This window comes from Mus musculus, chromosome 13, assembly GCF_000001635.26.
Source record: "Mus musculus strain C57BL/6J chromosome 13, GRCm38.p6 C57BL/6J".
In the NCBI taxonomy this organism is placed as follows: domain Eukaryota; kingdom Metazoa; phylum Chordata; class Mammalia; order Rodentia; family Muridae; genus Mus; species Mus musculus.
This window is the reverse complement of record NC_000079.6, coordinates 48,652,461-48,707,496: the sequence shown is the minus strand read 5'-3', so window position 1 is coordinate 48,707,496 and position 55,036 is coordinate 48,652,461. Positions and strand designations below refer to the sequence as shown.

The 55,036-nt window shown below is 51.3% G+C and overlaps 1 protein-coding gene and 1 long non-coding RNA gene across 5 annotated transcripts; one reads left to right on the top strand and one right to left on the bottom strand.

The window, feature by feature from the left end:
- Window positions 1-40,989: 40,989 nt before the first annotated feature.
- On the bottom strand, window positions 40,990-44,461 carry Barx1 (BarH-like homeobox 1). Its single transcript, NM_007526.4, has 4 exons — window positions 44,158-44,461; window positions 42,180-42,471; window positions 42,012-42,096; window positions 40,990-41,669 (listed from the first exon to the last, which is right to left on the bottom strand). Exons 1-4 carry the CDS (start codon window positions 44,378-44,380, stop codon window positions 41,505-41,507), a joined length of 765 nt encoding a protein of 254 aa, NP_031552.2. The 5' UTR covers window positions 44,381-44,461; the 3' UTR covers window positions 40,990-41,504.
- Window positions 44,462-44,704: 243 nt separating this feature from the next.
- Gm36606 lies at window positions 44,705-54,775 on the top strand. 4 transcript variants are annotated; one of them, XR_382335.3, is made up of 5 exons: window positions 44,705-44,958; window positions 49,642-49,736; window positions 52,324-52,487; window positions 53,338-53,538; window positions 54,527-54,775. It is a non-coding gene; the product is annotated as a predicted gene, 36606 (long non-coding RNA). The 4 variants fall into 4 exon arrangements; XR_382336.3 differs by lacking the exon at window positions 49,642-49,736 and having other exon boundaries at window positions 52,324-52,465; XR_382333.3 differs by lacking the exon at window positions 49,642-49,736.
- The last annotated feature ends 261 nt before the right edge of the window (window positions 54,776-55,036 follow it).

Below are 55,036 nucleotides of genomic sequence, written 5' to 3'. Positions count from 1 at the left end.
TTTCCCCTCTACTCTTGGATACACAGTGAAAGGCAGGCTGTCTAAACCCTGGTAGACAGCCCTCGGCTCTGCTAATGATCTGGACTTCTAGCCAGTAGATACTGAGACATACATAGACACCTATCCTTTGCTAAAGCATTAGAGCTGCCTGGATCAAGTCAGAGGCCTAAGGAGTTCTTGTTTAATATAGCACAGGCCTGGCAAGTGGGATCAGACCTTTATTTTGTAAATAAAATTTTATTGACACTTAGCCATTCCCCCTTCTGTAGTACCTATAGATATTTTCACACTACTAAAGAAATTAAGCAGCATGTGACTCAGTGGGAGAATGCTTGCCTACCAATGGCTTCCATCTCCAACACTGAAAAAACATGCGTGCACGCACACACAAAATTCAGAAAGTACAACAAAGTGACCTGCAAGATCCAACGCGCATCATCTGATCCTTTCCCTAAAAATACTTGCTGACCCCCAAATCAACTGCAGAAGGGAGAATCTGAAGGCACAGGCCTGCTTCAGGAGGCTGCTACAGTAAGCAAGGAGACTACACAGGCTCAGATCATTTCAGAGGCACCAGGATGGGGGGGGGGGCGGTGAAATTTGGTTAAGACCCTCCAGGCCCTGACTCTCCAACAGTGTGGTTCTGGGTGGGCCAGACCCCCACTAGCCTCAGCACTACACGTGCAAAATGGTCATAATTGCTGCCCCGGGGGACGGGAGGGGGCGGGGGCGGGGCGGGGGGCGGGGGAGGCTTCAAGCGTCCAGGGTAGACTCCGCCCTAGTCCAGCATGGCTGGGAGCTCTGAACAATCTTGCTGGAGAGGATGGGTCCCTCCCCACCTTCCTCCCCGTTCTGCTGCTAGGACAAATTCCTGCAGCCTTGCATCTGAGGACAGATCTGCTTCCCTATCTGTGTTCTGCTAATAAAGAAAAAACACACTTGGCGAGGTTAGACAAACAACCGGGCCATGATTGACAGCCCAGCCCGCTCTGCGCGCTCCCGCCAACACAGAGCTCCTGAGAAAATACTGCGCAGCCTAGGCTCTCCCCAGCACGGAGGCCTGTTTGCTTTCTATTAGCCTCACATTGTGCCCTTTAGTCACACCGCGCCACATCCCCCCAGGACCAGGGCTTGGAATCTGCTCTAGATGGGCTGCTGGCTAGGCTTTCTCAGTTGCTTCTGTGGGGGCATCTTGGCTGGTCTCTGAGTACCTGAGGTCCCACATGTTCAGTGATGCTCAGAGTGATTCTGCCCAGGATCTCTCACTGGAACTCTTGCTTCTTGATCGAATCCTCATACCTGAGCCATTCTAACAGCAGACCTGAGCTGAGCTGGCCTCTACTTTGACTAACAGCTCCCTGTTGCTGCCAGGGGGTCGGTACCAGAGATCTATGTGGGTCTAAGAGACCATGAAACAGCAGGGTATTCTGCACAGAAGGTAACAGTATCTACTTCACTTGAAAATCCCATCTGCCTGGGTTGGAGGTTCTATCTGCTACACAGGCAGACACTTCTCCTGAGGCCACGGGAAAGACCCAGGGCCAGAACACTACACAGGGACAAGCCGGCTCTCTCATCCCTTCCACACCTCTCAATACAGAGCATCCCTCCCTTGATCGGGTCTGTTTCCAGCGAGAGGGACTGTCTCCCCAGGGTTGGACCAGGTCCTTTTACCTCACACTGACACCCATTAGGGGACAGTGCTTAGGGCTATGATGACCATTCCCTGGATGCTTTTTGCAGGCCACTGCTTACAGTCAACGTTGAAGGAGGATTGGGAAGAGCTGAAGGAGCACATAAAACCTATCTCCCGAAGTGCAGAGCTGCCCAGGGTAGTCTGTTTTATCCAGGCTAGGTGACCAGCCTCTCTGTGAACCATTTCTAAGTGCCATGGAGAAACTGAGGCTTAGTGTAAGGAGGCCAGATGTCCCCAAACCCCTTGAGATGGGTTGAGATTCCCACCCAGGCCAGCTGAGCCAGCCTTGCCCTGTCCTGTCCTCCCACACCATTAGAATAACCAGTAATTTAATAATCCGCTATCTACTGAGTCCTGAACCCACTGCAGAAAAACCATCAGCTGATGTTTTAGAGTAAGTCTCAGCTGGCTCAGGCCTCAGTTTTCCTTTCTGTGTGTGTGTGGGGGGGGGGGGTTTGTCACCAGTCTGGTGAGGCCCTGAGGAGGTGCCAATGGCTGCTACTAATGACAGTGGGTAGGTAATCTGTGCCCATCTTATCAGAGAGACGCTAGGCCCAGGGTCCTGTGCAGCCTGTCTCTTCCAAAGGGGTCCTTCGTCCTTCCACCTCCCTTCACGTGAAGGGAAATTACCCATTAATGAGAGAGAATTACAATGTAGTGTCTGGCCCTCAGCCCAAGGTCCTTGGGCGAGTTGGGAGGGAGCCGTGGTTCTGGATGGGGAATTGGAAACAAATGCAGGAGGTGTGTGTGTATATATATATATATATATATATATATATATATGCACAGTATTATTATTATTATTGTGGACTCTCCACCCTCCCCTCTCCATTCCCTACCACTGTCCCAAATTTGGACTTTTACGGAAACAGATTTCATGCCTGGGCTTCCCGTGAACTCTCTTAATTTAATTGTGGGGCCATTATCGGCACTGGGTGTAATGGGCTGTTTCCGCAGCCTTGGGGAGGCCGAGGAGGGGGGTGGGTGCATCTCCCTTCTGCAGGTGGGAGACACTGGAGAGGGGAGTTAGAACAGGCTGGACTCTTGAGCACTGCCTGCTGGGTTAGGGATATGAGAACCCAGTGCCCAGGGAGATAACAGGGTGACAATGCTTAACACAGTGCCTTGGTATTCAGGCTCCAGGCCCAGTGAAGATAGAGGGCAAAGGAACGATAGGTGGGCAACTTGGAGCTGGTACTTACATTCCAAGAGGCCGTAGTGGGGGAACTTAGCACTTGAGGCTGTGAATGGGATACACGATTTGCCCAGAAGCCATGGATCTAGCCAGTGGAGCCCCTTCCCAAGCTCCTTCCTTCAGGGAACCTTTTCCATCTCTGACTCCCTGCCAGAGCTCACCCACCACCTCCTCCAGGAAGCCTGCCTGGGGCTCACTCAGAGGTCCCACTTCTACTTCAAAGCATCTGTGACACAGCAGCCTTGGTCCTACCTCAGGGAACTCTGGCCAAGCACTGGCACAAGGCAGAATCCTGGAGGAGAAAAGACTAGAGGAAGGACTCCTTCTATTCCTGGGTCAGAGCAGAGTCTGGAGTCCACCAGCACCTCCTTACCTTAAAGTCCAGGATCACACCCTTCTTAGAAGGCTGGCATCCTCATGGTGAGAGCAAGCATAGCAGCGTGTAATGGGTTCTGCTTCTGTAAAACAAAGCCCGACCTCCCTGCATGACTGAGGAGGGGAAGGGAGGCTAGGGTGGAGTCTTACAGAGTCAATTCCTCTGCCCCCCATGCCCAGACCCTGGTCTTTAATCCCAGTGCTTGAGAGGCAGAGGCAGGTAAATCTCTGGTTGTGGTGGTTTGGATAAGAATGCCCCCATAGACTCATAGATTTGAATGTCTGGTCATTATAGAGTGGCACTACTTGAGAGAGATTAGGAGGGGTAGTTGTGGCCTTCTCAGAAAGTGGGTCACTGGGAGACCCAAGCCAGTCCCAGTGTCTTCCTGCTACCTGGTCATCCAGAATTAGAACCAAAGGCTCCTTCTCCAGCACCATGTCTGCCTGCATGCCACCATGCTTCCTGCCGTGGTGACAATGGACTGAACTACTGAACGGTAAGCCAGCCCCAGGTAGGTGTTTTCCTTTATAAGAGTTGCTGTGCTCATGCCAGGCAGTGGTGGCACACTCCTCTAATCCTAGCACTTGAGAGGCAGAGGCAGGTGGGTCTCAGAGTTCAAGGCCAGCCTGGTCTACAGAGTGAGTTTCAGAACAGCCAGGGCTACACAGAGAAACTCTGTCTAGAAAGAAAGAAAGAGAGAGAGAGAGAGAGAGGGAGGGAAGGAGGGAGGGAGGGAGGGGGAGAGAGAGAGAGAGAGAGAGAGAGAGAGAGAGAGAGAGAGAGAGAGAAAGAAAGGAAAGTGGCCCTCACTTTAAAAAAAAAGTGTAGGAGTGAGAGGGAGGGGAGAGATTGGGGAAGAAGTAGAGGAGAGAGAGAGAGAGAGAGAGAGAGAGAGAGAGAAGAATATCTTCTGGCCCCTCCATAAAGATCCTACCTCCAAAAGAGGTCACAGTCTCGGGTACTGGTGCTTAGAACTTCAATCTAAGAACCTGGGGTGGGGGGTGGTTACAGTTCAGGTCATCTCAGTGAGGGACCAAGTTGGGCGATCTGGAAAGACAAGCCTCAGGTAGAAAGCAGAGACAGAAGGCAGAAGTGTGAAAATTATTTCAAGAAGCATGTGGCCATAGCTGCCCCCTCAGAGTTGGACTTCCTGTGTGGTCAGGGCCTAGGACAAGCCAGAATCTTCCCCTCTTTAGTGGCTGGACTCTGAGAGGGCCACGTCCCCGTTCCCCTATCCTTACCAAAAAAAAAAAAAAAAAAAAAAAAAAAAAAAAAAAAAAAGGGTAGACCCACCAAGGTCACTGGGGTCACTCAGAGGGCCCCTCCTGGGGAACAGAACCAGGAAGCCAAAGCAAGCAGCATACTCATTAAAGGAGCCTTGACCAGAAGTTGGGAGAGGGCCACCCAAGACTTCCTACCCGGGGATGCCCTGGAAGCAAGAAGTGGGGAACTGGACAGAGGTAGGTGCCTGGTCTCTTTTTCAGAGCCCTTTGCTGGGCTATCATAGATGACCTTCCAAAGGACAAGGACATTCCTCTGGGTCTTTTTTTCTGCGTTTCTATTGTCTAGAATCCTGAGAGTGAAGAGTTTGTGTTTGAAGGCCCCAAGTTTCTAGGCTACAGACCCGAGTTGACACGGGGGCAGAACTGGGTTGGGAGGAGGCCGACAGTACAGAGCACCAGTGGCCAGTCTTCCCCAGGCCCCTGGAGAGGGTGGGCATCGCAGACCAGCCTCCCCTATCAGATCCTAGGGCCGTTCCAGCCCCACTCCCAAGGGAAGGCAGCCAAGGCAGGCAGAACTTCAAATACTTTAGGGTTATTTTATTTTATTTTATTTTATTTTACATAAGTGGAAGCAAAAATTGGTTTCTCGTGTGGTCTGGAGCCTTCCAGGCAGTCAGAGCACTTCCAGCTCCCTCTTCCTGAGGTGGGGGTGGGGCAAGATGGAGAATGAGCCTGGAGATCTTTCCCTCTCGAAAGGACATAAGAGCAATGTGCCCTTTGCCTCCATGAAGTCCTTCTGGGCCACTGGCTAGCTGTGCAGCCTGGGTATGCCACCCGCCCTCTTTAGTTCATGTTCCCTGAAGTATAAAGTGGTCTAAAGGGAGCTGGAGGGATGGTTTCTAGAGGATCCGGGTTCGAGTCCCGGCATGCACGGTGTGGCTCAGCGAATCCAGAGCTTTCTTTTGGCCTCTGTGGACACTGGGCATCCACAAGGTGCACAGACATAAACATGGGCAGGACACTCATATACGTGAAAAGTGAAAAAGAAATATATATCCTTTGTCTGCATGAAGCTTTCAGGGGATTGTGAGTATGTCTGCAGGCCAAAAAACAACTTGGGTCAACTGAGAGTCCTCCCACTCACTGGGACTGGGCTCCCTCTTTTCAGATCCCTTCCTTTGAGAAAGCTCCTGGGCAGGGGGCAGACCTAGGTCTGACACTGCTTCCCACAGGTTTCTATCATGGCCTCCCCTCCTTCCATCCCTAGCCCTGTCACTGCCCTCAGTTTGCCACAGATTCTCTCCCTCCGCAGAATGTACTCTCTACGTAAGCTGCCCATTTTCCCTGACTTCTCCCTCTGACCCCCAATTCTTCCCTTCTCCTTCATTCTCTGCTCTAGCTGCCTGAGGGAAGTACCCAGACTCCAGGCCCAAACATAGCCTGGAATATTCAAGTCTACTATGGCTTTTCATTGCTCTCAGGACCGAGCCACCCAGGGCCCCTGAGGTCCTGCCTCTGCTACCCCTGTAGACTCGTCTCCCTCTGTTGTCCTGACTCCAGAGTACCTCTAAGTATCTGGAAAAACGGATGATCTTCTCTCTCCACCTTTCTGCCTACCTTAACTCTGAGCATCCCTATCCAACATCCTGACCTTCAACCTGTAGCTTCTAACCTCCAAAACTCTATGCCTTTCGTTCCCTCAGTTATGGCAGTTGATACCCATGTCAGCCAGCTCCTGCCATTGACTGTAATATGCTAGCCCACCACTTAGTGGCTGAAATCCCCAACTCACTTGCAAAGTATCCATCTACCAAGTTCACACTCAAGAACTGTGTAATACATTGCCAAAACAAACAAACAAACAAACAACCTCAATCCTTTAAGTAAGCATATAATTTTGTATTGTGCCATATCTACTGCTGTTCTGAGATGCATGGAATCCCAACTTCACAGTCTGAGTTGGGTAATGGTTAAAATATCTTGGGACTGGGGCAGGGTGGCAAAACACCCTTGCTGTTACTGAGTGCTGTTCGTTTCCAACGCACACATGTGGTGATGTTCTCAGAGACAGTGTCTCTCTCCAGGGCTGGCAGCTTCTCCGTCCGTCACAAGTTCGAGTCCAATACCTAAGGAACTCCCTGACTTATGGGGGCTGGGGGGCTGGCACTGAAGGTCATCAGCTGATGACACACTACAAGGGTCTCTCCACAACTTGGAAGCCACGCCCACCTTACACTATGCTGACTTATGGGGGCTGGGGGGCTGGCACTGAAGGTCATCAGCTGATGACACACTACAAGGGTCTCTCCACAACTTGGAAGCCACGCCCACCTTACAGTATGCTGGCTTCCGGAGGCTCCTCTCCAGGGTCTGGGCGCCCTCACAGCCCTTCCCTTAGAGGGCTTTAATGCTAGTGTTCCAGTCTCTATAGGGTATCAAGAGGACAAGGGGCCTGAATCCTAGAAAATCAACAGATCCCAACATGCAAAGTAGAAAGGAAAGCACGTTCCATCTACCTCCTGGTACCTCCTGGAAGAGGCTCTTCAGGTCACTGTCCCTGGAGACATCAGCCACTAGTCCTAGTGATGGCTACAGTTTCCGTATCTGCACAGCAGACAGCCATCCCACCTGTCTACGGGACTTCCAAAAGACACAAGGGGCATCAGGATTGGATAGAAGGCATCCACTTCCCCAGGGTCCTTGGGATTAGATCCCTGCCTAGCAGCTTCCAGCAGCAGGTTTTAGCAGTGGAAACAAGATGAAGGTACAGGAGTCTCAGAGTACTCAAGGGCCAGGGGTATCCTAGGACTGAACCAGGCTGGGCCACTCCATGATGATGGATACCCAGCTACCACTGCATCTCAGGCCCCACCCTTCCCTCTCACGCTCAGAGCAGCTTCATCAAGAATCCACCCAAGTACTGGCAGGCCTGTCACTCAGGCCTAATCTCTGCCCATTATCCACCTGCCACCCGTGCTTCCTGCTCCCACTCCCTCCCCCATGACATTGTCAGGGGCAGAGAATGCAGCGGGCAGGGCAGATAAGATGCCCTGCACTGAGACCTGTGCACCCACTTCTCCCTAACCCTACCTCTTCTGGAAAAGTTCAGAATCTTGCTTAAGGGACACTCTGCCTGGCTGATGATAGAGATGGTTCCAATAAAATATTCAGATGCCCACAAATAAGCCATGTGACGTCTGTGTTGAGTGAATTGGGTACAGAGCCTGGTGGCCAGGGAGCACCTTAGACTTGCAGGACTCCTTGGGCTCTGGAGTTGGAGCCAGGAAGTACAGGGCTCAGTCTCTTGCTGTGATCAGAAGCCAGGTCTCACCTTAGAATGCCAAGCTCAGCTCCCACCATTGTTCTATTTATACCCTCCAAACATCACGTGTCCTCTACGGCTCTTGCCTCAGCACGTGCGTCTGTCTCAGATGACATCATTCTGCCAATCAGCCTCAGTCCATGGAAGCAGCAAAAAAAAAAAAAAAAAAAAAAAAAAAACCTGCAGCACATCACCAGAAGTTTTTTTTTTTTTGGGGCATTTCTCTCTATGGAGTCCCAACAAATGCATCTCAACTACACAAAGTAAGGCGGACCAATACATGTGTGCTGTTAGCAAAGAATCCTTCATCACGTGTCCTTACACGTGCTTGCTTTTGCAGAACAATCCTCTCTCCTGTATCTGCCTGTCACACCTGTGTCCACTTTAACAAAACGTTCCTTCTCCTGTTTGCCCCAGCAAAACACCATCCAACCGACTTTGCAAAGAACCCTTAAGTTTCCACTCCAGTCTTGGGCATGGCCATATCCGCCCAATGGTACTCTGAAAGGTGACCTTTGCCATCAGAGGATGAAGGAGCCCTGGGGCTACACCAGAGAACCTCCACTTCTAGCCCCTCTCCCAGAGACTCCTGAGGTGACGGGTCTCTGTGGCAGAAGTGTCTGTTCTCTCCCCATCTTGAACTTTAGCCATCCCTTAAGTCACGAAGAGTGAAGTTTCTCTCCTGTGGAGGCTTTAGTTCACAGCGTTCTCCAGCCAGGACGGTGCTTCTGGTACTCACATCTTGTGGTAGATGGGAGGGGAAGGGTCCTCCCCTGCTTTGAATGCTCCCTCAATTCTCTGCCCTGCTCTTGTAACTTCTCCCCATTTGCTGTCACTGGTGGATCCCACTGCCCTGTCCCCTGTACTGAGCAGCCCGGAGGACAGATCCTGTGAAGTGTCTGAGATGCTCACCCACCCCTGTGTCTCTTCCATTGAGTTTGAGCAGAGCTGGTGGAGCCCTCCAGGGACCAAACAACATTCCTTGTCTCACCTTTGCTCCAAAAAACATGACTTCAAGCATGTGACTGACTTTGTCACTGAATATCAGATACGGATCCAGTCTGGGCTTTTGTGCATCTCCCCAAGGGGAAGCCATGGCTCAGAGAAAGGGAAGTGGTTATCCCCAGTTGAGCTGTTGTCCCCAGAAAGAATGTTAATTGCAGCTGTGTTTTTGTAGCAAAGCCCTGGGCCCACCTAAATGTGCCTGCATCCATCAATAGAGAGGTAACTAAACAGATGAGGGAGCTCACAGTGGCTTGGGGGTAGAGGACGGATGCCTGTTTGGGCAGGTAAGAGCCTGGGAATCACAATGTGACAAAGACAGCTACAATTCAGAGAGACCCAGGACAGGAGCCCAGTTAAGCCTTCAACACCCCAGTAAATCCTGCACCAAGAAAACATCCAAGGAAAACGCACTTGAAGTAACTGGGCAAGTGTGGATGCCTCTGGGCGATAGATGCACATTTTGCTGTGCTGTGCTAAGGGAGTGTGGCTGCTGAAGATAAGCAGTCTGATTTGGGATTGATATATTCCAAGACACTGGCTAGAGGTGGATATATCCCAAGGCATTGGTTGACTTAGAGTTGTTTTTAGCATGTCTGCTAGACATGGGGACTCTCAGAATCCCAATCACGTGATCAGAAAACAGCATCCTCCGTTTCCATCCAAAATGATCTCTTCCTTTAGAGACAACTGGTTGGTTCTGACGAGGGGTTGGGTTTTCCTTTCCCTGACCAGAGATGGCTGAGCAGCCCTCAGCTCTGTCCTCTCCAGACATCCAGCCAGGGGTCTGAGCCAGCTGAAGCTGGTTCCTTCCCAAGTATCTACCTCCCCGGCCAGCCCATGTCAATGTGCAGCACACAGGAGCAGACCCAACAGTCACGACCCAGCTCCAAGGTCAGGCTGCTCAAAACCTGCTTCTCACTCCCCAGCTGTCCAGCCTCTAGCTAGTCACTCACAGACTACATGTCTGTATGTGGCTACCCACGATGCCCTAGCCATGCTACTGAGGAGGAAGGGTGAAATGGTGTGCGTTCAGTACCCATTCAGCACCCAACATGCAATAAGCCCTCAGTCGACTTTCCCAGTGTTGTGTGATGGCTCCCAGCAGCTGCGCATCATCTCTGCCATGAAAACCCAGTGCTGACCACTCTCTTTATTTCCACAGTTCAGTCTCTCCTCTGTCCCTCATCCGGTTCACCTTTCCCAGATACCAATGGAATTCCTTCTGGCTGATGTCACAGTTCACAGCACAGTACAGAGATGCTCTGGAGTGGGGAGGTTGGGAGGAAGAGCTCAGTCAATAACATTAGCTGCTGTGGACAGGGTGGCCTTATCCCAGAGAAGCCACTCTTCACCAGGCAGGAATCCGGGGTAGAGAAGACTCTGCTGGGGACTTGCTAGCCCTGGGCTAGATGTCTTCCCTGCCTGTGGCTAAATGGCACCAAATCCACAGCAACAAGAACACCAGAAGTGACATTCCATATGCCACATCAGTGGATCAGGCATGTTAGCTAGCTAGGTCAAGGCCAAGCAACAGGGGCCTATAGCAATCCAGTTTTCTGTAGCCACAAAGCAGGGCACAGCGTCTACAGTGAGGCTGGCTTCAGCTACAGAGAGCTAACTGGAGTCTAGGCTCCACAGGAGGAGCTGGCCAAAGTCACGGAGCTGGCATGGCGGAGCCAGGATGAAAGGTGGGAGCTACTGAGCTAGCTGGTCCTGTTTCCTATGTCACCTGGTACTCTGGTCACTTCTGGGATCAAGAGTCCAGTGCTCCCCGATTTAACTGAAAGAGTCAAGTGAAGCCACAGGACGGCCCCGGCGCCAAAGATGCCGCCTGCCGGAGGCCCTGGGCAGCCACAGGATCTGCAGTCGTGCAAATGATTAATGTCAGCTTCGCGGAGGGCTAGGGTCCACAGGAAATTGGAGTGGATGAATTTAAGAGAGAAACCCCTTGTTTAAACAGAACTACTTTAGAAAATAAATACTGCTGAGCTTGATGGTAAATACAGATATTTGTGAGGGATGGAGGTGGAAATACGAATTTAATAAAGTTGGCGGCACGTGGCCCTGTTCCAGGGAGGGTTCTAAGTGGCTGTCCCAACAGAGCGGCACTGGGCATCCCAGTGGCTGGCACCAGCTCGCCCACTTACTGTTCCGTACTTGGTAACTTGTGTCTACGGAGCCTCAAAGGGAGTCAACAAACTCCTGCCAGCAAATGGGGAGGTGGTGGCACCCCCACTCTCTCTGAAAGTTCTCTGTACCTCACAGCCACCAAACTGCCAACTGACAAGATCATATTAGGGACAGAGACTTTGTTCATGCTGTCCCTCCTGCCAGGATGTCCCTATGATCTGCTTTGTCCTCCAGCCCTCTACAACCAAGTGTCCCTCTCCTCCAGGAATGTCCCCAGGCCTAGCTGTGTTCCTGATGCCCTTGGTCATATACCAGCTGCTCTGGGCTATAAGCCCACCACCTCTCACACCTCTCCTGGGACCAGAAGACTTCAACCCTATTAGTTTGAAACTATAGTAGAGCTTTAGGGGCTATACTAAACGTCCCTGGGTCACTCAGCAAACAAGCGTCAGAAAGAGAACAGCCCAGGGTTGGAGATATGACCATTTCAAAGGGGCAGGGTCAAACTGTGGCCACGGTCCAGCTATGTAGCAATGTGGAGTGATACAGCGATGCTCCGTGGAAGATGGCTTCTGTGTGAGCTGTTCTCTCCCTGGGTGCTTTCTACTTTCTTTTCCGTCGCACTGTAAGGATGTGAGAGGGGCTGGTACATCTGGTGTGACCAAACATACCCCAACCACGAGGGATGGATGGACTTGGCCAAGCTGCCTGTACCTCCTTGTCTTCAAAGTGGGATCCATTTATGGCTTCCCAGAACGGTCAAGATGGCTGATACCACTTCACAGAGCCAAAGCCCCAGCATCTCCAACACAGGGATTAGGGGTCCCAGAGAGGAAGTCACACCACGGGCCATGGCCTCGAATCTGGGGAAGCCCGGAACAAATAGTCCAGATCATGGCTCACTCTGCTCTCAAGAGCAATGCATACTTCCTTCTCCCTGAACCTCTAGAGAAGGCGCTGGCACTGCTTTGACTTTCAGACAGAAAACCAGAGCATAGAAAGGGAAGGAAGTAGCTTAGGGGACTAACAGCATGTATCAGCCTGAGGCTATCTACAGGCAGTCCCCAAAGGCTGAACTCCCATATTCCTCATTCATACGCCCACCTCTTATAGCTGAGCACAGGGAGGGCTCTGACGGCAGTGTCTAGCCAAGTGAGCAGGACCCAGCATATCTTTCTCTCATAAGAAGACTGATAACAGCTCCAGGCCCTTGAAGGCTGACACAGCAGATGGGCAGGTGTCAGAGGGCACATCCCTCCAGAGCTGAGCAAAAGACACCTGGTGTGGGTAAGCGCCCACTCTGGGAGACAGACAGGTCTTAGGCGCAGGTCCCTAGCTATGTCAACACATGTTGGATGGGAGGTGATTTACATGGGTCTCCTAATCCCCTACCAGGCACCCTGTCTCATGCAGCCTGGTACCCCAGCCCCTCACTCCCCGCACCCCCACAGGTGAATGGACACTCGCGGCAGCGGCTGCAGGGCTGCTGTTAGTTTTTCATAAGCCCGCCTTGAAATTTGTCAAACTGCATATTGTTCCAGCCCACACCCGTCAGAAGAGCCAGCCGCCAGATGGGCCACCTCCTCCTCCAACTCACTCCAGGCAGAGAACTTACACACAGGCTTTGTGTCAAACCCTGAAGAGGGGGGAAATAAAAAGAGAAGACGGGGCAGAAATTCTTTAAGAAGGAAAAAAAAAAGTGAATTGGAGTCTGAATAGGGCAGGTCTACGGCTGTGCACAAATCCGAGCCTGCTGGTGCCCGGGGTTCACACGAAAACGCCAGCCAGCGGTAAATAAAACTTCCCGCCTGTCAAACTGTTCATTACCGAGGTGCACATAATTTATGTACTTAAGAGCTGCCTCAGCCAAGCTATCACACGGCGAGCATGCTTCATAGGTGTTAGTGTTTATACGGACAGTAAATAAATGTCAAACACACACAAAATCCACTCTCTGGCGGGTGGTGACGTGGTTCCATCCATCACCGGGGCTAGAGGCTCCAGACCCGACTGCCAAGGCTTCTAGGCTTCTCCACCTGGCAGCTGGGCTGGTGGGGGCGGAAAAGGTTTTATGTTGGAAGGGGGAAGCCTTGGAAGGGAGGAAGGTTCTCACCTGTGCAAAGGTACGGAGGCATCCTGAACTGGGACAACAACCCTGTGCCCAGCCCCCTAACACAGCCAGTCTGTTGAGCCTGGTTGAGTAGACTCCACGCCTCCCCTGGCCTTGGAGATTGGAAGGGCCTTATGCATCCAAGCCCAGCCAAGCCAGCTGAGCCTGCGTCTGGAGCCACCTCAGAGGCCGGAGCTAATAATAGCAGCGCCTGCCAGTGAGCCCAGCCAGACTAGAGAGTTTCCATCCGTTAGCTCACTGTTCCTCACGCAGGCCACCAGGTAGGTCCTGTTTTTTAAGGCTTCAAACTAGTTTAATGGGATTTTCAAATTCAGAAAGAATGTTTGCATGCGTTACCATGTGAGATGCACAAGGGGTAGGCATGGACCTCCACTCTGCTGGCCCATCCCAGAGAGGGCTTGGTCTCCTGTAGGAGCCACACATGCCCTGACTTAGCCACTCAAAACTGGAGGAGTTCTAGCATCCTTGGGAAATATCACAAGCATCCTGCTGAGCAGGTCCCCTTAATCTCCTCCGCGCCAGCAGCAGCCATCCAGGTACTCATGCAGTAAGCTGGAGGGCTACTGTAGGATATGTCCCACTCACACACCCCATATACAGCTCAGTGTAAGATTATATTTGGCAATAGGGCTGGTGAGCAGGATATTCGTTAAGATGAGATGATGGTGAAATTGGCAGGGACCTAATCCAATATGGCTGTGTCCTTACAAAAAGAAGAAATGCAGACACAGATTCGTGCACAGAGGAAAGAGCGCAGCAGAGAGAGGTTGCTGGTGGCTCTTGCAGTGAGGGGGAAGCTGCCAGAAGCTGGAGAGGCCCAAGCAGTTTCATAGGAACAAGCCTGCCAACACTTTGATCTTGGACTTGCCACCTCCGAGAAGAAAGAGACCCAGAACATCTGCAGTCCCAGCCGTCCAGGCCACCGGGCTTTCAAAGTCCCAGGAAGGTTACAGGGACACTGTGGGCTTGCAGCAGCAGGCCTCCAAGCATGCACAAGGGAGTAGGCTAAGGGACAGTTTAGGGATTGGATGGTCCTGCGGATGGATGTAGTTGTCACCTCCCTGGGGGTAAGTATCGTGAATCTTGCGACCTCTCTGGGCTCTCTATTCATCCACAGAATGGGACAATAGAAAAACTACTGCAGCTATGATGAACACAGCCCCAGGCTCCCAGGGGCCTCTGGGGATGTTAAAGAAGGCCTCTCTCCAGACAGAGTTTAAGGGCAGAGCCATATTGAAATCCGTCAACTCTGTCATGGTGAGCCTTATCTTGGAAGTACCTAATCGCTCAAAGCTAGATAACACAAAGGCTTCTGGGATAGAGTCAGGGCAAGGTAGAAGTTACACAACCATCATGGGCTCAGCCTAACCTCTTTTCTCTACAAAGTCCCCGCAGTGTGTGAATGAGCTCAGGGACCCCAGTGAGTCTGAAGCCCAGATGAGGTTGAACTGAAGTCCCTGGCTCTAGTGCCCCCTTCAGCCCGTGCTGCCCTCTTTGTCTACTCAGCTCACATCCCTCCCCATACTGGGCCCAGCCCATTCCAGGTTCTCTTTCCCACCAGTCCCCTCTCTAGCTCCCACTCTGCAAGTGTGACTTTGTGATTCCCTATGACCTCAGAGAGGTTTGGTTATCTCCTCTGTAGAATGTGGCGACGGCATGGGCTTACGGATTAGCCTTTCACATGTCCTTATAGGTCCTCTACTTCTGGCCCATAAACCAGAGGTACAGAGGTACACACAGGGGGTCCTTCCCAGCCACACCCCTAAAACAGAACCCTGGAGACCAGCACTTTACAGTTGGACCAGTGTTTCACAGTTGGCAGGAATTCCTGCCCACCATCTCATTGGTCCTCATGCTGTGCTTCTGGAAGTTCCCATCTGGGGAGACTGGCCACACAATCTCTACCAATCACTTACCCCACTTCTTTATCCATGGGTTGATCCAGCCAGCCTCATCCTGACATGGGCTCTGAAGCCTGGGTCACTTGGAACCATGGTGGGCTGCTGGACATGGTGACTTTAGCCTTCCCCATCTGAGCTCATGTCTGAGTCCCAGTGGGATCAGGGGGAAGAGGTCTTGCTCCCCCTCTGACTGTGGAGCTGACTCAAGTCTTCCCTGGTACCCACAGCAGCTGTGCTGTGCCAAGGAAGAGACCTTGGAATGAAGCTAGAAGAGAGGGATGCTCTTGAGCTGAGCCCTCTTGAAGCCATCTGGAGGTATACTGGTAGTTGGCACAACTTGAGATATACTACTAGGATCCAGTAAATGAAGACAAGGGAGTCTGCTCAGCACCCATATGGTGCACACCATCGACCTAGAAAGCAAATTCTCACCATGACAGGTTGAGACCTGTGTCCATGCTGAGGCCTAGGAGCCAGAGGTGCTGAGGGATTGCTGAGCAAAGTCGTGGGCAAGGCTCCTCAGGCAACCTCCCCCATTACTTCCTTCTTACCTTAACCCTGCTGTCAGAAGACAGCCAGGAAAACACAGCCAGGTCCATGCTGAGCTGAGCACTCCTTTCCTAGCAAATATGTCTGTCTGGCCTACACCAAAGCTCCACCCCATTGCTCTCACCAGGATGCTGGCTTGATGATGGTGATGATGGTGGTGGTGGTGGTGATGTAACAATACTTTGATGTACATTCTTTGCTTCTTATTTCATTTTTTAAAAAAATGTTTATTATTGTAGATCTTTTTATTAAAACATTTTATTAAAAAACTTTCAAATAGCTGCGTGGTGATGGCACACGCCTTTAATCCCAGCACCACTCAGGAGGCAGAGGCAGGCAGATCTCTGAATTCCAGGTTAGCCAGGGATACATAGGGAATCCCTGTCTTGAAAAACCAAAACAACAACAACAAACTTTTAAAATGTTTTTATTATGTATTTGTTTGTTTAGTGAGTGCGTGTGTGTGTGTGTGTGTGTGTGTGTGTGTGTGTGTGTGTGTGTGCATGCGCGCATGTGGGTGCCCTTGGAGGCCAGAGAGGGCATTGGATCCCCTGGAGCTGGAGTGATAAGTGGTTGTGAGCCACCTAGCGTGGCTTCTGGAACCTGAACTCAGGTCTTCTGGAACACCAACAGATGCTCTTAAATTTCTGAGCTATCCCTGCCTTCTTCTCTTCTTTTATTTAGTAGCATCTTTTATTCCCTCTTTGATAATTTCATGTATATAAAGAATACACCTCCATCATGGTCCCCTAACTCCTCTCTCTCGGCTTTCCCCAGGGACACCAAACTCTTCCCTTCTGCCCTTTTAGGGACCCCTAGGGAATGCATCCCCTTCCCTCCTCCATGCTCTGACATTTTTTTGTTAGTAACACCCTGGGTCTAATTAGTGATGCCTGGTGGGATGCTGACTGATCTTGTTAGCTTGATCTTATGCAGGTTCATGGGTACAGTGGCCACATCGCACCCTGAAGGCGGTGTTACACAGAACTCCTTCCCACCCTCAGGCGCTTACACTCTGCCAGCTTCTCTTCCATGGTGTTTGCTGGGCCTTGGGCGAGCAGGTGGTGTAGATGTAGCATTTAAGGTTGATCACTCAACTGTCACCTACTCTCAACACTTGGACAAGCCATGAGTCTTTGTGCTGCACACAACAGAGAGAACCAAGCTTCTCTGGACCAAGTTGGAAACAGCACCAGTCTATAGGTATAAGCATAAATAATCTAAACAATAGGAGTAGGTTCTCCTAGAGCCTAAGGCCTCTCGAGCCATGGACTTTTAATCACATTTACAGTAGCAGGTTTGAACTCCCTCTGTAGAACGGAGTTCAAATCAATCCCCCAAAAGTTGGTAACGCCTATAACCTGCATGCCACTATTGCACTAGTGGTTACGTCTTGCCTGGAAGGTGGAACACTGTCTCTTGACACAACTGAGACAGGGTGGCCAGAGGTAGAGAGAAGAAAGCATGCTCTGGGGGCCATGAGTGAGGCAGTGATGGGAGGATAATGAAGGCCTTAGAATGGCACTCTCAGGAGACTGAGACCAAGAGGCTAAGTACCAGCAGATCACTGACATTTGTAATTGAAGGGAGTAGATTTAGTAGATGACAGGTTGCTTGGGCCTGTCACAGGATAGGGCATAAAGAGAGAGGATAGTTCAAGGGAAAAGGGCCCCAGGGCTGTCCTGGCTCCTTCAGCTCAGTCCTCAATCTTTCTTCCTTCCTTTCCTTTTCCAGATCTCTTGCTCCATGCCCCTCCACCTCAGGGTATCTCCCTGTCCTTTCTACCACCTCGTACCAACCCTAAAGGCGCACACAAAGCCTTTGCCTGTAGGACAGCTTTCTATGGCATCCATGGTCAAGGAAAATCCTCAGAAGCCATGGCGGGTACTCAGAGCCTAAGTACAACTCCCCCTACATCTCAGCTCCTGTGCATCTCTGAGCCTCCGTTTCCCCTTTTGTCTGCAACAACGGAAAGAGCCGCCTCCTTCGAGGACTTTGTAGTGACAGCAGAGACCTGGGTCCCAGGATTCCAACAGATTCCTTCAAGCCAGAGAAGATAGAACAAAGGTCTGTACTGAGCTGGTCTTCATCCTTCCAGACTGGAGCTCAGAGGTAGAGTGCATCTGTGTTTGCAAGCTCAGTTGCCAGATCAGATTCGGACAGGACAGGTTTCGCCTCAGGTTTCGTGCAAATTCGTAAGCAACAGCCTCAGGCCTGTGCACTCAAACCTGAATCATTGACATTTCTTCACCATATCCCTACATTCAGACTAAGGCTCAGTAGACTACTGCCTCTAGACCAAATCCAGTCTGTGGTCTGGTTTTACTCAGCCTGCAGCTAAGCGTGGCTTTATTGTTTGCAAATGGCTAGGGAAGAAGAGAAAGAGGAGGAAGACTTAAGGCCTGAGGAGGAAGAATACAAGGGGGAGGAGAAAGCAGTCGGGGCACAGTGACCCATGTGGCAGGCTGGACCTAGAACATGACCCTTTAGAGTGAAGTTTGCAAACCCTTCCTTTGAACGTTCACAAACAATGTGATGACCCTGATGTGTGGTGGCCACAGCCTTCTATGACCTCCGTAGCCCACTGCAAACCACAAACACAGAGCTGCAAAGAGTGTCTTAGTGGCTGCTGAGTCTATCCACAGCCATGGAGCAGGGTCCCAGCAGCCTGGCTCCTATCCAGCCTAATATTTGCTACATTGTATCTTTAATCGCTTTCCCTTTCCTGATGACGATGCTCATTGGATTTGTGCATCTTTGCTACGGAGAAGCCCTCTGGGAGAAAACAGCTGATTCGCAGGGGCCTCCATCAGCAAGGAGGGTCCCTGGGGAAAGGGGTCCAAGGTGTTTACCACCTGCCTCACTGGAGGAAGGTCTATTGATGAGCACAGTATCAGCTTCTTCTGAAAGCTATGTCTTCCTCTGAAAGAGGCTCTAGAGAGCAAATCAGCTTGTCCCCTGTGTTTAAGACGCAGAAACGGTACTTCCCTGGAGCCAGAAGGTATTGGTAGTAAGAGTGAGCAGGAGATCTGTCAGGGGACAGAGAGGGGTCTTGGTGCAGACCTTGGCTCCCAGGCTACCACATCTTACGAAGATGTTATCCGGGGATATGTCCTCCAGGGCTTGGGTGTGGTTGCTTGTACCTATCACAGACGTGGCAGGGTTTCATCTAGAACCTGAGTTCAAGTCCCAGCTCCTCTTCTGGAGCAGCTGACTTTGCTTACCTATTAGTGTCCCCTTCCCTGGACGTTGCCCTGCAGATGCGCCTGAGTATGTGTAGCCTCTGACTGTTGCAGCCATGAGCACAGAATGCTAGTCACATTCTACCCCAGACACCCCTAAATGTGTCTAGTGGCCCAGGAGAGCCTGGAGTGGTGAGGTCACACACACACACACACACACACACACACACACACACACACACACACACACACACACTCACCTAGGCTTAGAGCTCGCCAGCAGATCACTAGTTCCCTTTCCTGAATCCTCCTAAGGCCCCTCTCCCAGCTCTTCAGTTTCTAGAGCCAAGAAGTTCCAGCCCAGGTTTAAACCAGTTCTGGTTGGTTTCTGTCACTAGCAACCAAGGAAGCCTGAGGTCAGCTCTGCCACATCGGAACTCAGGACAGTTTTGCCCCGATTGGCAGTCCAAGATTAGAGGCCAGGTCTGGGGAACTAGGCAGTCAAGGACAACCTAGGAAGATACCTGGCCAGCAGGGGCTGAACTAGACTAGCTGGAGAAGCGCTGGAGGAACAAGAAGAGTGGGGGAGAAGAAAGATTGATGTAGACACAACTGGGGGATGCCCTTCTGCATTCAGCTGGAGGCACAGGCCCAGCCCAGGCTATGCAGGGGACCTGGAGAGGGAGTAGAGAGAGGAGCTCCAAGAGGTGATTCCTGAGCTGGGGGGGGGCATCTAATGGGACCCTTGTCACTTGTCACAGACACCCCATAGACTTTTCTTAGCCAGGTCCCGGGCTCACCTGGTTTGGCAATGGCAGCGACTCACCAGCAAGCCCTGCTCTGCACCTATCCACCATTTCTAGGGACCTGTAGCCTGTTCCTTGAGGGAGGAGAATTTTCTTCTTTCCTTCCTTCCTTCCTTCCTTCCTTTCTTTCTTTCTTTCTTTCTTTCTTTCTTTCTTTCTTTCTTCCTTTCTTCCTTTCTTCCTTTCTTCCTTTCTTCCTTTCTTCCTTTCTTCCTTTCTTCCTTCCTTTCTTTCTTTCTTTCTTTCTTTCTTTCTTTCTTTCTTTCTTTCTTTCTTTCTTTCTTTCGTTTTAAGCAGAAGGGCCAGCGGTTTGGCAGTAGGTAAAGGCACGTGTCCCCAATCGTGATGACTTAAGGTTGATTTTGAGTCCACACAGAGGAAAGAAAGAGCCAGCTCTTGTGAGTTGTCCTCTGCTCTCCACACACAGTGTGGCATGTGTGTGTTATGCACACACAACTTGCAATTTAAAAAACAAAAAACAAAAAACACCCGAAGAAGGAACAAACACCGGAAACAGGGCCTAGGAAGCAGCTTGCACGCCGCCCAGCTCGGCCCTCTTCACTGATTTTCTCATCCAGCTCCATCTTGGTCAGATATTCAATACTTCCTTTAGGAGAACACATACATTTGTTTGACTTGCAATATTGAATTTGGAGGCCGTTCAGCAATTTCAAATTTCAGGAGTGGGGCAGTGGGGAGACACTGTAAATTAAAAAATTCTTTCCTCTTCGGTTTCTACCCAAGATTGTATATTTTTTTTGATGGCAAAATTAGGGATTAACTATAAACATGTGTTTGTTCGATACTGACGAGGCTGTGAGAACAATGGCCGAAGCCACGGAGGTGGGGGAGGGGCCTGCAGGCTGCAAATCTTCCGTGGGGGTGGGGGTGGGGGGGAACCACTCTGTCTCCTACAGGGTGGAAAAAGGGAAGAGCTGGACTCAGAAGGGATGGGGTTTGGGAGATCTGGAAGAGAGCGAGGAGGAGGAAGAGGACCCCTCCCAACAGCCCAGACCTCAGAGCCAGCAAGTCCTCACTCCACCCAAGCACCATTCTGCCCTGACCCTGGCCATCTGGCCCTGATCTTTCTCCTCAGTGTCTCTCCTCTAATGCTGTATTCCTTCTATAGCGCCCCATGGGGCCATGCTAAGCATCTCTCATGCGCTAGCACTGTATTGGGCTCAGGAGACTGGCACAGCAGGAAAGGAGGTGGCGGCTCCCTTGACTGTCCTTCTCCATGCAAAGGAACAGCCAGTAGGCCACTTGGGTCAGGTTCATGACAGTAATTACAGATGAGCGTCACCCCAGAGGCAGACAGAGTGCTTGCACTTGTGACTGTCCCAAGTGAATAGACAAATAGGAGTTCAGAGAAAGGTCTAGAGAAAAGTTTGAAGGAAAAAAGGAATTCACTAAGAAAGAGAGGCTCAGAGAGTCTTCCAGGCAGCGGGAGAGGCCTGTGCAAAGGTCCTGAGGTAGAAGAACACAAAGATTTGGAAAATCTTTAAAATAAAGCTAGTGAGTAAACAGATATGAAGAGTGTGGTCCAGCTAGGGAAGACAATCAGATCCTCTGGGAAATTCTACCTGCAGCCATCCATGGGTAAAAGAAGAGCATTGGAGCCCATGGAGGTGGCAAAGATGAGTGATAGATGAGTGATAGTGGCAGAGATAGCAGATGTTGCTTCGCTGATTGGATTAGAGTGGAACCTGGTGGCAACCTGGTGACAGAGAGCTGAGGATGGACCTGAAATGGAATACAGGTGAGCTTGAGGTGTCAGGAAGGAAACTGAGTCTCAGTGTGCAAAACCAGACACAGCCTGTGCCAGGAGTCCAGGAGAGCAGACTGCAGTGGGAGGAGCAGAGCAAAGCAGCCCTGGGAGCACTGAGTGAAGGGCCAGCACCAGAAGAGTATCATGGGGGGGGGGGACGACATGGAGGGGAGGAGGAGCATGGAGGGGAGGAGGAGCACAGAGGGGAGAAGGAGGGTGGAGGGGAGGAGGAGGGTAGAGGAGAGGAGGAGCACCGAGGGGAGGAGGAGACAGAGGGGAGGAGGAGCACGGAGGGGAAGAGGAGCATGGAGGAGGAGCACAGAGCAGAGGAGGAGCACAGAGGGGAGGAGGAGACCAAGGGCCTGGTCTGTAAGTGCTTGCCACATAAGCCTGTGGACCTGATCTCAGAACCCTAGCATTCATGTTACAAACATTGGGGTACGGTGGCATGCACCCGTAATCCTAGCTCTGCTGGGAAGAAACAGATGGTCTGGTTATTCAGTGAGGACAGCGGAGACCTGGACTCAAAAGATGTGGTAGAAAGTGGTAGTGGAAGACACCTGGTACACACACACACACACACACACACACACACACACACTCTCTCTACAGAGGGAGGGAAAAACATGAAGAAGAGTCCCAAAAGGAGAAAGGGGGATGAGCAGGTGGAGGAGACCCCCCTGGCCATCTGAGTGAGATATCCAGTGTGTTTGCTGACCTCCTTGAGGTTAGGCATGGTGGTAGCAGACACCTATAATCTTCAGGAAAATGAGGCAGGAGGATTATGACAAGTTGGTTTGCCAGGTTGGGCTATGAAAAGAGTTCTAGGTCAGCCTGAGTCAGAGTGAGACTGTGTTAAAAAAAAAATTAAGAGACAAACATAATCAAATAGTCCTTGAGGTAACTGCGCAATTTCCTTACTGGCCTCACCTCACCTCAGGGTGAGCATGGCCTCCCCAAGGCCCCCAAGAAGTGGCTACAGGGCAGTGACAGACCCCGGGAGATTCAAACTGGGATATCAGGAGTCTCCTGGACTTCCTGACAACATGGTAACCAGACACGGAGACCCAGCACTCCTACCAGACACTCTCCGGCTGAGTTGCTTATTCTGCCTGTAGAACACTTGTTTATTGCTAATATCTCACGGGCTATGGCTGCTTCCATGGCCAATCCCAGGATCCTTGTGGAAGGTATGGCACATGGGGACAGCCCGGGAGATGCCTACACCACAGCACACCACAGGGAGGACAGATCAGGCACCACAAGGGAGCTGCAAGGTGGCTGCAGAATATGTTTTGAAGGTGCCAGCGACTTGCTCATGTGTCAAGAACAGAACATGTCAATAGAGAGGGTGAGGGAGAGGAAAGTCTGAACAGAGGTTGTGATAAAACCCAGAGAACTTTACTGAGCACTTACTACATCCTATGCTCCATTCAAGAGCCCATCATACAGATAGCACAGGGGACGCCAGGGCTGAGGGTCTAGGCATGGACTCTTCCGAGGTGCCTAACCTCAAAGTCATTGTCCCTCAGCACAACACCTGACCCTTTTCAAGCACAGGTATGAAGAACTGCTTTGTACCCTGTCCCACCAGACACTCGCTCACATGCTGAGTGAGGTCCTGCCATGGTTTTCTCTCCTCATTGTGGAAAAAACAAACAAACAAACAAACAAACAAACAAACAAACAAAACGACGAGAAAAACTTTAGCAAGGAAGGACTTGTTTTGGCCCACAGTACCGTGGGACAGCTCACCATAGCAACAGGAGCTGAGCCACTGGCTACACCGCATCCACAGATTATGAAACAGGGAGGACTAAGTGGCTTGTTCAGCTCACTTTCTTCTTTTTATAGAGCCTGGGATCCAGATGGGGGGATTTCCTTACCTCCATTAACCTAATCTAGATAACCTCTCATAAGTATGTCAAGGGACTAACCTAATCTGGATGATCCATCACAGGCAGCCCAGAGGCTTGTCTCCTTGGTGATTCTAGAGTTAAAAGTCATTATTAGGGGGCTGGAGAGATGGCTCAGTAGTTAAGAGCACTGACTGCTCCTCCAAAGGTCCTAAGTTCAAATCCCAGCAACCACATGGAGACTTACAACCATCTGTAATGACATCTGACACCCTCTACTGGTGTGTCTGAAGACAGCTACAGTGTACTTACATATAAATTTTATATATATATATATATATATATATATATATATATGCCAGTATTAACCATCATGAGCCCTGATGCCCAGGATCTTAAAATTCATCCTTATGTGGAAATAGAGGTATTGCAGATAGGGCCAAGATGAGGGCACCCTGGTGTAGTCCAGGTCCAAATATACATGATTGAATCCCTAGAGAAAGGAGAAATTTACACATGGAGACCCGTGTAACTTTAATTTTTTCAAAACCTATTTTAAATGATGGTTCTTACGTGCTTTAGCCTCCTCTGTAGCCCACCACCCATCAGGGGTAGGGGAAAGAAAGGACATGGGGGAAGAGGGCCTGCTTAGAAAGGATCTTTGGGGGCTCGAGAGATGGCTCAGCAGTTAAGAGCACTGACTGCTCTTCCAGAGGACCTGAATTCAATTCCTAGTGGCCACACGGTGGCTCTCAGCCATCTGTAGTGGGATCTGATGCCCTCTTCTGGTGTGTCTAAAGAGATCTACAGTGTAAATAAATACATCTTAAAAAAAAAAAAGAAAGAAAGAAAGAAAGGAAGGAAGAAAGAAAGGTTCTTTGGAGCAACTCCCATCTGTGCTGTCAGGAAACCAGCAGTTCAGTTCAAAGGTCAGCAGCAGCAGCTCCATCCACTTGCAAACACTTCACAGATACACCAGCAGTCCAGTTTAGTAGCGCTGGGATAGCAAACACGAATCAGCAGCCATGGCACTACCTAGCAGAGACAGCCAGGCCTCAGCCTTGACTGGAGTCAGCAGGAGGAACCAGGAGGAATGCCAGGAGAAGTTCTCCACTGTGCCTCTCCCAGGGAATCAGTGAAGCCGTGAGACCCATAAGCGTTGTACAGTTAGCTCTATAAGCAAGCCAAGCTCAGACTCCTGCATTGTCCATTGAGTCCTATTTATACCCTCCAAACATCATGTGTTCTCCACAGCTCTTGCCTCAGCATGGCTCTTGCCTCACCACATGTGCTGTCTCAGTGTGTGCATCAGACTCTACTGACATCACTCATTCAGCCAATCAGCCTGAGTCCTTAGAATCGGCAAGGAATTGCAGCACACTATCAGAAGTTTTTTGGTGCATTTCTCTCCATGGAGTCCCAACAAATGCATCTCAACTATACAAAGTACGGTGGACCAATACGTGCCTGTCCTTATTGAAGAATCCTATCACATGCCTGCTTTAGCATGTGTCTGCTTTCATGAATCACGAACCTGCCTTAGCCTTTCACACCTGTGTCCACTTCAGCTAAATGTTCCTTCACATCTTCGCCCTAGCAAAACACCATCCAACCGACTTTCCAAAGAACCCTTACGTTTCCACTTCAGACCTGCATAAGGGGAATGTTGTCTAAAGACAGGGACAGGAGGGAAGGCTCTGTGATAGAGGCCTCTTATAAGATTCTAGATCCCAACCCTAGTACTGAAGACAAAGAGAGGGAAGGGAAGATGGGAGAAAGGCTGTAACTCATTTGGTGGAGTGCTTGTCTGGCATATTCGAAGCCCTGGGTTTAATCCCCAGCACTGGGTAAACCAGGTGTGGTGGTGTACATATGTAATTCCACACTCAGAATGTGGGAATAAGAGAGTAACAAATTCAAAGTTATTCTGGGCTATATAGCAAGTTTGAGGTCAGCCCGGACTCTATGGGAACTTGTCATTTTTAAAAAAAAAATAGAGACAAAGAGAAAAAAATGGACGCAGACACCAGGACACAAGGACAATTCGTCTACAAGCCAAAGAACACCAAAGCTTGCCAACAAATCTCCAGACGCTTGGGAGCAGGCAGGGGACAAACTCTTCTCTCAGCCTGGGAAGGAAGCAGCCCTGCCCACACCTGGCTCTCAGATTTCTGACCTGCAGAACTGTAAGATAATCAATTCCTGCAGTCCGGGCGCTGGGTCTGTACAGCTCCATCTCTGCGGCTCCAGGAAGCCGAGTCCCTGGAGAAGAAAGAGTTCAGGAGGCGGACAAGAAGGCAGAAGCCAAGACAGAGATGGCTTCCGGCATTAAAGGGCATCTTTCTGCAAGACAGGCTCTGTAGACACGGCATAGAGAGATAAGCGCAGCTTTCCTGACTGAGAAGAAAATCAGAGTTCCTCAGCCCCCAAAAGAGATTAGAGAAGGTAGGGGTGGGCAGAGTAACGATGTATCAATTAATTGTTGATGTGTTGGGGGCCCTTCCCCCTGCAAAACTTAGTGGTTTACATCACAGCCGCTGCCCCTGGCTCACAGTCTATGAGAGAACAGCCTATTCCTATGCCTGGTCCGTGAGTTGGCTGTGGCTGGTTCATCCTCTGTGTCTCTGCTCCACAAGGCCTCTCCTACTCCAAAAGATTAGAGCAAGCCTGTTGAGCTTGAGCTCAGGACTAGAAGAACCTCGATCAGGTACATTCTGTGATTGGCAGAGACAGACGGTAAATACACAGTGCATAATGAGACTTTTCACAAAGAGCCATAGGATAAGGCTTGATGTCATCACTGCAAAGGGTAAGGGAAAAGTGGCCAGGACTCCAAACAGTGCCTGCCCCTGACCAGCTCAGAGACCCCCTGGGTATCCTGGCATGAGACCAGACACTGGTTCCTTTAATTCAGGTTCTCTGGCTTCTAGAAAAGAAGCCCTGGTATGCCCCATGGTAACTTGCCACAGGAGCCCCTTAGCTTGCTTTACCACCAGCATCCATGTCTACCTCCTTAGTGATGAGTCCTTGTCAGTGAAATGGAATTTCAGGTCAGAAAACCAGGGAACCATCCGTGATTGAACGTTTCTGGGAAGCTGACTTAGAGCTCTCAGTTACTATTTCTCCTCTTGGAATTCTTGATCGTATCTTGTCCCATATATACCTGACATGGTCTTGAGACATACATGTCATGGTTCCAGGAACCCTAATGGAACCTTGAAGCCTGAGCCACCAGCTCTCGTGTTTGGTAGAAGGTGCTCAGGACCGAACTACCTTATCAACTGCTGTAGCCATGTCTGTCGTGACTGGAATTGGTGCCTGCGTGCGAGTTTCCTGAGGGTATCTTGTCCCTGTGAGTGCCCCCTAAGCCAGACCAAGGCCAAGGAGATGGCTCAGTCAGCAGCGTTTGCCATACATGCAGACCTGAGTTCAGACCCCAGCACCATGTAAGACGCTCCGTGTGACAGACAGCACACAGCTGTGTCATAGCACTGTGAAGAAGGCAGGAGGCTTCCTGGAGTTTGCTGGCCTGGAGAGAAGAGGAGATAAACACAGCCAGCCTCAGAATTGGCCACAAATCCTACCTTGGGGAAGGGCTTTTTACTTGGTTTCTACTTGGCCTCAGTGCTCAGGATCCAGGAGCAGAGTGTCAGGGTTCCAAACACAGTCATCTCTCAGCCCTTCCCCTCCAGCCTCCAAAGCGGGCTTAACTGGTGACATATCGGTCCTTCCCAGAATTAGTCACAGAAAGGATTGGGGCAGGGGCTGGGGGTAGGGAGGAGTCTGTACTCAGCCTCACTCATAAAGAGCCTCGACACTGAATCTGATCTTGTCCTTTCCTGCTACTGTTTCCTGGAGATGCTACACAAGGAGCCATCGGGTAGGGCATGGCTGGCCCTACCCGAGACAGAGAACGACATAATGGAATGCGCTTATGTACCCCGTACTCCTATTGGCACTTCTGCCCCCAGGTCTAGCTTCCAAGGACATCCTTCCTGACTCAGAGCCTCAGGTGTATTAACGGATGGAACAGAGGGTCAAGACAGCCTTGTCAGGGCTGGAGAGATGGCTTAGAGGTTAAGAGCATTGGCTGCTCTTTCTGAGGTCATGAGTTCAATTCCCAGCAACCACATGGTGGCTCAAACCATCTGTAATGGGGTTCGATGCCCTCTTCTAGTGTGTGTCAGAAGAGTACAGTATTCATCATATATACAAATTAAATAAAATCTTAAAAAAAAAAAAAAGACAGCTCTGTCACCACTGGGAAAACAGACAGATGTGGTAGGGACATCCAAGCACCTCCTGGGAACAGCAGGCTGTGTGGCTCTCAGCCCACAAATAGGTCTTGAGAAGCCATAGTACAGTGGGAAAGAAATACCACATCACAAGCAGCATGGTGGCGGCGAAATCCCACCCACCTACATGAAAAGTTCCCTTCAGTCATTCATTTCCTTAGAAAACATGGTCAGGGGGCCTGTGTGTGCCAGACCCAGTTTCAGAATAACACACATTTTGTACAAGGGTGGGTGAAGGCCCAGCCATTCAACACATCAGAACGGTGGTAGGGGAGAGAAGAAAATGATAGATAGAACATGGCTCTCTTACTTACTTACCCCAGGTCACTGGCATTTGTAGAACCCACATATAAAGGACAGACAACAGCACACTGTGTGCTTCAGTCCCAAGTCCTCAGGGCCGCCTGTGGAGGGGATAGGCTGCCTCTCTTAGAAGAAACCTAGATTCCTAGCTTGCTACTCACAAGTTAGTGAGTGAAATGTGAGATCCAAACCTTCCTTCCCCCTGTAGGGGGCAGCCTTGAGCAGTCCAGAGCCTGCAGAGATGTGCATAGCTGAACTGTGTACCTCTCAACCCAAAGGTAGCACAGCCAGGTAGCTGAAGGGTGAGACTCTTCCTGTGGTCTCCTCTCATCAGGATTGCCAGAACACTTAGGTGGTGGCTACAGTGGCTGGGTCTCCTAGATAGCAGGACAGCCAGCCCTCTCACCAGGGTGCCCAAATGGTTAGGGAAACAGATACACAGTCCATGATGGCCATAACATCAATGTGGAGGCCTGACGGAGAGCAAAGAGGAGACGCCTTCTACACAGAACCTTAAAGAAGCAGGAGTCCCCTTGACCAGTAGGCAGGGAGCAGAGTGTCAACGGTAAGGTGAGCCAGGGGCAGGCACTGGGCAAGAGGGCTGCTTTGAAGCTATAGCCTGTGTAGTGTCTGCTAAGCAGACAAGACGCCAAAGCCAATCTCACCTGTAGGAGAAAGCCACACCCTGTAGAAGCTAAAACCTGGTTCTTCCTCCCAGTCCTATGCTCTCAGAAATAAGACTCAGACTGAAAATATAGTTACCAATCCCTTGGCCATATAGCTAAGCTCTTCTCTGACCAGATACAACTTCAACTATCCCATTTATTGTAACCTACATTCTGCCATATGGCTGGTTACCTGTGCTTAGGTATAGTGTGTCTGTCTGCCTCATTACATCTTTCCTGGTGGCTCTCTCCTAGAATCCTTCCTGCTTCCTGGATGTCCCACTTCTACTTACTGCCTAAGCCGTAGGCCATAGGTGCTTTAATTGACAGGTGATAGACACATCACTTGTGCCTTGTCTCAGCACGTGCATCCAATCAGCCCAAGTCCTTGGAAGTGACAAGAAACTGCAGCACACCACCACAAGTTTTTTGGTGAAGTTCTTTCTATGGAGTCCCAACAAATGCCATGTAAAGCAGACCAATACCTGTGTCCACTTTAACAAAACTTTCCTTCATGTGTTTGCCCCAGCAAAACAGCATCCAACCGACTTTCCAAAGAACCCTCAAGTTTCCACTTCATTGAGCTGATCCAAGCTCATTCCCAGCTCCAGACACACATGTAGGGAAGGCACATGCCAGCCCTGCCGCCCCCAGCATCTGTATTGGAACTTATTGTGGTAGTGGCAGAGGGTTTTCACAGTGTATAGAAAGGATTCCTAAATCCAATAAGGAAGGAGGGGTCATCCCAACAGGAAGATGGTGGAGCAGTCTTGAACCTTTTCATAAAGTAGCTTGCCTCTCCACATGATAACAAACGAATGGAGTGAGCACACAAAGACAGGGCCAGAAAGCCCAGTGATAGAGGTGGGCACAGCTTACGCCTGTGGTCCCAGCACATACAAGGTAGAGGCAAGAGGATTGGGGAGTTCAGCCATCATCCTTGGCTACAGACTAAGTTTTGCATACCTAGAATGATCATGGAGGGAGGTTAAGACAATGTGGCTGCTTTGGAGAGCTGTCTGGAAGGGTCTAGAAAAGCTGAACTAGGCATATTCTTTGACCCAACAACCCCACTCCAAGGGACAGCATAGGTTCACCAAGCAATGTGACTCTGTTTGTCAACACACATTCTATGTTTTCTATAGTCTTTCTGCAGACACAACCCAATCCTTAGAGCCAAGGACATAAATATAGTGAAAGAGACAAAGGTGTCTGGAGAGTCACTGAAAGCAGATCCTTGTGGGTAGGATGTCAGCTATGAGGCACACCAGGGACAGTGACAGGGCTGGGTTGGGTGTAGCACCTGAGACCCCAGGAAGTGCATGGATCCGGAAGACAACTTCTGAGAGTCTAAGCAGCAGTGAGAGGCTAGAAGGGGTTGCCTGGGCAGGGCTGGAGAAACATTCCAGGTAGAAGGAACGACTTCTGCCTAGTCCTTGAGCAGGTGGAAGATGGAGAGCCAAGTGGCCAGTGTGGCTGAGGGGCTGCAATAGAAGAGGAGGAAGAAGAGGCCAAGGAGACATCTCCAGAAAGGATGCCTGAGTTTTTGATCCCCAGGACTCATGAAAACAGTGCGGGCTCTAGGCATAGCGACACTCATAATCCCAGACCTGGAGGGGTGGGGACAGGTGGATCCCTGAGTCTTCCTGTCCAGGCAGAGCTCCTGGTGTTGTTTTATTGTTTTTTTCTTTATTTAAAAACAGAGAGAGAGGGGGGAGGGAGGGAGGGAGGGAGGGAGGGAGGGAGGGAGGGAGGGAGGGAGGGAGGGAGGGAGAAGGAGGGAGGGAGGGAGGGAGAGGGAGGGAGGGAGGGAGGGAGGGAGGGAGGGAGGGAGGAAGGAAGGAAGGAAGGAAGGAAGGAAGGAAGGAAGGAAGGAAGGAAACTGGGGGATGGATCCGTAATCCATTTCATTTCAGAGGACACAGATTTGGTTATCAGACCCCCAGTAGGTGGCTTACAACGGCCTCAACCTCCAGGTTCATGGATTCTAATGCTACCTTGTAACCTCTAACTGACACATGCAGTGCACATAAACCCACACAGGCACACACACACACACACACACACACGCGCGCGCGCGCACACACACATGCACACTCAAATATTTGAACATGCTCATGCACACACACAAGCACACAAAAAGCAAGGGATCTAGATAAGAGGCAGGAGCAAGAGGGATAGCAGGGTCCCCTCTCCACCTCCCTGTGGAGGTGGGTGTGTCCTTAGCACACTCCTGGTACTTTGCAGCTTTGAAAGTCTACCACACAATGGCCACTTGAAACCGGATGTGACCACCAAGATCTGACAGCACTCTTTCCTAATTAACCTTTTTCTGGGACCTTAGAAATGACTGTCACCAATCTGGAGCACATAACAAGGTGAAGGGAGCTCAAAACCCCAAGTGCCCAAGCTACAAGGTTTGCAGTGCCTCAAAGGAGTGGGTCAGGGCCACCCAGCCAAGGCGCACCGTATAGTTCACATGTGAGCTGTGCCCCATGCTGCCAACCACTCTCTGACACCATAAACACCCCAACCTTGGCAGAGTCCCTTCTGGTCATGTTCCCCACAGCCTAAATAATATACCTTTAATAGAAACACACAGCCCCATTTATACAGAGTGTAAAATAGATTAAAATAATTTTAAATGTATGAGTCACTCACTGAGACTTAAAAAAAAAATCACAAGCAGCACTTTGTGGTAAGGACAGCTATGAACAGGGACTTGTCCTTCAGGGGACCCTAACAGGGTTAGGGCCTGACAGTGTGAAATGCCTACAACACATACCAGTGGACTGGCCTTTCCAGGAGAGTGACACTGAGTTCAGCCTTGTGCCCACAGAATTAGTGAGAGGGAGCGTACCCTACTTTGCCCACCATCATGGATACCTCAAGAGCAGGAGATGACCCTGTGCGTTGGATATAGGAGGCTGCAGAAAGAATGTGGCAGATGTCACCTGGGACGCAGCTTTGTCATTTATCAAGTGACACTAAAGGCTGGCGGTGCCCCTGTGGTAAAGCAGTCCTGCACCACTCCTGAATTGCATGGCTCTTGTGACAGGGACCTCACTGTCTGATAGACAGCCCTGGTGACTGATGGTGACAGACAGTCCCTCCCCATCCATGCCAGCTGCCCCCAGAACAGTCCCAGGTACTGTTTCCCAGAGTATCATGTGAACCAGAGCCCCAAGCTTATCCCTGTGTATCTTCTCAAGTGCCCCCTGGGTCCTCCTAGCTGGAAACTGCTTGCTGAGCACATGAGCATATCTTCCCAGTGTGGGAGGCAGCTGTGGGCCCCCTGCTCCCCCAGGGACCTTCCCACCCACACTCATCTCAGGGTAGCTCTCAGCATACTCCCCAACAACTCTCCAGCCCCAGCCTCACCATCTCCCTCCTTGAGTGTGGCATCCCTTCCTACAATTCCTGTCTGGGTCTCAATGCACTGTCACATGCAGAAAGGGGACCCCCGGACCTCCATGAGACCCTCTCTAAGAAGAAAGCCACAGCCTGGGCATGCCTCATGGCTTCTAGCTGGACCTCTCAGGGATCTTATGTTGGCTGCTCCTTCCAGCTCACCTCTCCTTTTCATCTCCTCACTATTTGTTCCCTGTCTGCCCTCATCTGCAGGTTTCCATCAGTGTCCACAGCTGGCGTTTGACTCAGTCGGTAGACCAAGTGTAGTGGTGAATGCTTATAATAATCTCAGTCCTTAGAAGGCAAATCACAAGCTTAAAGTCATCCCCAGACACATAAAGAGTTTGAGGCCATGAGCTCAGTTGTTAAGAGCCCCGGATGCTCTTCCGGAGGACCCAGGTTCGATTTCCAGCACCTACACGGAAGCTCACAACTGTCTGTCATTCCAGTTCCAGGGGATCTGACACCCTCACACAGACCTACAGGCAGGCAAGCCCCAATACACATGAAATAAAAATAAATAGTTTGAGGCCAGCCTGGGATGCATGAGACTCTGTGGCAAGGAGAAAGAGGGGGGGGAATGGGGAATGGGGTGGGGCAGGAAGAGGGGAAGAAGGAACTGAGAGGGATACACACTTATGAATGAAACAGATGCATGAGAGAATGCTCTGAGGAGCCAGAGCTCCGGAGCTTATGTAGTATAGGCACACTAACTGTTCTAAAATGTGTGTTAAATATGCATAATATAAAATTATCATGAGAGGCTGGAGAAATGGCTTAGCAGTTAAGAGCATCGATTACTCTTCCAGATGACCAATGTTCAACTTCCAGCACCTATGACCCTGTGTAACTTCAGTTCCAGAGGATCCGACGCCCTCTGCTGGCATCTAAAGGCACTGCGTGCACATGGTACACATACACATGAGGACAAATCACCCATCTACATAAAGTAAAAATCAAATAAATAAACCTCTTTTTTTTTTTTAAGTGACTCTCTGTGGTTTCAATGGCATTCACACTGCTGCTCAGTCATCACCACCTGCTGAGGTCACCAGCATCAAGAACAAAACCCCACACCCACTGAACACAGCACCAGAAGGAAATAGACTCATCACGCCCAGTATCAGCATCAAATTATATAAGTTCCATCTGCAGGAACAAGGAGCAAGACAAGCTCAGATACCGCTGTGAGCTGCTTCTTGATGCCTGGGACACCTGCTGGGGCCAGAGGTGGAGTCTTGTCTACATGGGCTCTCTCTTACACCCACACCAAGGGAGCCTGAAAGGTTCTGTAGTATGCAGGGTTTTTAACACAGGTCAAAGTGACCCACTGGCCAAAGGTCATCAGTTTCCTACAAACTGTTCCAGCTAACTTCATTGTCTGCCCAAAGTCTCAGGATGCTGTAGCCCAGTCCCTGAGGTATGTTTAAGGACCACAAAAAAGAAAGGGAGAAACCAATCATCCCAATTACACCTCCTGTCCACTTTAGGCACCTCCTGCTCAGCAGTGTTATGGGAGGTATCCTATGGCTGGCTGTCCTATGGCTGGCTGTCCTATGGCTGGCTGTCCTATGGCTGGCTGTTCTATGGTTGGCTTATTTTGCTAAGTAGGTTGTCCTCTAAGCCTACATCTTTTTTTTTTAAGCATATGACATGGTTTCCTTATTTCCAAGGCTGAATATGTAGCCACCACATTTTGTTATCTGTTTATCCAGTGATGGGCACTTGCTAGATACAAACATGGCTGCCCTCAAACATGGCTGCCTTAGCTGACATACCCTAAGGTCAGCTGAAAAGAAAGCCTTATTTGAGAAATTGCCCAGATAAGATTGGCCTATGGGCATGTCTGTAGGGGGATTATCTTTTTGTTTTGTTTTGCTTTGTTTTTGAAACAAGGTTTCTTTGTATAGCCTTGGCTGTCCCAGAACTCACTCTGTAGACCAGGCTAGCCTTGAACTCAGATATCTACCTGCCTCTGCCTCTGCCTCAGGAGTGCTGGGATTAAAGGCATGCACCACCACCCACAGGCCTTAGTTGATGTAGGAGGGGCCTGCCTACTATGGTCACCACTTCTCAGCAGCTCCAATCATCCCACTTCAGGAGAAAATAAATCTGATTGCTGTATACCCAGGCACCTCAGTGAGACCATGAGGTGTTGTTATTCTTCCCATTTTAAAGAAGGGAAAACTGAGTCACAGAGTGTGTGCTCACAGTCCAGGTTAGCTCTTAATGCAGGTCTGCGAGTGCAGTGGGTGTCCCTGTGGGGCAATGCTGGGTAGACAGGAACAGGAATATGCTAAAGACTAAGGCTGTGTCCAGAACTGAGAGACAGGGACTCTTAACCACAAATACAGGGCATCTGAGGCTAATGAGTCCCAGAGAGTAGCATTGGGCCAGAATCACAGGGGCTTGGGGGCCTAGGTTTAGAGGGGTGCTGCAAAAGCAGGTGTTGAGTCGCCTGAGGAAGGAGGGGACTGGGTGATCATTCAAGTAAGGGCGCTTTCTTTGCTACTGTCTACCCCAAAGGACTCAAGATCTGTGCTTAAACCATAGGGTGATTTAGGAGCCCTGGGACTTCAGTCTTCCTTTGCAGTTTCCTGGGAAGGCTTCCTTTCTATCCTCCTTCCACCACTTCCCTCTCCCCTTTGTCTTCTCCCGGATCGGCTGGTATCACTGCCTTCTCCTCTTGTGTGCCCAATTGTCTCGGCTTTTCAACAAGTGTGGGTCAATTTTTGGCATCTCTTTGGCTTTGCCCTACCTCAGTCTCTCTCCTCTTCTCTTCCTTTGGTCTTCTCCCCTTCCCTTTCCTCCCCTCTTTTTTTCTCCTCCTCCCCATCTCTGTGCTCACCCCCACATCACTGGGCAGGGAGGGTAGGGGCCAGCTCCCGCCTCTACCTGCCCCTTCCCTCCAGCAGCGCCCCTGCAGCCTGCCTAATGCGTTTCGCATGGTGCGGCAGTCAAACGCCCTTCTAATGTCCTTAAAGCACGCAGAAAATTGCAACCTTATGAAAAAGAAAGAACACGCATGTGAATGCGTGCGAGCACTCACGCGCGCGCGCGCGCGCGCGCACACACACACACACACACACACACACACCACAAAATTGCCTGGCAGAGGCTGAGCTGCCGCTGGGGCTGGAGTTGAGTGTATGCTCCCAGACTTATTAAACTTAGTGTGCAAAGAACCGTAGGAAGAGGAGGGACTGCCTCCCAAGGCTGCCTCCTTCAGGCCAGGTCTGGGGGGGAAAACCTCCTGGCTTTTCCCTCCCTTCCTCACTTCTACTTGTGATTTCTTTCACAGCTCAAGAAACGTGCAGGACCTTTGCTCTTGTTCTGATCCCTAGGCGTAGCACAGACACTTCTCATTGTCACTGAGGTGTCAGTAGACGCTCTCCAAACTTCAGAATCTCCCTGACACCCTGACTAAAGACTAGCCCCATTCTTTGTCTATGGCCTGTTGATCTTCCCTCCCTCCCTCTCTCCCTCCCTCCCTCCCTCCCTCCCTCTCCCTCCCTCCCTCCCTCCTTTTTCTTTTTCTTTTTCTTTTCTCTCTCTTCTTTCTTTCTCTTTCCTTTCTCCTCCTTTCTTCTTTTCTGTTCTTTCTTCCTTCCCTGCTTTCCTCCTTTCTTTCTTTCTTTCTTTCTTTCTTTCTTTCTTTCTTTCTTTCTTTCTTTCTTTCTTCCTTCCTTCCTTCCTTCCTTCCTTCCTTCCTTCCTTCCTTTCTCTCTCTTTTTCTCTTTGCTTGTTTGGTTTGTTTGCTTGCTCCATGGAGCTTATTATGTAGACCAGTCTGGCCTGGGACTCACTGAGGTCTGCCATCCCCTGCCTCCAAAGATTACTGGTAATAAAGGTATGAGTCACTGGTACCCAGCACACCTGCTTAATTTTCAACCGACTTATGTCACTCTGTGCCATTGTCTCTGGTTTTAATTGTGACTTCATTGCCTTCTACCTAGCCTGTTCCCACCTGCAGTGTGAACTGAAGGTTGTGGACCCTGTGCCTGGCACAGGGTTTGCTCGCAGCTGCTGCTTAGCATGTAGTGAACAAGTACTAAGATTCATTCTGGGTGGCTCAAGGCATTGGGGACTCTAAGGCATCTGAGACCCCCACCCCCCCACCCCAAACACACACTAGACCTTCAGGCTGCCAAGCAAGGTGTTGTAGCAACACCCCCCCCCCCAGTCAAGTCAGATCCAAATTCCACTCTTGTTATCTCTGTGTCCCTGAGCCAGTCACCTAACATCTCTGAACTTTATGTTCATCTGCCAAATGGAAGCATCTCTCTTACTTGGCTACTGGATGCAGAAGACACACCAGGCTCACAGAAGCAGGTATGTCCCCAGTATTAGAAGCTGCACCCTTCAATAAATGCTTGTTTGGTTTGGTTTGGTTTGGTTTGGTTTGGTTTGGTTTGGGAGGGGTTGTTTGTTTTGTTTTTGTTTTTGAGTCTGGACTTTCTCTGTATAACTGCCCTGGCTATCCTGGAACTCAATTTATAGACTAGGCTGGCTTTGAACTCATAAGGATCAAACTGCCTCTGCCTCCAGAGTGCTGGGATTAGAGCTGTGAACCACCACAGCTCAACTTTTGTTAAAAGAAAGACAAGAATGTAAGAGAGGAGATAACTCAGTCAGGAAACTGCCTACTTACCTCACAAACGGGAAGATCCAATTATAACCCCAAGCACTGCTGTAAGCCCAGTGCTGGGGAGAGAGACAGGAAGAGGCTGAGGCTCACAGGCGGGGTGGTCTAGCCTGATCCAGTGAGCCCCAGATTGCACTGACAGACCCTGTCTCAGACACAAGGGGAGCAGCTTCTGAAGAGAGACACCTGAGCTTGACCTCTGGCCTTCACACATGGGCACACATCTTTTGAAAGGAAGGAGGGAAGGAAGGAAGGAAAGAAAGGAGAGCTGGGCATGTAGGACCCTAATAAATAGTAGAGGGTTTGAGATGCCATGATGTCAGTCACACAATTACTCCCTGAAGCACTAAGGGGGGCGGGGGGAGGGGGGATCTCCAGGATGACAGTGAAGCCATAGCCATTGCTTTGCCACTACTTGGGAATTTTAATTTCTGCTTACCCAGAGATCTCCTACAGCATTATTAGGACATAGATTTATTATTATTATTATTATTATTATTATTATTATTATTATTATTACAACCCATTCTTGGGTTTACATTTGAAAAATAACAGACAGGTCCGGGAATGTTGCTCAGTGGGAGAGCAATTGTTTGGCATGCAGGAGGTACAGACTTGATCCCCAATACCACAAAAAGAAGAAGATTAAAAAACTTAAAAGAGGGAGGGAGGGAGGGAGAAACTAGTCAGCTAAAACGGTTGTTCCCATGGGTCCCCTCTGGTGCCCTTGGCCTTTTTCCCTGCTAGCTTAGTATCTACTTCTTGACTGAGGCAATGTTGGCTCCTACCCTGGTCCTGGGTGGTGTCTGCCGGCCAAAAGACACCACAGCCAACTCCTCCCCTCCCCTCTGCCAGCTCTCACCCCACCCCACCCACCATCCACCCCCCCCCCGCCACACACACACACACACACACACACACACACACACACACACACACACCTGTTTAAAGGACCCAGAGGTTGTTGTGGGAGAATGAGAAGCGTTTGAAGTCTTACAGATGGGTCCCCTTTCGAAGTAGGAAGAAGGCCTTGCCCCTGAAAGCCTCTTACAAGTGCCAGCGCTGACCCCCTTACCCCCTGGGAGGCTCCAAGGTCCAGCACACTCAGCATGCAGCGGGTGGTGCCCTACAGTGAGTGAGGTATCCCAGCTCACTTGCCTCTTGGAGGCCAAGCAGATCTAAGATTCCAAGCTTCCCAGGAACTCCTGGCCTGGACAGGATTCAGGAGCAGGCTCCCCCCCCCCCCTTTGGGTTTCTTCTCCTTTGCTGTAGCTTCTATGTCAGGGCTTCCCGAGAAGTAAAAACAAATTAAGGGGCACGAAGTGAAACCAGGCCGCGGGATCCTGGTTTTTAGAGAAAGCGTCTAATTTCTTCAGGGGACCTCAGAGTTGCCTAAACGAGGCAAAACTGGAGCCAGCCTTTTGGCCACCCGCAGCTGGGCGGGTGCTGGTCCTCTACTTCACCCGAAAGGGCTCCGAGATGCGCCCTCCCGTTTCAGGTGATCTTAAACTCTGCCATAGTTAACCAGACCCCGGTGTGAGGTTCTTTCTTCCACTTTGTAAGTTCACACAGACCATTCTTCAAGAGGTCAAGAACAAGGAAGGGGATACAGCGACTTTTATTATCTGTTTTCAAAAAGTGGGGTACCAGCGTGGAATGGGCTCGCGACCAGAGACCCTGCTGGTGATGCTCTGCTCTGTGCATACCTCCAGCGAAAGCTCCGAGAGCAGCGTAGAATTCCAGGTCTTCCGGCAATCAGCCCTTGCCGGCTCCCAGAGGCCCAATGAAGCCGGGCTCCCGCCTCTCCAAACGACCAGACTCAGAGCTCAGGACCCGTGGAAGCGAGTCCCCACTCGCCACAGAGCGCTGCCACCACCCTGTCCCCGAGTTCTGCTCATTGCCAAGCCGCCACCGACCCCGTGCGTGCACGCAGCGCAGACCTAGAGTGTCCGCGAGCGCTGTCGATTTGCCCGGTTCCCACCGCTCTTCCAGCAGTCTGCCCTTCCCTTCCCGGAGTCCCGCAGGTCCTCCCTACCCCCGGGACCACCGCTAACCAGGGACACCAGAGCCTGCTCCCTCCCTCAGAGGGCTTCGTGAAACACCACCCGGGCCCGCAGCCGCCTGCGATATTTCTGAGGTTTGTTTCCCAGGACCTTGGGGGCCGAAAATTGACTTTTGTGGCAAGGTTCCAGGAGGAATGAGAAGGGGACCTTCTCTTCCCCCAAAACGCCCGCCTGGAGTGAGGGGCGTGGTCAATGAAGGCAAGGAGGGGCCCTCAGCTGTGCCCCCCCCCAGCCGGTGGCACACAAACCATCGCCGTAGGGCTCCCCTTTACCGCGAACCCTGGCTTCCTACCCCCCCACCCCCGGACTTCTCCCCTCCTCTAGCCACCTGCCTGGAAGTCTCCATCGAGTCTCCGGTATTCTCCCAAGCAAGAAAAGTCTTATCTGCCCGCGAAAGAAAGAGCGTTACTTTCTCTCTTCCCTGACTCTGTGGCTCTGTTTTGTGTTTGAGCTATCTGATTCTAACGTATGCTGGGAGCACTGCCGCGCAGACAGCGACGAAACCTTGGCACCTCCTTCTTCATTGGGATAAAGAAGCAGCCGCTTTTTGAGACCCAGCTTGCCTCTAACGACCCACCGATACCTGGAGAACCGGGGTCAGGTTCCTCATCTGTGTGTGGAGGGCGCTGCACTCTGAAATTTGCTTTGACTCTTGAGTTTCAACTCTGCCTGTGGCCCTCAGCTCCTCAGCAGCCAGTGAGGAGCGTCCCTGAGGAAGCCTTAGATGCACTTAACAAACAATTTGCATAAGATTGGTTTCTTCAAATTTAGTAAAATAAGGGGACTCTACAGGAACCTAACTGATTGAGTTAGAACCCCCCCCCCCCATACCCATCTGCGGGCAACCTAATGGGTTCTACCCTTCTATAGTTTGGCACCGCTGATGGAGAAAAAGCTGGACCTTCAGTCACCCAGGCCTTCTGGTCACCTTCCTTTTGAGCTGTAAGGATCAGCCCAAATAACTGCTAGGGCCTGCTACAAGAATATTTCTTAATAACACTGCTGGGGTGAGCTAATCTGGGACCGGAAGGAATTAGAGGGGCACAGTATCACACACACACACACACACACACACACACACATACACACACACACACACACACACATACACACACACACACACACACACACTCCTCTAGGTGGTCAGGGTTGCAGCCTTCCTCGGGCTGTTTGTGAGGCTGAATTAAGAGCCCAAAGCAGAGCTGGTCTCTCACAAACCTAGCAGGACTGGGATGCCAAAAGAAACTTCTTACAAAGCCCTCACAAAACATGAGTTTTAGTTTCTCCAGACCACGACGCTGGAAATTGCAAGGAGCAGTGTAAACTGGGTTCTAGGAAGGGAGCATCTAAGCAGACATAGAAAGTCTGGAGCTGGAGAGGCAGAAGAGCACTTGAGAGCTCCAATGCTGATCTTGCAGAATCCCCAAATGCTGCATCCCAGCATCCATGTCCCTTGTACCCCTTGTATCCCTCGGCTCACAACTGCCCCTACTCCAGCTCCCAGGGACTCTGGATTTCTCTAGCCCTGCCCCGCAGCTGCACTCAGGTGCACATACCCACTCCACCACACACACACACACACACACACACACACACACACACACACACACACTCACTCACAGGAAAATACAATATTTTAAAAATAAAGAGGATAACCACCAACACAGGTGACTACCACATTCTTAAACTTAAAAGCCTTACTGTGTGTGTGTGTGTGTGTGTGTGTGTGTGTGTGTGTGTGTGTGTGTGTTTTAATCCCATCATTTGGGAGGCAGAGGCAGGCCACACTCTGAGTTCAAGACTAACCTAGTCTACATAGCAAGTTCCAGGGCAGTGAGGATAAGGACGTGAGACCTTGTTTTAAAGTAAGGACTACCAAAATCCAAACCCAAAACCAAATCACAAAGCCTACAGCATTTTGGGGACACGAAAGGACATGACTTCGAATGATAATGTGTCCAAAAAAACAAAAACAAAAACAAAAACAAAAACAAAAAAAACCCCAAAAAAGCAAAAACAAAAAACGGCATGGTCAAGTTGTACTCCCTTTCTGAGCTTTAGCTAGTAAACAGGTGGTCACCATGACCCCCAAACACCAAACACAGAGACGGAATGTCATATGATCACCCCCCCCAAAAAAAAAAACCCCAACTGAGACCTTTTTGGTTGGGAGCATCAAAAGAACTGATCAGGGACTTCCTAAGGAAGTTCCAGGAGACCTAATCAACTCAGAGCTCTGGGACACTTCTGAAATGGTGGCTGACTGATATCTCTGATGGTGCCCCCCCCTCCAGGAACCCCACACCTGGGAAGGGAGAGTCTATACTGGCCCCTCACACTCAGGGTTAATACCTAAGTAACTGCAGTGCTTGGGCCAGTAGGTAACCAGTAGGCACCGCTTGCAATTTCCTACCTCATGGCCCCTCTATCCCTCACGAATTCGGAAGCCCGCTATCAAGTCCCCCACTGTGTCATAAAATATTTTATTGGAAAAAAGAGTCACCGTCTTTGTAAGAGAGGGGTAGAAGCCTCAGCGACATGGGGAGGCCAGGTATCAGCTGATCTGCTAGAGACGACTCTGCTCTGCAGGGCAGGGCCATAGGGACCTGCACCCGGTGGCGGGGTCCCCAAGGCGCGGAAGTAAGTGTGTGCCTGCCGGTGTCCGGGCCCAGAAGGCCGGCTGGAGGCCGGGGATAAAAGTGTGGGCAAGGAGCGGGGCGTGAATGAGCGTGGAGCGCCGCACACTGCGGAGGTCCGAGAAAGACCAGAAGCTTCGGCCACGCTGGACACAAGTCTCCCAGACTGGGGACAGAAGCTCGCTGACACCTGGGATTGGCTTCCGGGCCTGTGTCCTTCCTTGTCTGGCCCTTAATTGTCCGCATTCAAAGTAGTAATGAAATGATTAGAAAGCAAACGGCATGGACGCGGAAGGGCCAGCTCCTGGGTCCCCGCCGACCGCGCCAGCCGCATCCTCGGCGACGCTCAGTCCTCGCAATTTCGGTCGCTGGGCTCGCCCGGCGTCTCCGCTGGCTTCTCTGTCTCCTTGGCACGCTCTTGCTCCGTGAGCTGCTCGCTCGTGGGGATGGAGTTCTTCTTGGGCCGTCCCTTGGGCTTGGTGGGGGACTCCAGGCCGCCACCTTGCAGCACCTGTTCCGTGAATGAACAGTACTAGGTGAGGAAAGAATCCGATCAAGGACCACCGGATGCCCAGGGCCCAACCACGGCATCACAGTGACTCTAGGCCCTAAAGAAACGGTGGAGGTTTAAAGAACTGCTGAGGAGAACGAGCGGAAGATGGAGGAGTTAGAAGCTGCCAGGAGGTGCCGGGGATGGGGGTTCTGTCCTAATGAACCCAAGCAGACACAGCAGTTCACGGGATGGGATGGGCAGAAGTCTTAGTGTGAGGAGGGCGGGAAGGTATTTCTTGGAGGACACCAAGGACAAAGCCCAGGAAACCCCAGCCCGCAGGAAGCCACCAGCCACACTTACTATTTTCTTCCATTTCATCCTCCGATTTTGATACCACGTCTTCACCTGTAACTGGCTCAGGCCCAGGGACTCAGCTAGATCTATTCTGGAAAGAGTAACGCACACCCTCAGCGGGTCAGGCCACCACCTGCCTACCCTTCCCTCGAGCCCAGTCTTGCCCGGCACTACCTGTCAGGGGTAGAGAGGTACTTCTGCTTCTCGAAGCGTTTCTCCAGCCCCATCAGCTGCAGCTCAGTGAATACGGTGCGACTCCGGCGTCCTTTCTTGGCTTTCGCGCCAGGTTCACCAGAGCCAGCTGCTTCCAGCTTCCCGCGGAGTTGCAGCTCCAGCGGCAGGTGCGATGCGCCTGCGGGGCCGGGCATCCCAGGCCCGGCGGCCAACAACGCCGAGCCCAGCCCGGAGCAGCCGAGCGGCGCCAGTGGGAACTTGAACACTGCGGCCTGCTCAGCCTTCAGCACCGCTACAGAGCAAAGAGAGAAGGGGAGAGAGAGAAGAGAGAAAGATCTGGGTGAACTGGATTCCAGCCTCCCACGCCACAGCGCTTTGCTGCGTTTGGGAGCCCGAACCAGCCACTCCCTGGGGATTTAAACCCAGCATCCTGGGCGACCCTCCTTCAGGTAGCTATCCCGAGGAGTCTAGAAAAGAGTATCCCTCGCATCCTTTGCTCTTTTTTGGAGTCCCCATGAGCCAGTAGGCTCCGAGATTTCAGGATGCTTTAGAGCAAGTTCGCTGCTCCGAGGACATAGAGTATGCCTTTCGTGAAAAAGAGAAACTAAGAAGAAACGGGTGAATTTGGAAGCGGGGGCGGGGGTGGGGGAGCTTTTGCATTGGGAAAAGAACGTTGTGGAATGTGAGCATTTGTTTTTCTGGGCGCTGTACCTACATCACTGGCTGAGGCTTGGACATTGGCGAGGAAAGGGTCACCAAAGCATCCTTTGAACCTGAAAATTGTCTTTCTTGTTTCCTCTGTTCAGACCCCCTCCCCCCAAGAAGCATGAAGACCTCTCCATGTTCTTTAGCCCTAAATCGGCTGTTTGCCCGCTTCAAACGAATTGCCAACAACAGAGTCCTTTTATAGTGAACGGCAGCAGAGAGGCTGTGAACCAGATGAACATCAAAGAGGCAAACTGGACTGGCTGCTACCAAGACTGGACAGAATCTGGGGCCGGTTCCGGAGGCCGCTAGCTGAGCTGGAGTCTATATTGGACGCTTCCTTTCCTGGTAGGCTTCTCCTAAAAGAGATACTGGAAAGGATGGATCTGCCTGGCTGAGAACCATCAGGGTAAGGGGAGCATAGAAAACATAGCAGGAAGTGGGAAGAGAATCTTGCGGAGGGGGAGAGGTAGAGGGGAGACAGATCCACTTTACCAAAAGGCTAGGAAGGAGGTCAACCAAAGAGAGTCACTAAGCCCTAAGCCGAGATGCAGTACAGGGCAGACTGCCTCACAATCTCCCAAGAGACAAGACGGAGACAGAAAAGATCTGAGCAAGTGCTTCAAGACGCACGAAAGCCCAGCAGATCTCGGGATGGAAGGACCAACTGGGCAGCGGATCACAACCAGGCCTCTTTCCCTCAAACAAGGCCTACGGAGACCCTGGCCGCAGCACAGGCCTCGGTCGGTTGCTGACTGGAAAGCACGGGGTTCTGAAAGGCTCCTGGATGGCTTGGGCATCCAACACTATGCGACACGACCCTCTTCTCCAGAGCTTTCCCAGTCTGGGCAGCTACTGTTATGCCCAGCCAACCCTACCGCGAAACTCAGGCTTCCCCTGGTTTGAAGTCATTTTGATCCAGAGTGCTCGGTAGATTGATTTTGTAGCAACCATAGGGATGCGGTCTCTGGCTCCTGGCCTCGCCTATCACCCGATTCGAAAAAACTCGAAGCCGCCCTGAAGCAGAAGACAAACTCTCTTCTGGTCTGACGCGAGGACACAAGGCCTGGTTTCTGCCTAGCTCATTGCTCGCACCCTCCACTTTCCCGTTGGAGTGCGCGAAGAGAGGTAGGTGCCTCGGGCCTGCGCTGAGCTGCATCCCAGGTCGCTCCAGAAACAGGGGAGAAAGAGGATGAATTACGGACAACCCCAGGTCTCCGACTCCCACCCGCCCGCCAAGCCCAGTCCTCTGCGCGGCGGCCGCTGCACGTACCCAGGTGGCTGTGGAAGGGCCGGGCGGCCAGCAGCGCCTGTACGCCGAACTTGAGCAGCTCGCCCGCGGCGGCAGCGGCGGCCGCGGGCGCTGCGCCCTTGGGCCCCGGAGGCTCAGTGAGGATCTCTTCGATCATGAAGCTGCGGTAGCGATGCGGTCGGTGATCCGCACAGCCCTCGGGCGGACCGAAGCGCGCGGCTCCCGGCTCCCCTGGCCGCTGCATCGCGGCTCCCGGGGATGCGCCCGCGGCTAGGAAGCGACGGCGGCTAAGCTCCGGCGCGGGGCCCGCGCGGGGCTCTAGGCCGGCCCGCAGCTCGCGGCGGCGCGCGGGCGCCGGCTCATGCCCCCTCCCCCGCCGGCTGGCCGGGCGGAGGCGCAGGGCGCGGGCGGGGCGCGCGGGGCTCGGCCAGTCGGACCCGGGACTGCGTCCCCGCCCCGCGCCGCCGCGCCTCTAGCCTGGCCAGCCCCGCGTCACTGCCTTGCCCCGCCCGCCCTGCCCCGCCCCGCCCCGCGCTGCCGCCCCCCACCCACTAGGCCCAGCCGGAGGGAGGGACCCAGGAGGGAGGAAAGGAGGTTGAGAGGAGGGAAGGAGGGAAAGAGCCCGGGATAGGGGCTCGCAGGCCGGGACCAAGGGAAAAAGAGGAGAGCTCGCCCAAGAGGACAGCCCTGAGGATAGGACACTGCGGAGATGGGCAAACCGAGGATCTTGAATGAGAGGCGTGAAAAAGTCTGAAGACAGACAGCAAGGACCACGCAGGATCCTAGGCAGTGATGTGAAGGTGTCCAAGACGCCTCTTAGACGTGAGTGCGCCGAGACGTAGAGAGGAGAGAGCCCCAGAGGTGCAGGAGGGCACGGGGAGGGCACAGCAGCAAGGCCAGCGGACTGGGTGGGATGGGGAGGGGCTGGAGTGGTGGTGAGGAGGAGGGGCAAAAGCCAAGCTGGGAAAGGGGTAGCCTTAAACAGCTTTCCCAGGTCTGCGAGATGCTGTAGGGATCCAGTGCAATACACCGGGGTGTAACTCGCAGGGTGGTGACCATGCCTGTGCACCACTTCCCCCCCTTCCCTGTCCACCCCAACCTCAGTTTACCATTTTGATCTCAAATCTCTGAAGCTACCCTGGGAGAAAAAAAAAAAGATTCTCCAACTAGGATTTACCTAAATTTCTAATTTAAGCTTACCTGGACACATTTTCTCTGGCAACCACCAGACTTAGTGGGCTGAGTTATGTTTACTTAGAGCAAGGGATAGAATAAGGGCAGATGAATAAAAAGGGGAAAGACTGTCACTGGATGAACTTTGAGGCAGGGGATCATGGAATACTCTGAGAGTCTGGGGACCTAGCTCCATCTCTGAGCCTCCAGTCTCTCACAGGACTAAAGATGGGGCTGTTAGATCATTCTCTTTTTCTCTCCCCAAATTAACCTCTGTTGAGTGTGCCTCTTTGAGTCTTGGCACTGACAGTTTCTGAGCTGTCTCAAGTCTGGAAGACTTGACTCTTGGCTCCAGGGAGTTTGTGGGGATGGAAGGTGAGACTTTTCTATACCCAGGGTGACCCATGCCAGCTGTTCAGGGGTAGCAAGAAGGGTAGGGTGTCCTCAGGAGGCTAGGAGAGGACTTGCTGTATTTCCTATCTGCCTCTCTCAGGAGTCTTGGGTTCTGTCTCCACCCTGTCCAGCCTTCCTAGACTGGACTCCATGTTTTAAGCCACTCCTACTTCCCACGAATGCTCTCCACAGAGCCTAAGCCCTCACTGCTGGGAAACTGAGTTCATCACACTATATCCCAACTCTCCAAGTTGAAATAATTTCTTCTGCCTGCTGACGGGGTTGGGGTGGAGGGCTCAGAAGCCTACTGGACTGTAGCATCCGGGACACTAAGAAATGACCAATAGCCTTTGACCATTGAGCCTGGGAAGGGGACAAAGGGCATCTTTCCAAATGTTCTGCTGAGATGCAGACCCCCCCCCCCCAAAGCTCATTGCTACAGCTCAGCCAAATGTGCAGCGACTTTCTGAGTCAGGAGACCACCATCAGGACTGAAGGGAAGCAGTCTTTAGTGGCTTCCCGTTGCTTTAGACTCCTGAAAGGGGATAATCAGGTAACCAAAATAACTCTTTAGAAGGGTGATACAGGACCCACTAAGACCACCCGCACACATATCAGAGACAGAGTGGCAATGGGCATCTTCCCACTGAACAGAAAGGAAAGTCGGTGTCTACTCAGGACATAGGAATCTTGGCCAACAACCTCCTTTCTCAATACAACTCAATCCAAGGACTGGTTCAGGCATTCCAGTGAGTAGAAGCGGCTTTCTAGGTACCATACCTATACCAGAACAAAGGCCTTTCTGCCTATACTGCTTCCACTCTGTCCATCCCTGGAGGGCTCAACATCAGGCCCCTCCACTTCCTCTTGGGCATCGGAAGGAGTATAGCTTGGAATGGGTTCTACTGGGGAGGAGTCCCAGCCAGCTCCCATCCTATCTTCTCTGATTTTGATCCCGACAGAAGCCACCCTGTATTTGAACACTATGCGCCTTCCTTCCAATTTCAGCCAGGTTTCCCCAAAACGCAAGGTTGATCCTGGAAATGGGTCTGAGCTACCAAGACCACTCATTCCTATTGTCGATATCCAGTCAACAGCTCTGTTTTTATTGCCAGGAAGGAGTTTAAGGTCAAGCTGAACAGAGGAGGCTCATTTTTTTCTGGCATGAAGGTCTTAATTCTAGAAAGAGACCCCACCCCCACTCCATTCCACAGGTGCGCCTCTCCCCCTCCCACACACACCCTCCAGCTCCTTGGACGCTGGCCAGGACTGTTTCAAGCCGCCCAGGCCGAATGCCTGCAGTGATTCCTGCCTGCTGGGAATGAAGCCCCAAGGACTAAAAGCTTAGCCTGGCACCAAAGGCTCAGAGCCAGGCTATGCCCCGATGCCCCATGCCCTCTTTAAGCTCGAGCCCCTGACGCATCCTTTTCAAACTACATTCTTCTCAAAGTCCAGAGGGACCCTAAAGCAAACCTGCGAATAAACCCCTTTTAGGCGAAAAAAAAATTGCGAAGAAATGGCTTCAGGGATCCTTTGTTTAGGAATTCTGCATTGGCTGGCTGGAAAGGGGTTAGTTCACAAGGAAAGGGGTTCCCCCTTCCACTTGGACGGCACAGGACGAAGGGAAGTCCCCACTAGAGGCGCAGCCACTGAGTCCTAAGCCTAAAGCCCGCCAGGGCCTCCCGCCTGTCGCCTAAACTAAAATCCCGGAAACTGGCCGCTCTGGGAGAGGCAGGCACGGTGGAAAAGGTGACCTCAGCGTCCCAGGCCAGCCACCCTCCCGGGTGGCCCAGCAACGAAGGACTCCAGGCCGCAGGAGATCCTTGGCGCAGTTTCTTCCGCCAAGAGGGGACCCTTGTACGCGGAACCCGTCCCATTTCCCACTTGCGAACCCGGAAGACCCCGGGGCTTCAGCTGGCTGTGGCAGGTTAGAAGGGAGGGATGGGTCACAGCTGAACCCCAGAGCAGGGATGTGAGGTTTCAACGCGCACCGCTTCCAGCTGCAGTTTCTTTCCAAAGCACCTCCAAGAGGGAAGGAATTCTGCAGGCAATCTAACCGGGAAGTGGTAGTCCCTTATGCCACTAAGCAGATGGAGCAACCCAAAGCCAGTTCAGCCACCAGCCTCAGGGGGCTTCTAAGTGGGGCTCCCCTCCAAGCCTCCCTAAACCTTGAAGATTTCTTTTTTGTCTACTTTCCCACTTGCAACCGATCTGTATCTCATTCAGCAAATTGAATTTGGGACCCCGGGTGTCTGGAAGGAAGATTTCTTAAAACTTCTGTGGGCCAAACAACTTTCCGGAAACCGTCCCCAGTTTACAGTAAGCTCTAAGCCCCACTAAGTTCGTTCGCCCCAGAGCAGCGCTCTGGGTCTTCTTTCCAGGAACAAACACCCTGGAGAGCCCCAACTAGGGTGTTTTAAGCCTGCCTCTCCAGGCAGGTTTGCGGTGGTGGCCTTGGCGGGTGGCCTTCAGCACGGAATACGTTTCAACTCAGATGACCATCGCCTGGACCTGGAGGGCAACGTGTGATCTGGGCAGGCTGCCGTCTGCGCCCTGCACTTTGCTAGAAAGAGGTCATCAGTTTGGCTTCAATACACAAAACCGTCGAGATTATAAAAATACGCGGTCCCCACACTCACAGATCACATCTAAGTTGCCTTTCGTTGGAGAGCCGGTCTCTGTAACTGTTTCATTATGGGTAGTTCGATATCCTTGTGGACTTTCGTTTTGAGTCTTTCCTGACTCTTCCCGGAGCTTGGAAGTCGAAATGCATTTTGCGTGACAGTGCCTTTGCAGATACGATCTTTGAGATTGGTTCCTTTGTGTCCTTGGGGGTTGTTGTTTAACAATGTGTGATTTCCTTTGGAATTTTGAGTTAAGATATATCCATAGCGCTCTCCAAGGAACCGGTTGTTGATGGTCAAGGTTCCTGGCGATTCTTCGCTGGTGTTTCACACCCACCCCTGCCTTTAGCGGCTTCCGGTGCGACCCCAGACTAGAGGTGAGAACCAGGTCACTCCCAAGACAGTGGTCGCTGACTGCGGCTCCGGCTCCGTGGCTCGCGTGGTGATGTGGCTCCACTGGACAGCGAATGCAGAACCTGGGAGCCCGGGCCAACAGAGATTCTGAACTCCGCGCAGAGTGCAGGCTGGGGACTGCAAGATTCCTGTCCCTTTGGGTAAAGAGATGACCGTCGTGGTGACTGACAGTCTTGAGGCAACGCTTCCAAGCCCTTTGTGGGCAGGTGCCCCGCCACCCGCTCTGGCCGCCTGGCTCGCACCCGGGATTCTGCCAAAGTCCTGGTTAAATTTAAAAACCGCAGACTGGCCTTGCAGAAAAGTTTTTGCTGCAGAAAAGAAGAGGCACCAGAGTGGTGGCAGCTGGAAGATAGTAAGAAATGTCGGGATGGAAGACGACCCTCTTTTTACTCTCTTCCTTTTGTTTTTTTTTTTTTTCAATTTCCCATTCACCCATTTCTCCCTCTTCTTATCTCCCCAACTCTAGCACAGGATCCCTTGCGCCTTTCTGTCGTCCCCCCCCCCCCCGCCCGCCCGGGATCGCTAAATCATAGTTCCCCCATTATTTCTAACAGCTAAGGTAGAGGCAGTCACAAAGGCCTGTGGCACCCGTTGCAGACACCCTGATCTTTAATGCTTCTAGTAAGGAATTAAATCTACAGAGCCCTTGGAGGGGTTTCTGGCTTGTTTATGGGGTAGGGTCTCATTCTAGCCTGAGCACCATGAGGAGTCAGCGGTGGTGAGACAGACCGGAATCTATCTAGACGCTATCCCACGAGCTCTTTAGCTGCACTGCATTCGTGGGAGGAGTCCCTGGTCCTCCCTGACAGCGCTCCAAATACAAGGCTTGTCAGGAAACTCAAACGGGTGAGAGCAGCAGAGCTGGGCAGCTTTGCGAGGCTCTTTCCTTCCACTCCCTCAGGAGGACATTGTCAGCTCTGGTGATGCTTTTGCCTCAGAAGGGATTTGGGTCCTCCCAGGGGCATGGAGAAGATACAGCCACCATATTCTTCAGATGTAAGTCCCCAAGACCAGCCTCCTACCATGAATCCAGGCTACCTTGCTCCTGTCTGTTTTCTGAACTGGCATGTAGTGAGGGTATCGGCTACTGCCACCTCTGCATGTTCTGTGCTTTTCCGCCCTCTCTCCTCACATGGTATTTTTCTGTGTTCGAGTTTTGTGTAGCTCTGGGTGGCCTCAAATTCACTATGGCGCCAGGAATGGTCTTAAAGGCCAGGCTTAACTGATCACATGTCACAAATACCCACAGGTGACCTCACTGAGCACCCAGGACCTCCCTCCCCCCAAATGTTCTCCCCAAATGATGAACAAACAACACAAGCAAGCAAACAAACAAAAACCCAAAGAGACAGGTGTTTGTTTGTTTGTTTGTTTATAAATAGTCTCATTGTAGCCCAGGTTGGCCTCAAATTTGAATTTGCTGTTACTGAGATGGGTTCTAGGCTCCTGATCCTCAGGCCTCTGACTCCAACTAGGACTGGGGTATGAGGGCATGAGGGATGGGGTGGGGTGTGTCTCTCTTGAAGATGTTTCTGCCCACTCTTAACAGCCTCCACCAGGGACCAAACGCCTTTTACTTTTACTGTAAGAATATAGACAAGTACAAACCTCATGCTTTTTCGGTCATGTGTTGACTGTTTCAGGTCACGTGGCTCTGCTCCAGTCCAACTTCATCTGTGTGCCCTGAAATTTAACTTTGACACAATCTTCACATCATGAAACAGTATTCCCATCTTGATTTTTTTCCCACCACTGAAAAGTGTGAGCTCAATTTCCAGCATGACTACCTTATGAAATCAGGCGGGGAATGGCCGTTCACCAATTTTTTGGGCTATAATCCATCTTCAGACTGCAACTCTCTGTCTCTGTCTCTCTGTCTCTGTCTCTCTCTGTCTGTCTCTGTCTCTCTCTGTCTGTCTCTGTCTCTGTCTCTGTCTCTCTCTCTCTGGGTTACTGTAGCTTTAAAATGTGTTTAGTTGTCCCCTCACCACTGAGAGAAGCACCTGTTTGTTTGGTGGCACCCTGAGTGTCACAAGAGCCATCTCCTCAGCCTGTCTCTGTTTTTTTTCCCCCCAGCAATTTAAAATGTTCCTACATTTTCATCAGTTTAAAATGGGAATACCAATACCATACCCAAACCCTTAACTGAATAAAATGCAGCTCTCTCTCTCTCTCTCTCTCTCTCTCTCTCTCTCTGTCTCATTCTCTTTCCTTTTTTAAGTTTCCTGAGATGGGGGTGGGGGTGGGTCTCCCTATGTAGACCAGGCTGGCTTTGAACTTGAGGAACTCACCCGCCTGTGCCTCCCTCCTGATATCTCTTTTTATTTATTTTTTCCTTTCCATCCCACTCTGTTTGTGTCTTATATAGCACAGGCAATTCTGTACTATGTAGCCAAGGCTAGTCTTAAACTCCTGATCCTCTTCCTCCAGCTCCCAAGTCCTGGGATTACAGGTCAGTCCAGCTACACAGTCATCTCCTCAGTCAGTCTCACACAAGTCTTTGGAGCCGAGTCATTTACCCTGCACACTCCTTGTGATGGGGTGCCCGGGTACCCATCCCCTTCAGTGGCAGACCTTACAGTCCTCTGAGAGCCCAGTGACTTGGAGCATCAGTGTCAGGGAAGGCCACCCCAGGGGAGAGAGTTCCCACCCTGGCTACATCCTTTCCCATCTCCCTCAGTTCCATCTAAATCCTCTCCAGCTGCTGATACATGGATGGACAGGAGGCTGTGGCCCGGACTTGCTGGGGTTTCCCAAGCCCTGAGCCTTTGCAGCTGCCAAGTGACAAATTCTGCAAGGACTAGGCAAAGGGGAAGAATATGGCAGAAGAGTGGCTTTTATAGTTGTGAGGCCAGTTGAGACTTTTTCCAGGAAATTTCGCTCAAAAGCGGGCTCGTTGCTCCACCCCCTCATCTTCCAGGATTCTTCTGCCCTCTGCTGGTCACATTATGTCTAAACTAGACTCACTGGGGACATCTCTGGAAAGGGAAAATCAGACCGCTTGAGGCCAGCATGTGGAAACAAACAGAGCAGGGGTTGCCGGGAGCCAGGAGTGGGAAAACGGTGTGTGTGTGTGTGTGTGTGTGTGTGGTGTGTGCGTGTGTTTGTGGATGGTGTACACATCTGATACACGTTGAGGCTAGGGGCAATATTGTGTGTCTTTGTCTACTTAACTGAATCTTATTTTGTGACAGGGTCTCTTATTGAACCTGGGGGCTCCCCTGTTTGCAAGACCACTTGTACAGTGATCCCCACATGTCCCATCTCTTTCCCCCCAGCACTGGGGCTATAGGTGTGCACCTCCATTCCTAACTTTTTAATATGGATTCTGGGGATCTGAACTGATCCTGTAAAGTTAGTTACAGATAGTTGTGAAACAACATGTGGAGTGGGGTGTCAGGGACCAACCCTGGGTCTTCTGGAAGGGCAGCAAGGGCCCTTAACCTCCTCAGCCATTGCTGCAGCAACCTAAGTCAAACTTTTTTTTTTTAAAGAAAGAAAATCTAGTATCTTCTTTCCCTGGTCATGTACTGCCTCACTGGCGCTTCCGATGGAAAGAAAATGACATTTTATCTGCTCTCAGGGAACACAGTCCAGCTGCTGAGGTGGACCTAGGAGCTTGCAAGGATGACCCAAGGCTATGGGCATGGCAAGGCAGGAGACAGCTTTCTACAGAGGTGGCATGGTGTAACATGAAGTCCAAGTTACTTCCAGAAGCACCTGAGGTAGCATGGCTTTTTCAACAAGGTATCTATCCTCCAAGGCCCTGAATCCTTCCCTGTTCCCGTGATGTCTCATCTAGTCTTATATCTTCTACTCCAGGAAGCTGCCCTCACCCCCCAATATTTAACCCAGGCTGACCTCCCACTTGTGATCCTTCCACCTCAGCATCTCAAGTACTGGAATTATAGGTGTGCGCCACCACATCTAGCTGAGATGGACATTTTTACCTTTAATTTGCCAGCAAGGAGACTACCAGAAGGCATAGAGGAGTGGTGGCCCATTTGCTTGAGTTAGCAGGGCTGGCTTTGGAACCAGCAGTCCCTTGAGGATACTTCAGTGCTACCTTCTGACTCCACACCCACTCTTCCTTCACCCCACCCCCCCACCCCCCAGCTACTGAGGCTCAGCCTCGAAGCCCCAGCTGACCAGAGGTCTCTACTGCTCTACTCCACACTCCATGCTTCACTTCTGGATCTGAACCCAGCACCATGGGCCTTACCTCATGCTGAGTGGAGATGGGCTGCATCAGCCCTTCCATTTCCTGAGTTCCAGGACCTGACCATTGGACAGGGAGGGCTTGCAAGGGCCCAGGAAGCAGCTTGTATACAGCAGGCTAGTTATCCTAAGATGCCATGGCTCAAGATACCCAGAGTACTGGCCTCTCTAGTGGGCAAGTCACCACCCACCCCACCCCTTTTTTCTTTTTGAATCTACCCTGTCCCACCACATCTCTGTCTAGGGAATGAAGACTGCCACACTAGACTATGTGGCTTGTGCCTGACAGTCCTGATTATTCCCTTCTGTTTGCACAGGAATAAGTGGGGTTAGAAACGATATTACTTTAAGCTCTTTAACCTGTGTGTCCCTTTCCTAGAGGATAAGCAACGTGAGGGCCAGAAGAAGGAAACACATTCTATCTTTGCACTTCGGATTCAAAACTCACTCTACCTTGGAAAATCATTGGCTCCCTCGCTCTGCTATTTTTTGCTGCTGGTCCATGGAAGCTGGGAGATCCGTGTGGCAGGCTAACTCTAAGGTCGCCCCCTGGTGTCCGTTTCTTGCATAATCCACCAAGGTAAAGCACTGCCGCCGCGGTCCACACCGTGCTACCTTTATGGCAAATGTAATTTGTAATTAGCTAAGGAGCTAATTGACTTGGATTGATCTAATTGGGCGATGGCTTTAAGAAGCCTTTAGGGCCTTCCTGAGGTCCGAGATGTTCTTGGGGACTTGGAGTGGGGCTGGGGGAAGGCTAATGGCCAGAACCCTGCAGTAAGGAAGAGAGTCTGCCTCCTATCCAGGTGAGCTCAGAAGAAGACACTTCATTGGCTGAGCAGAGACCACAGCAGGGCAGACACTTGGCCCACAGCCTCTGAGATCCTGGGCAGGAAGCCTGTCTGCCAGGATGCCCAGCTGGGTCTCTGTCATCAACAACCAGGAACAAACTTTAGAGTCACCACATCAGTGAGCCTGCTTACCAAGGGGCCAAGACCTCTCTCTGTCTCTGAAACGTTTGCCACTGCTCAGGGAATCCCTTTTGCCAGGCTGATAGGTGTGGGCAGGAACTGTGTGGCATTGACAGGGTACCATCTTACTATGATTAAAAGTGACAACAAGCTAGATGTGGTGATCCAATATTCTGGAGAATGAGGCAGGAGGATTGCAAGGAATTCAAAGTCAGCCTGGGGGGAAAAACAGGAAAATCAAAGCAAATGAAACAAACAAACATAGAAATTACTACTCAGAGGGGGACATTGTCCAGAGGGGGGAAGTGTTTCTAACCTAGGCAGGTCCTGAGCTGGATCAGCAGTGACACCCAATCAAGTAGCAGAGCTTACCAGCAAGGGAGTTATAGACCAAGGTGGGCCAGCAGCAGCTGCCAATCAGATCTGTTGGTTCCTCCTGCTCCCATAGTTTTTAACTTGCTGGGCCGGGCTCTGGGAGGCAGGATGAGCGTGCATAGAATTTGGTCCTGAGACAGCTGCTTGGCCCCTGGCCTGGCATCTGTTGTGTCAGCCTTGCCTCTGACACAGCTCCACCTTCACCCTCTTCTTCCCTAGCAGGCTTCAGTGACACATCTCAGCCTCTCTTACTGGATACTCTCAGAGGCCCCAAGAAGACGTGAAGGGAAGTCTGGAGAATAAAGGCACCACCCAGGTGGAGCTAGCTTCAACTTTACTGTAGCCAATCCCTACTTCTTCTGAAGATGTTAGCTGAGAGCCATTGGAAAATTCCACTGGACCCCTCCTGGAAGAGACAGCCCAGAGAGCATGTAGGCCAGAAGGGAGAGGCTGAGTAAGCCCTTCCTACCTCATTCCCTAAAGACCAATCAGTTTAAAGGGTGCACTATTCTGCCAATCATATTGTACCTAGTTGCTGATGCTCTATTCCACCCCTGGAAACCATATAAAAACTCACCAAAGTCACCAAACACCTCAGGGTGTTGCTGCCTCTCCTTCAGGTCTGGGACGATCCCAGTGCACTGGAACAATAAATTCCTCTTGCTTTTTGCATTGATTCCCGGCTCCGCGTGGTTCACTCAGGGGGTCCCCGATAAGCTACGGCTCACCAGT

What these genes read in the sequence shown, in the direction of transcription:
- Barx1 (NM_007526.4), bottom strand. Translation starts at nt 44,380, where the DNA reads ATGCAGCGGCCAGGGGAGCCGGGAGCCGCGCGCTTCGGTCCGCCCGAG. An exon ending in TACCTCTCTACCCCTGACAG is followed by an intron (nt 42,097 to 42,179) that starts GTAGTGCCGGGC and finishes TACTCTTTCCAG; the next exon opens with AATAGATCTAGCTGAGTCCC. An exon ending in GGATGAAATGGAAGAAAATA is followed by an intron (nt 41,670 to 42,011) that starts GTAAGTGTGGCT and finishes TTCACGGAACAG; the next exon opens with GTGCTGCAAGGTGGCGGCCT.